The 50,569-nt window shown below is 36.4% G+C and overlaps 1 protein-coding gene across 1 annotated transcript; it reads right to left on the bottom strand.

Moving 5' to 3' along the window:
- Nucleotides 1–25,323: 25,323 nt before the first annotated feature.
- Nucleotides 25,324–41,748, bottom strand: LOC140141399 (uncharacterized). Its single transcript, XM_072163254.1, has 8 exons — nucleotides 41,560–41,748; nucleotides 37,975–38,047; nucleotides 36,864–36,932; nucleotides 32,532–32,573; nucleotides 30,127–30,165; nucleotides 28,151–28,198; nucleotides 27,577–27,669; nucleotides 25,324–25,616 (listed from the first exon to the last, which is right to left on the bottom strand). The coding sequence occupies exons 1-8, from the start codon at nucleotides 41,617–41,619 to the stop codon at nucleotides 25,465–25,467; spliced, it is 576 nt and encodes a 191-aa protein (XP_072019355.1). The 5' UTR covers nucleotides 41,620–41,748; the 3' UTR covers nucleotides 25,324–25,464.
- Between the last annotated feature and the right edge of the window lie 8,821 nt (nucleotides 41,749–50,569).

Below are 50,569 nucleotides of genomic sequence, written 5' to 3'. Positions count from 1 at the left end.
AGGTATGGCTCTCTGTACACGGGACCGACGGCTTAACGTCCCCTCCGAAGGACGGAGTACTTCATGATTCATTTACCCAATTCTAAATGAACCATGGGGAGAGCGGAAGTCTGAATTTAATCTACAGAAGTTGCCAATTTTTTTTTGCCTTTTTTTCCAAGTCAATATCCCAGCAAGTCGCCACCGCCGGGAATCGAACCCGGGACCTCATGCACTAAAGGCAAGTACCCTAACCATTGCGCCACGCTCTCCCCTATTGGACACAACGTTACTGGGTTTTTCAAATATCCGCTTATACTCACATTTTTCTAAGATATAACTTTCATGGTGTTGAAACAGATCGTATTCCAAACGTTGACAACTCTATACAATTTGCATTTATATTCATTAATCATTTGAATAATAATGGTCACGGGTTGAATACACTCCAGCGGATTAACTAAGTGAATAACCTACCAAACCACTTCAAATATACAGTTGTTACAATTGAGATCAATTCTGCATTGATTTGATTAAAGCACTTGCATTTGTCATTAAATAGACTCGTAGACTCGCACGCAGGACACATGGGAAGATATTATACTATCTCGGGGTGTTTTTATTTTGGGAAAAAAACACAACAAATTCGTTTATTTTGGCTCGCCGTATATGTAAGATAAACGGTTCAAAACAGACCATTACCATAGATAATCGGTGTCTTGTTGAGGTATGGTTCGCATGTTTGAAACGTGGTCCCATTTTTAAAAGGTGCTGATTTAACTTTACCATATTATCAACTTACAACATTTCCAGAAGTGTTTATGTCCATATGCGATATTAATTTTTAAGGTTAATGGATGGACCAGTTTATTATTTGATCTTGTTCTTGCATGATAAGTCTATATATCGTATACATGTTTTGTTTTATGATATTAATTTCATGATTAATGATTGAATAAATGAATAACAGGTAGGCATAAAATGATAATGATGCTATTGTTAAACTATTGTATCATCTTGTTGAAAATGTTATATTTTGTTGAAAATAAAATAAAAACACTTATTTGCTGTTGATGTTCTAAATGGGACCAAGTTTTTTTCTTGAAGTGTGACGTAATGACCGGGTCATAGACCTTTGGTAACTTTTAGCGCCCTCCGTCCCTTTTCAGAGATGATTGGTTGGGCACGGTGTGGATTAGACTTCGGGAAGAGTGTCGATTTTGAAATTACGAATGAAATTTTATGTGAAGCAGTTTAAAAGTGTTGAAAACATTAAAAAGTGTCGATTTTGAAAAAAAAACTAATTCTAATTTGTGAATATAGTGTTGGAAATCGGGAAATTGGGGATTTTGAAATTGCGAATGTAATATGTGAAGCAGTTTGAAAGTGTTGAAAACTTTACGAGTGTAATATGGGAAGCAGTTTAAAAGTGTTGAAAACGTGTGAAAGTGTTGAATTTGAAAGCGGTGACGCTAATTTGTGTATGTATTATGTAATAGTAAAAGTTTTGGTAATCGGGAAAATTGGCGATGTTGAAATGGCGTATGTACTATGTGAAGCAGTTTAAAAGTGTTGAAAACATGGTAAAGTGTTGGTTTTGGATAAGTGCATTTGGTTTTGAAGAAGTGGTTTGGGATGTGGGAATGCAGGGGGTGCAGGGGGTGCAAATGTGGCAAAGTGAGGTAGTGGGAATTGCAAAGGAAATGTGCAGGAACTCTGTTTAGCGTGAGGAAGTGGCGGAAGTGGTTGGTTTAGGTTTTGTGAGGCCATAAATTCTTCTGGGCGGTTGGGTTTGCGAGACCGTAAATGTTTCTGGCCAACAAAGGATATGTTTGGAGTGCAAGAAATCTGTTTAGCGTGAGCCAATTTCTGAAGTGGGCTCTTTTAGTATTTTAAGAGGAACATTTTTATATTGTAGGACTCGAAATTAAAGTGGGCGCTTCTAGAATTTTAAGAGTTGAATTTGTATATTATGGGATTCTAATTTTTTCTGTTCTAATTTTAAGAGTTTAATTTTTATATTATATGACTCTAAATCTTTCTGTCCTATATCATGACATATATGCACAAATCTCCTCCAGTTAAGTGCACACTTGACTATTGGTTTATTCCTAATGCTATTGAACACACAGTGAGAAAAATTGATATCATATCTGTACCTAGATCAGACCATTTAGCTGTGTTTTTAACTATTTGTCACAATGACATTGTGAAAGGTAATGGTTATTGGAAACTGAACAATACATGGTTACAAAATGCAGATTATGACCATGGCATTAACAAACTTATTGATGAATGTGTTGTTGATTATGGTGATGTATTGTCCCCTGAACATTTCTGGGACTTATGTAAAACTAAAATCCGGTGTTTTACAATTGATTTTGCAAAAGGCTCACAAAAGCAGAGGGTGAGTGCGCTAAAGCAAATTGAATGTAAACTACAAAAGCTTTATGAAAATTGCATCAATCAGACGAATGATGAGAACCTGAAATTGCAGTATAATGCTTGTAAACTGGAGTATGAAGTTATGTACAGTCATTTTATGAAAGGGTTACAAATAAGATCTAAAGAGGAATGGATTGAAGAAGGTGAGAAATGTACTAAATATTTTCTGAATTTGGAGAAAAAAATGCTTCTAAGAAGTCAATCAACAAACTTCAGTGTGGTATGGGGTGATCACAACTGATCAATCTGTTATTGTAAATGAAGAGGTTGTCTATTTTTCTGATTTGTTTAAAAGCAAAGTTGATGTGTCTGAAATAGAATTGGATGAGTTTTTTCGAGATACAATTTGTCCTACTCTGACTAATGAACAGAGTGAAAGCTGTGGGGGTATCTTGACAGCAGGAGAATGTGTAGGCGCGCTCTATTGAGCGTTTTGACAGTATTGTGTGTGGAACATGAGAGCACCTCAGACGTATCTATTATATGCAAAAAATAAAACATAGGGCCTGCACTTTGGCTCGACATTTGAAAGGGGCGTGAATTCATTTTTGGATACGCCCCTATTATAATTAGGTAATACTCGACTCACACACATTCCCTATATGTATATACATGTACCACATGTAGTCAATCTGTCTGCTTTCTCTGTATTGTGCCGTTCTTAAGCAAATACGGTAGTTAAACACGATTTCATCAAACATTATAACAATAGCTCTTTTACAGTGTGCAATCATCCCGGGCAATAATTATTGGGCAATAATAGAGGATGTGCGTGAAATTATTGATTGGCTCCATACAAAGGAATTGAACCGGTGTCCTTCACCGTAATCATGGCACAATGCAGTGCATTCAATCAAACGTTGTCGTCAACCTATTTGATCGTATTTGTGCATTTGTTATGTGTGTGAGACGAGCTGTCGCGGTAGATTGCAATAGCTTGTAATCATGCTTTTGTTGAATGAATTTGAGTACTCCGCCATATTTATGGTATGATACGTCATAATCTAGGTGATTATTTGCATTGGATGTCTTGAATACGCTGGCCATGGAGCTATTAAGAATGGAGAGGCAATAGATTATGTAACGCATTGTACACTTGTGCCGATTTGAAATCTGAGAAGCTATTCATCGAAAGGTACCTTTTGTTTGGGACAAAGGGCTTCCACCATTAAATCGGTATGCTGACCAGACAGTGTATTAACGCTTTACCTAGCAGACTACTGTCAATAAGTGATCAAACGAAAGTCGCGTGAAAGCGCTTACTATAACGAAAAGTACCTTTTGTTGTTATACCACTCAAGGGTGTAATTGAGTAGCCGTAAGCTCAAAAGGCACACATTAGCCGCTGATGCAGTTCGTTGTCACCCCACTGACTGTAGGTGCTTCATTTAAATAAATTGAATGCGCTTTCTGAATGATTACATATCAAGGCTGCCATGTCTGCATGTCTATTACTGTATAATGGTAATAGCTACGTATAGGCCTGCATGTAACATATAATAAGTATACCGGTATAGGCCTATATTAAAGTTGTTTCAGAGAAAGTACAGAGAAAGGAAAAGAAAGGAATAACAAATAAATGTAGGCCTTATAATAATTATTATAGAAACTAAACACAGCCCCCACAAAGGCCTAACACTAACAGCACTATAGGCAGCCATTCGATGATGTCAATGCCTATGTGCGTTACGTATTTAAAACGCCCAGTCAGATGTATTTTACACCTAGTACCTGCCAAGCACAAGTCACCCAATTTCGAAAATTGGACGTTGAATGTACACTCTCATGAATATTGATTGGCAACATTTTCCAATATGTCAGCGCTCAAATCGGACACAATAGAACAATAGACCATTCAGTGCGCTGACGCTGGCGAGGTTGTGTAATAATCGGATTAATGCTATAACAGTAGGTGAATACAAGTTTTGAATATATCGCGTTGCAAAGCCCCATTCAGTGATCCCAGCGAAAGTGAAAAAAAATCAAATTGTTACTTTTATAAAAAAATTTAATGAAAAAAATTGGCACAAAACCCAAGAAAACGGCAGTATTGGCGAAGTTGAAGCCCCATTCAAATACATGTAGCTAATTTATATATACTGTCAGTATATAAATTACAGATTCACGTAAATGCATTATTTTTTGTCTTAAATAGGCCTACACGGCTTAGGGCTGATCCACTAGCAGAAGACACCAAGTTGATGTTTTATGACCTTTGACATTGTTTTGTGGCGAGTGACATGGTCAGTTCAATTCAGCATCGAAGTGGTTACGTAATTCTCTTGGTTACCGGATCACGCTATTTTGATATGCCTTCAAGTGCCATATACCAAGGGGGTGACACTAAATTCACGGTTGTTCTATTAGCAACGCAGAATCTATGAAAAATTCAGCTGGTTTACTAGCTAGAAAGTGAGGCCAGTTATCGATCTGTTATAGCTCGTTATGAATAATTCATGTTCGACCCCTTGGATCATGTTAATTGAGTTTGGCAAATAACAACGTTGTTAATTTTGCGAACTTTGCCTGTTCAATGAGAGTATAGCGCGCCCCCAATACATCTGGGCACAAAACAGGCGAAAACGATCCAGTTTAATGAAATGGCGGACGGGTATTCCCATCAGGCACCAGTGACATGTTTATTCAAAGAAAGTCTACTAATTTGATATGAAATGACATTTGCCAATAGCAAAGTCAAAATTAGGACTTGCTGTCAATAATATGAAGGAAATATGTGACAGAGACAAGGTGGGAAATACAAGTAGTATTTAAGTTATAATAACCTTTGATACCCGACCTGACCTTCCATCATGGCGCCTTATTCGTCTTTATGTATTTCTATTATGCTCTCAAGTAAAATAAAATACCAATATGCACTGAGCAGACAATGTTACTTGGCTCCCAGCATGAATTATTGATTTTATACGGAAGTAAACTGAGAAATGCACAGTGTATGTGCATGATGTGCAAGCATACTCCAAATATTTACGGTAAATCTGAATAGTGGTCACATGTTGAAATATCATGTGTTCGGGAAATCACGTGGCAACATTTTAAGATTTCAGGCTTGTTTACTAGTTAATTGCCATTTGTACTCTTTATTATTTATCTTTGTTAATTAACATATATTTTAAATGCTGATAAATCGTGGTTGGCTGCCCATGATATCTGTTAAATTCAATGTTTTATGAATATAATTCTACCAGAGGGGGTCACGCAGCAGAATTTCACATCACCTGACTTAGCTACATTTCGAAGCTCTGCTCTTCAAATTCATGTAAATATCAAAGTTTATACATTTAATATATTTAATATGATACTAATTTTTTGTTATAACCAACTGGTACACGAAATATACTAGCTTATTACCTATACAGAAAGGTGATTATCAGCCTTCACTCAGCAAATTGACATGCCCGGCATATGCAGCCATTCTCCGTCTGGATTACATGACTGTCGCCCTCAATACGTCTGGGCGCAAATTTAAATAACAATACGCTATTTACATATCAATGCGGCCTCATGCTAATTAAAACTGCCCCATCCAGGAGTTCATCTATGCATATACTTTGTGTGGTGATTGTTTCGATCGTGGTTCATAACTCAAGCGCGTGATCCCGTTGACATAGTAACATTACGTAACTTCGATACTGAATTCACACCGAGTGTCCTTGCAGGTTTAACTCTGCTTCGGTGGTGGTCATGAAAGAATTCAAAAGATAACCTCTGCCCCAACAATCCCAAGCAATTGTCTGAAACTGCTCTTCGGATGATGTATCATAAGAACTCAGTCGTCAAATGATGATAGTCATATAATGACCAAAAGATTATTACTGACTATATCATTGAAGACTGAGTTCCGCATCTTGTACAAAATCTGAATTTTGATGATTTTTACGATCGTCCGGATGAAAAAAATCACTGAATGGGCCGCTAGTTCCCTCCTCTCCTTACACTGGCAATATGGATCAAAGAAAAATAAAGAAAAAAATAAAGAAAACAAGAAGAAAAAAAAAAGACAAAGAAAAGAAACAATAAAAGAAAAACAAATATGAAAAGTTCGAACAATATTTGGTTTATAAAATTAATGTGACCGTGATGAGGCTCGAACTCACCACCTTCCGATTTAAAGTTCGAAGCGCTAGTGTACCAAATTCTGATGCCTTACCAAGTGAGCTGTGCTCCTGAGATACGAAATAAAAATAAAATAATACACTGTATACCTGCTTGTTTCGGTAATTGATTTGCTCAAATTCCATAATGGTACAGTGCAACAGAGCAAAAATGCCCAAAATTTAAAAAGCTATATAATTTATGACCACTATACACTACACATAAAAATACTAATACAAGGGAATTTCAACGTAAGAATCCAAACAATTAAGTACCAACATGCACAGCTTTGTCCTTATATCACATTTAGGTTTTTAACAAAATGTTATCAAACCTCTACTGTGATTGGCAGCTGCACAAGGCATCTCTTTGATAGCTGATCATGGCCATCCATTCAGCAAGTGGCTACTAACTGACCTTGACAGGCTTGAATGAGCACTGTCATCTGCTACAAAACCATCACACTCTAGGACTACACTCTAGGACCTGGTCACTCCATAATGCTACAGGGAGCACAGTAGTTTGACAATGGAGTGAAAGACTATTATTATTGATTAGGCGCGGATTTTAAAAGTACAGCTCCTATGCGTGTATAGCAAAAAATTGGAATAGAATGTTTGGAATCATGTAACTAAAGTACTAAATGCATTCTGCAAAATGCGCTCTGACCAATTTATAAAGCATTTCATTAGCTTTAATTTGACATATTGTTTGACATATTTGGAATTATGGTAAATCATTAAATAAAATATTTATTAATTAATCAATTATGTCAATTAATTAAAAATTTAATGCAAATATGCATATTTTCTCTGACAGAATTGTAGGATTTGACAAGAGCCATCTTTCTTGTAAGTTTGATTCTTATAACATACCGGTATCGTATTGCGTCCCGTTATAGTTGCAGAAAAAAATACGCGTGCAGGACACACATCCGCACACACCCCCACACACCCAGAGGATCGTACCGTTTTACAATCGTATAACATTCATTGGCGCTAGTAGTAGTAAATGTCAATTTTCTTTGCTTTACCTCACTTGTTCTGCTCAAAATTAAAAGGGGACATATCTGACAGTAAAAGCTTACATTTTATGGAAATTATGTTTAACTATTTGCTTAAGGGGGTACTACACCCATTGATTTTTTTTTTGCATTTTTTTGCATTTTGTGAAGAAATTACAAAAAAATTGGACAAAGTGGTATGCAAAATGAAGGGCAAATCTTCTCGTTTTATTGGTGGCATCGGTATCAATGTAGCTTACATGCTTTTGAAGATAGAAGCCAAAAGGAGGTACATCACTGATGATTTAAATTCACTTCATTTTGGAAAGCTTACTATCAACGGATTTCGTTAAAATATTGGATATGTGTTGCTAACACATTAGGGAAATAATGTTGATATGTAAAATGGGAATAAGTGGTCCCTGATTTCTTTTCTGACTTCATGAACTTGGTGCTCCACAACTATCAAAAAACGAACCGTTTAAATGCTTCTATTTTCAATGTCGAGCTATATTTTGTATTTTGAACTTGCAACCCTATGTCACTGAAACTTAATTAAGCCATAGGTAACAGGTTACCACAACCACACTACAGCAATGTTGAAAAAGATTGTATTTTTTGTCACCTATACCACCATATTAGGTAGTTTTCCGTAAGCTTCATTTTTGTGATTTTGGTAATTATTTTATATTTATTTGCCCAATCCAACTCAACTAGGCACTCTAAATTGTACTCACCATTTACATCCCAAGGTATTTTAGTATATCCACCTCACACATTTCCATTATATATCCAGTAACAGACAAAATATCAAAATTGATGCCTCATTATGACATGTATGATATCACAGACTATCACATGTATTCAAAATTGATGCCTGAATTTGACCTGAACCAATTGACCTATAACCTGACCTTTGACGACCTTATAGCCTTTTTTAATCTCTTTTCCTAACAACATATTATAGAAGATACATACATGGTGTAGTATTAAATTGTCTATGTGGAAGAGATTATTTAGGCCTATTTGATTTATTCAGTGTTATAATCAGTGAGTATATTTCTATAGATAGTATAACAAAGGATTTAATGTATTCTATTCATGTATTCTACTTGGACATGTTCAATAGAATAAATTATGGTTTGTTATGAAACACACATCTCAGTTACCAGGATACAGTAAACAAAAAAATATATAGGGCTAAAATGATTTTCTAAAATGGTTTAAAACCACTTTGTATGTTGAGATATTTTATAAGTTCAGGACATGAGATGATGAACATATTTATATACTTTATAAAAAAAAAAAAAAAAAAAGAAGATGGGTACTGATGAAAATCAGGGTATTAAATCGCCTTAAGGATACGATACATGATTTACCGACAAGTGACTCATTTCGGAATGCGATCATGAATTTTGAAGAAAAAAAAAGTTTCCACAGGCTTCTTTGGGATTCGAACCAGCGATTCGAAACTTCCTTCGATTACGCGTCTAGCGTTTTACCGTTCGGCCACGGTGGCAGTTGAGTGGCGGAGTGCCCGGGGGGTTCACTCCCATTGTGGCCTGTACACCATCCGCGATAATGAAAACGCGTAAAAAGGGTAGTTTTTCGTGGGTAAGCACGATACGCGCGTAACGCGTTTAGGGTGTCAAAAACATGAAATATTGGGGAAAAGGGTAGCAAAATTGCAATATTGCTAATACGCGGAAATGAAATTTAGGGTATGAAATTTGATGCAAGGAATAAAATCCCTGTTTAGGGTATTGTTTTAGCCAAGGGTTAAATCCTTGTTTAGGGTGCTTTTCAAAAGTTGATTATCGCGGATGGTGTACAGGCCACAATGGGAGTGACCCCCCCGGGGCGGAGTGTAATGATAAATGATAAATCTCATAATGCCATCTTTAGCCTTTCGTTTACTAAAACAAAGACGCGTTTTGTAAAGATAGATTAACCGTTTTATGCATAAAGAGCACGAACGTTTGGGAAAGGTTTCAAACAAATAATAAAGACACTGATGTGATGATGAAATTGCGTAAGTCGGGGAATACATGCGTCGCAATGTTTTGTTTTGGTTTTAGGAATTTGACATTAAAATTTACGACTTCATGACATTATCATTCGAAATCAACAAAAGATATTTCAACAGTATATGGCATCATTCTTTCTCTAGAATGTTTTATACATGTATGTGAAATAGCTTCAACAATGGTTCGCTGTATAAAGGGCGAGAGGTACCATATTTAGGGGCTGTGCAATAATTATGAGCCCTGGGGAGGGTAAAATTGGGGGGCAAGAAATTTTGGCGAGACGAAAGGGGGGCAAGCAATTTTTGGCAAGCCGAGAGGGGGGGCAAGCGATTTTGGCACGCATTCACGGGGCACCTTTTTAATAAAATGCTTTAAAAAGGCTTAGGAAAACGGTACGGAAACGCTTAAATATGCAAATTTTCCTCAACATACATCTAGACCATTTAAAGTTTGGAATTTGGGATCCCAAAAAATTGGCATGTTCAAGGGGGGGGGCAAAGAATTTTTGGCGGGCCGAGGGGGGGGCAAGCGATTTTGGCGGGCCGAGAGGGGGGGCAAGCGATTTTTGGCGAGCCGTTCGGAAATTTTACCCCCCGGGGGGCTGATAATTATTGCACAGCCCCTTACGGATTCAGGCTAAATTTAAAATTGATATAAAACGTTTGTTTTTTGATCGATTACAAAAATTAATTTTTGTCATATAAAGAAATTGTGTCTGGCGTGAATTACACTACAGTTTTTATTCTTAGGGCTCTTTGACTTCTTCAAATGATTTTTTTAATGGTAGAGTGAATCCCCTGGCCCTCTATAATTACGCACAAAAGATCGAGTCCCCTTAAACAGCACAAAACAGATAAAGCAGACAAATTTACTATACATAGGCCTATACATGTATGGTATCTGTATGCCAGGGACTGTTTAAGAATATAACATTAGATTTATGATATTTACTTCGAGGACTGTTATTTATCAAAAATGTGAAACATATCAAATTTTTATAATTTGTCATAAAATTTGTATTATATCGTGAATTTCAAACAATGAAATTTATTTGCTATCAGAAAGACATTCTTCGTATTCAGAATGCAATTCGATATGTCTGATGTGCTCTCATGTCCCACAAAAATACTATCGAAACGCTCAAAACAGATCCCTTAATTTGGTTAATTTTCTTTTCTTGTTTTCTTTATTTTTTCTTTATTTTTCTTTGATTTATATTGCCAGGGTAAGGAGAGGAGGAACTAAAGGCCCATTCAGTGATTTTTTGATTTTTTTCATCCCGACGATCGTAAAAATCATCCAAATTCAGATTTTGGATACTAGACTGCGGAACTCAGTCTTCAATGATAGTCAGTAATTTTTATATTTTGGACATTATTATGACTATCATTTGAGGACTGAGTTCTTATGATCCGGGGAGCAGTTTCAGACAATTGCTTGGGATTATTGGGGCAGAGGTTATCTTTTGAATTCTTTCATGACCACTGAAGCATAGTCAAACCTGTCAAGGACACTCGGCGTGAATTGAAAGACCATGTCACTCGCCACAAAAGAATGTCAAAGGTCATAAAACACCACTTTTGTGTCTTCTGCTATAAAGGCCTATGGCTGATTTTGTACCTTTCGTCATTGTCATAGATGTGCTAACATAGCTTGCTAGTGCAGTGGTTCAGCCGAAAGCCGCGCCGTGTGTCTAAGACAAAAAATAATGCATTTACGTGAGTCTGTAATTTATATACCGGTACTGACAGTATATAAATTAGCTACATGTATTTGAATGGGGCTTCAACTTCGTCAATACTGTCGTTTTCCTGTTTTGTTTTTTTGCCATTTGTTTTTCATTAACAAAATTTATAAACGTAACAATTTGATTTTTTTTTCACTTTCGCTGGGATCACTGAATGGGACTTTATAGCGCGGATTATTCAAAACTTGTTTTTACCTACTGCTATATAGTATTAATCCGATTATTACATAACTTTGCCAGCGTATTCAAGACATAGGTTATGTAGGGATAAACTGTACATGGGTATAGAGGCCCTGCATGCTTTTATCGATTGGCTCCAAACAAAGGATTTGAACCGGTGTCCTTCACCGTAATCACGGCGCAGTAGCCTACAGTCCATTCAATCAAATGTTGTCAGTGTGCGAGACGAACGATGTATAAATCTGGAGGTCACATCATCACTTATCATGCTTATTGTAAAAAGTTTGTCCAATGCATATACTGTGTGTATAGAGGTTATCCACTTTACTCATGTGTGACTTCTAACAAAAGGCGCTGATTCCCGTAGTATTCCTTAGTCAAAACATTTCAATGCATAACCTCGGAGTTACCTGCATGACTCTTGGCGGGCTATTTTGAAACAGTCATGGTTGCACATGTAGGTACTTCTTTTGAAAGTCCTAAACAAGGTATAGCAGTCGTTGATAGGATATGCAGCTTATAGAACACGGATAACCTCTATTATTCCCGGGTATTGTCAATACAGTCAAGCAAACAGGTATTATATTTTGAAAAGGCCGCTATAGTATATTCACAGGGGTGTCTTGAATGGCCAATCATATGGGACATAATCAAATTGCAGTGACTGCTTCCTTTGTTACCACATGTCAGTCATCTTGTGATTATTGGACCATGTAAACCTGCAAAAAACGAGCCAAAGTGCAGGCCCTATGCCCTGGCTATGATGGTCTCACGGTAGAGTTCAATCAGCACTTTTGGCCTAAGATTGGTCCTTTTATAGTTACGGCGCTTAATGATGCGTATCTTTCTGGGTCACTTATTATTATTATTATTATTATTAACAAATACTTATACGGCGCTCTACAGCGATCACGGCGCCTTACACTAATACAAAATTACAAACAAACCAAGAAGCAAAAATCAAAAAGAAGCACATAATAAACAAATCCCTAAACTTTAAGGAATAAATGGGTTTTCAGATGGCGTTTGAAGATTTGGACGGACGCCGTCTCTCTGATGCCAACAGGAAGCTGGTTCCAAAGACATGGGCCAACCACGTAAAATGCTTTGTCACCAGCCGTACGCCTCGAGCGTGGAACAACAAGCCTGGTAACATCAGAGGAAGAACGGAGTCGACGCCTATCGTCATCATTGCCATCTGAAACATTGTACAAAACAAGATCATTGGTAAGATAGCTAGGAGCTAGATCATGAAGACATTTATAGATATATAACAGAATCTTGTACTTAATTCTGTCCTTAACCGGAAGCCAATGAAGAGTACACAGAAGCTGTGACGAACTTTGGTCCCGTCCACAAGCAAATACCAACCGCGCAGCCTTATTCTGCAGGCGCTGAATACGTTTGAGGTCGCTTCCTTGGCGCCAAAAAGTAACGAATTGGCATAGTCTATTCGGGACAGGACCAAAGATCGTACAGCGTGATGACAGGCTTCTTGTGTAATAAACCTTCTTATTCTCCATAAATTACGAATATGATAATTTACGCTCCTACACAGACCACTGATCTGGTCGGACATATTCATGGCGGAATCAAATATGACGCCTAGATTTTTTACAGAGGAGGTAGTTTGAATGGTTATGTTAGAGAGCTCCATTTGAATAACTGGCAATGTACTCAATATTCTTGGTGTGGCGATTACCATAAACTCACTTTTGGCTTGATTAAGTTGTAGCTTGTTTTGATACATCCAGGCGTTTATCTTGGATATACAGTTAGAGAGTACACCAAGAGCACGGTCACAATCTCCAGGAACCTTAGGGTCAAACTCACAAAATAATTGTGTATCATCAGCATACGAGTGAAATTTGACATTATGCTCCCTAATTATGTCACCAACAGGATGTACATAAATGATAAAACATTGTGGTCCTACAATGGAGCCCTGTGGAACAGAATAATTGAAAACATGCTGATCTGACATAACACTGTTAATCATCACTCTTGTTCTACGATCTTCAAGGTACGATTTGAACCAATCTAAGGCAGGCCCGGTGATACCAAAACGACCTTCGAATCTATTTAACAAAATTACATGGTCGATAGTGTCGAAGGCCGCCGACATGTCAAGCAATACAAGCAGAATAGCCTTGTTGGCATCCATTGACTGAAGGATGTCACTTCTAACATGGAGAAGAGCGGTCTCAGTGGAGTGATGAGCTTTATAAGCAGATTGGAAAGTTTCTCCAAGTTTGTTATGGCCAATTTACTCAATTACTTGACACGACGCTGCCTTCTCAATAACTTTGGCAATACACTTGATGTTTGCTACCGGACGATAACTCTTCAGGGCATTTGGGTCCATATTGGTCTTTTTCAGGACAGGAGTGATTATAGAGTGTTTTAATGTCTCTGGGAAAACACCTGACACAAGAGATGCGTTAACAATTCTTGTGATGATGGGTAACAAGTGTGGTAAATTTTGTTTTATAAGCCACGTTGGAAGAGTGTCCAAAGAGCATGATTTGTTAGACATTTGACATATAATTTCAGAAACACTAGAAGTTGAGAGTGATTCAAAACCACACATATTACTTTCACAAACTTTGTTAACCACAACACTCTCAGTTGTGGCAGTGTTGTTAGATCTAATTGTTTCAACTTTTCATTAGCAAGATCAGTGTTAGAGTCTGCATTCGGCAAGACACGAGAGTAATTGTTTAAAAGACCATTTAATGTCTTGAACATATCTTTAGTATTTGAACTAAGAAACTTTTCAGTGAAGAATTGCTGCTTAGATTGAACAATGAGTTTATTAACTTTGTCTTTCTGATCGAGCAGTGCATCATAGTCTATAACAGAGCGAGTCTTGCGCCATCTGCGTTCCAGGCGTCTTCTGACGCGTCGTTCCTGGTGGATGTTGTCGCTATACCATGGAAGCCTAGCCTTTACCACGCGTTCTTTCGTGACGGCAGGACAGAGTTCATCAAGAACAGATAACGTAATTGATTCATACATATCGCATAATGTATCAGGATCGTTACAGTCTGAAGGTATTGCGCAAAGACGATCATCAAGACATTCGCCAAACCGTTGCATATCAAGTTTTCGATATTCACGCGATGTTTTAGTCACCTTCATAGGCTGCGGTTTTTCATATTGAACAGTGCACATGATGATATTGTGATCTGAATAGAACAAACGATCGGTGTAAGTGTCCTGAATAATGTCATCATCAAGCCTGGAAATTACCAAGTCGAGAGTGTGCCCGTGTATATGAGTAGGGCCAGAGATGTGTTGCTGAAAACCATACATAGACAAACTAGATTGAAATCGTTTTGTGTCCCATTGGTCCTGAACGTCAACATGAATGTTGAAATCGCCCAGAATGACAAGTTGACCAGGTATTATACAAATTTCATCAAGAAATTTTTCAAATTCCAATAGGAATTGGCCTGTTGTCAGACGATTTGTAGAGGAGGGGTATGGGCGGTAGACAGCAACAAACTGAACAGATTTCGTTTTGTCAGTAACACATACATGTTCAAACGTTATCGCTTCAAAACCGGTAGGGGAGACAACAAGATTAAGGGGTTTCTTAAACAGAACACCTATTCCGCCATGATTGGAGGTTCGACGAGGAATACTGATGAACTCATAACCGGGTGGCGTACAATTGCCGATGACTACGGGATCCTCGACGGCAAGCCACGTTTCTGTGACCACCTGTCAGAATCGTGGCATAAGCTCCCTCATTCATAAAGGAAAAGGGCTTCACGGGATTCCCTTAATAACTGGCGTCCAATTGCTTTGTTGAATATTGATTATAAGATAGCCACTAAAGCATTGGCTGCTCGTATTATAAACATTCTTCAGTATGTTATGAATACTGATCAGAATGGTTTTGTTAAGGGTAGAAGTACAGGCTGAATCAAAAAGAAGTAAACTCTTGTTTGAATGGCTGTAACTAGAGATCTATAAGGAATCTGCTAAAAATGAAAATATCATTGAAAAGAGCACATTCTACACATCTAATTTAAAAAAGAATTGTCGGAATTGCTCATAGCAAACTCAAGTTATACTCATTTGAATACAACCACCCATTTTTGTAGCTGCACATGGTTTCACTTCCCAAGTACCCTTTATATTGTTTGGTAAGGCGCGATATTCAAATGCAAATAAAGTTCTGTGGCAGGTCTGGTTTCGATCAATAATTCCCTCATGTTAATGGGTTCTTTTCAATATGAATCTACACTACATTATTATGAAACGGGCCACATGACAACATGGCACTACAATTTACCGCACGGGATCGCACGTTTCTGTCGACGAAATATCATGAAACTAAGAGTTCCACTGAAGTTCAGCGTCTTTTTCGTCTCCAGTCTCCCACAGCTAATCTGATTCCATGTAAGGGAGCAGTATATAAGAATGTGAACAAGTACAATGTGCATGGGACACTAAAAACAGACATCCGGAAGCTGAAGATTGCTAGAGTTAGACATGCGTTACAGCAAGAACCAAAGATCAGCTCAAGACATAATCCTTTACCCAAGATTCCCCAGTCAAGCTTCTGCCAGATCGTTCGTAAAGACTTGAATTGGTATCCATACAAACTACAGTACTGTCATGGACTTCATCCTGGGGACGCCGTTTGTAATTAATCAAAAGCAAAAGTTGTCAATTCAACAATAAATCCTGTTAGTACTTTGTTGATTCGAAATTGAAATGGATGAAAATCAATCGGCCGTGTGCAGCTACAAAAATGGGTGGTCGTATTCAAATGAGTATAACTTTACGTTTGTGAAGATTATCATTCATCCAGGTAGTAAACAGTATTAATATTAAACTATAATCTAGTCAACTGGACTTACTATTTTTGAGTGGGACATTTTAACGTCCAATCCTGAACGCATCTTCAGCCCTACTGATCATCTGGCGGCAAAAGTTCATTGACCTGAGAAACGGATGTTGTAGTATCACAGGTCACCACCTTTGAGTTCAACCTGAGAGGTATCTTCCTGATCGCTGAACTGTAGGCCCCGGCCAAGTTGTGACGTAGGCCGCCTCCCCTGTTAAGTGAAGGCTCCTCCCGTTTCACGTAAATCGCTTCTTTGACCCCTCTCTCAAACCATCTGCTTTCTCTGTCCAAGATTTTCACATCCTTGTTATCAAAAGAATGCTTTGTAATGTCCAAATGCGTATAAACGGCGGAGTCACCGCAACCAGTGCTGGCTCGTCTATGCTGGTACATGCGTTTGACAAGCGTTTGTTTAGTCTCCCCTATGTACAGCTCTTCGCATCCACTGTCTTGACACTGAATCGCGTAAACGATGTTGCTTTGCTTGTCTTTAGGTTGTTTATCCTTGGGGTGGACTAGCTTTTTATATAATATTAACAAATTGCAATTATGAAAACTAAACACTTTTAAAGTGAAATATATTTACCATCGAAAATATATCATACTTAATTGTATATAATCTATATTGAACCCTGAAGTGCCCAATTATATCATGGAAGTAGTATTACTTCCATGATTATATCAAATGGAAATTCATACTAGCACCTATGGGCATCTGTCGACGTATAACAATGTTAATCTTTCGTTCATGCTTCACACCTAACTCGCTTATTTACACACTGCACGCAAGAAGCATATTGGAAAGGCTAGCATCGAGCGATGGCAATAGCGGCGGTAGATGCAAGTATGAACAACATCATTCAAGCGTTTAATCCCTTATAACATTTAGGTCCGAGAAGTGTGAACGTTTGTGAATGATGTTCTCTATAAGTCAGTGTAGAATCATCGTATGCAATTTCAACCGCAGTAGGCATATTATGACACAATAATCCATTAATTACTCGGATTACTAGAATCCAGAACCCACAGTCTTTTGATAGTTGGTGGTTGTGTAAATATTTTCTAAACACTCTAAAAAGACAGCTTTGTACTATACCAGAGAAGATGTAATTCTGTTCTCCCTGCTTTTCTTACATCTTCTCTTGCAAACTGGAATGTGTATGTGGAGAATTGTAATTTTAATATCCGATGCTAAGGAAACAAGCAGGTATGACTATAATATTAATCAAAATCAAGAATAATATCAAACAAATCCTCCTACTCTCTCAGTACACTTGATTTAGGCCTGCATTATGATTATAGGCCTACGGTAATAAATACTTGAAGAAAAAGTTGAGCTAAACAAGAAACCTTTCGTGCTTGGCTGATCCTTACTGGATGAAGGTCATATAGAGGCCCTGCATGCTTTTATCGATTGGCTCTAAACACAGGATTTGAACCGGTGTCCTTCACTAAATCATAGTGCAGTGCAGTCATTTCAATCAAATGTTGTCATCAACCTATTTGATCGTAGTGCATTTGTTATGTGTACGAGCGTGTTTATAGTGGGAGCAGATCTATCCGGTCAGAAAGTATCCGGATAAACACTAGCAGTATATGTATTTAGGGTAGATCGATATCCTTCTCAACCGAAGGATATTGTATTTGCACTATAAACACACCAGTATAAACTGTGTGCGGTATTACCGGAAGTAGGAGCTTCGTCATGATGGGTAGACACTAGTATTTTGATAAGTAAAATAGCTGGATGAGGTATGTAGCTGGTTGGGGTGGTTACGGGTCGCTAAAACCACTAACCGCGAAATATGGATATCCAACTAGTTTGCCCCGTATGGCTACAAAGAATCACTAACCGCGCAATGTGGATATCCAACTGTTTTGCCCCGCAGGCCATAAAGAACCACTAACCGTGGATATCCAACTCAAAAAAGCATCAATATCTACCAAAACGTAAAAAGGGCCAAAGTTTTTAAAAAATTGTGAAGCTTTTCACCCTTTTCTAAACTTGGTCCCATTTATCACACTAACCGCGAAATGTGGATATCAAACTAGTTTGCCCCACAAGGCTTCAAAATATCACTAACCGTGATATATGGATATCCAACTAGTTTGCCCCGCAGGGCTACAAAGAACCACTAACCGCGAAATATGGATATCCAGCTAGTTTTCCCCCAGAGCTTCAAAAAACCACTTACCGCGAAATATGGATATCCAAGTAGTTTGCCCCGCAGGGCTACAAAGAACCAATAATCGCGATAATGGACATCCAACTTGTTTGCCTCGCATGGCTACAAAGAACCACTAACCGCGCAATATGGATATCCAACTCAAAAAAAGTATCAATATCTACCAAAAAACGTTTTAAAACGCAAAAAGGGGCCAAAGTTTAAAAAATCTTTCCTGTGTGGCTTTTCACCCCTTTTTAAACTTGGTCCCATTTATGAAAGTTTCTAAAGACCCATACAGAGTCATCTATACCTGTTGGTTTTCTTAGTTGTCAGTGTTTATTTCGTAGAGTAAATGAATTAATGTTCGTGCGTGATTGAAGTATTCCCGTATAGACGTTATAATGTATTTTGATTTAAGAAAAAGTAGCAAATACTCACTTTCTTACATTTTTCATCGTCATGTTGGATTCTGCGCCTTATGTAGAGATGTAGGGCCTATATGCAGCAGGTTGACATACAGTCGATTTGCTAAGTATAATACTCCACTACTCTTTATATAAACACACAATATAATAAAATATACACCTTCTATAATGTTTTTGATAATAGGCCTACATACATTGATATAGCCTAAGTCATATTGCACCGCTTTCGAACAGTCTCAAAACTATTAAGTGCTAATTTTGTTGCATGGAAAAATTATGACCCGTTCTCCATGTTATTATGATTAAATGGGACCAAGTTTAAAAAGGGTGAAAAGCCACACAGGAAAGATTTTTTAAACTTTGGCCCCTTTTTGCGTTTTAAAACGTTTTTTGGTAGATACTAAATGTACTTCAAATAAAGCTGACATATCTGATTACTACAATCAAATCATTTGGAACAATGATGCTGTAACTGCTAACAAGAAAATACTTTTCTATAGAGACTGGATTGATGTTGGCTTTATTTTTGTAAAAGATCTTTTTGATGATGATGGTTCAATCTACTCACTTTAGTATTTTAGGCACCGAATTCAGCGCACTGGCAACATTCTTTTTCAGCTAAAAAATTACGACATGTTACAAAACTATATTCTCTGGAATTTCATAGAGAACTTTAAATATTGGCCGGTTTTTTTTTCACACATTGACGTTAACTAGGCAATGTCCTATTAAAAACGGTTTGGGGAGATTTTCTCCAAAACTGAGCATTTTCCCCCAAATTTGACATCACAGATGAATTTGTTAAATCTTTGATAATCTAACTACGTATAATGTTATATACTTTAGACCAACAATTTCCAAAAGTTCCCATAATTCCAGGGATAAGGCCAATCTTAATACTTTATAAGAAATTGAATTAAGAATTTTATTTTATTTTTGCTCTCTAAACTATTGACTATAATTTCCTTGTTAGGGGATTCATTTCATTGATCTTTACCTCCATATTGGTATCTTTGGAATATCTTTTTTATATAGGCCACTATCATGCTTGGCTTTTCATTTTAATGCTCTGCGTGCTAGCCATACGCTTCAACGGAAAAAGTTGAAGTTTTGAAATAATTCTCAAAATATCAAGATCTATCTTAAGAACTACTGAACCAATACTAGGCTTGTTTGTACTCATTTTAATGCATTTTTCATGCGTATTCCAAATATGGTCATGAAAATTTACATTTCTGAAATTTTTGCATTTTTTTATTTTTTTTAACATGTCGTCTGCAGCCGACACCCGCGTGAATAGAGTGAATGTTATATAGGTGGCCTACAAATTACATTCTCATTCCATGTGTATATTTGGAAACTGTTTTATTCAAAAAGATCGAATGACGTTATTGACGTTATTGATTGCAGACTGTAACATTGTGAGCCAGGGGCGTTGAGGCAAGGGAGGCTCTAGCCCCCTCCCCCCTAAAAAATGGGGAAAAAAACATCTTGGGGGAACATCCCTTCTTCTATGTTGTGGATACAAATTTAAAGTATCCATTTTGCGCTTCTGTTTTAGACACCTGAACACTTTATTTCAAAGTAGCAATAACAATAATAGTGTAAAATTAGCAATACCAACTAATAGTGTCAATGATTCACGAAATCCCTTCAAATTAACCAACATTCTCAAACTACATTCCCCACCTCAAATAAAATGATAATAATAAATAAAAACACAACCCTCAGTACGCCCTCTTTTTCCCCTATTTTAGAAAAGTTGATAAACCGAAAAATATTTCAATCTGCTGACAACTTTTGAAATATGCTCTTTTAAGAAATGTGTCCATAATTCCACTCTGTCCACGGAGGAGGTTTGGCTACTTCAAAGATTGAAAAGGAGTACATATACCATGCATGAATATCAAACATTCCTCAATGATAACTTTATAAAATATCAACATTATTTAGGGAATTGGCTTTATCTGTGGGCCTATGGACTATGGATTTAATTTGTGAGCAAAATGGATAAGGGATGGGACTTTTGTTATACTTGCAATTACTTCTTTTGTTGGTTATTATGTCTTTTTGTTTATTATGTTTCTTAATTTGTTTCATGCTTTGTTTTTACTTACAACATTAGTCTCTGGACCCCTTTGCATCAATTGCGTTGCGTACCTTCCTTATGTGCCGGATACTCGCAAATGGAGCAGTATTATACGGTTGTGAAGAACTTGGAGGCTAGCTGGTGATCCTCGCCTAGACGTCGCTTTGGATTTCGAATTTCGTTTATTACGCTAGTGATTAGAATGCGTTTATTTTAATCGTTGATGTAGGTAAACAGAGTGAAAAACGGGTACATTTCTTTAAATTAGCATATCTTCAAAAGTTGTGAGCCGATTGAAATAATTGTTTTTGATAATTAAAGCTACCGATTAAAGTGGTTGTTTCTTGGCATTTTAAAATATGTTTGATCAGGTTTTCAAAAATAGGAGAACAAGATGGCGCAAGGGGGTTCTGTTTCTTTCTTTTTTTTGGGGGGGGGCACCCTGTATTTTGGGGGAAAAAACATGTTTCCACAATAAGCGTGAAAATGGTCCACCACTTGGCTTCAATTAACCTTCTTTTTGAACACCAAAAAAATCAAACTTTCCAACTTTTACACCACTTGTACCAAACAAGATAATGCGCCAAATAATAATACCCCGGTATAATTTACATTCGAAATTATTTCTTCTACTAGAGCCAAGATTTTGATTTAACTTAAGGGATCTGGAATGAGCGTTTTGAGCGTTTCGACAGTATTTTTTGTGGGACATGAGAGCACATCAGACATATCGAATTGCATTCTGAATACGAAGAATCAAATACGAAGATATCAATTAATGTTCATTTTTTTTAATTTCACGATATAATACAAATTTTATGATAAATTATTAAAATTTTATATTTTTCACATTTTTGATATATAACAGTCCCCGAAGTAAATTTTATAAATCTAATGATATATTCTTAAAGTGTATGTAGATGGGAGGAAAAGCCGACGATCAATTGAAAATGTTGACCTTTTATATTGAAGATATGGATTTTTTCCCGAAAAGGCCTAATTTATTTTTGGTGTTTTGGGGAAAAAAATCCATAACTTCAATACGAAACGTCAAATTTTTCAATTGATCGTCGGCTTTTCATCCCACCTACATACACTTTAAGTATAAATCATCAGATTTATAAAGTTTACTTCGAGTACTGTTAAATATCAAAAATATCAATTAATCATTTGCCAAATGTGTACTACATTGCGAATTTCAAAAAATCAAAATTATTTGATATAAGAAGGATATTCTTCGCATTCAGAATGCAATTCGATATATGTCTGATGTGCTCTAATGTCCCACAATAAATACTGTCAAAACGTTCATATCCCATCCCTTAAGTGCTGTGCAATAATTATGAGCCCTGGAGGGAGGGCTAAATTGAAGAGAAGGCATGAAGGTTTGGCCAACCAAAAGGCGAGGCAAGCAGTTTATTACATGCCGGGCGGGGGCAAGCATTTTTGGCACACATTAATTGGGCGCCTTTTAAATAAAACGCTCTACAAAGGCGTAGGGGGGACAGACACTTTTTGGCAGGCCGATGTGGGCAAGCATTGTTTGGCACGCCGTTTGGAAATTTTACCCCAGGGGTCACATTGCCCAACCCCTTACCATTTTTCCTGACTTCGTCAATACCCTCATTGAACGCAATTTTGTTGGTAAAACGTTATGAACATACCATATACGTGTTTTGGTTTGGGTCAAAACGTTTTAAAACTTTTTAATATCGGGTTTTAAACTCCTGTCTTTAAAACGTTTGTGAAGGAAACAACACTATAACAAAAATAATTTCAAAAATGTTGTAAAATATGTGTTACACAATATTTTTGCACAATATTTTTCAACAATTAAATGAATGTGACCCGATATATTTGGAAAATGGAATTCTTCAAAACTTACGTATAGGGGCCCCTAACATAAAATGTTGCCCCTTCAAGCATTAATGAAAAAATAACCTGAATGTTCCTGTTAATGTCACTAATTCCATGTGAAATTATTATATAAAGCGTTATACTGGTAGTCTGCAGTAATTTATTAATTTCAATCATGTAATACCCAGATATAAAATAAAAGATCATATTTTTCTTATTTTCATATTGAAATTAGGAGTTCCAAATCGGTGCATTTCCGAAAGTATAATCAAACAACTTTTGAATTGGTCTCGAACGTGGTATACTGCAGCCAATTAATACTAATTGTACAATTTATTGTTATGATTTCTTCGAAAATGTACCGATTTGGAACTCCTAATTTTAATATTTTAATGAGGAAAAGAGGTTTTACCTGATACCGAAAACTTTTTGATTGGGTAACGTGGCTGTAAATCGGGTCACCCACCGTTAATTAACATCATATTAAAATGTTCTTAAAACATGTTGTAGCCTCTATGTACGAACCTATTATTTCATCGTTTTGTGTTTCTTGTGACGTTTCCAGTTTCAACACACTACACAGTTAAAGCAGAAAACACTTGACAAGCATATACCTTTTTTAAGCAAGCTCTTTATTTTGATGTTAGGTTTGACTGATAACAAAATGAAAGTATTAGAAAATAACGATATCAATGTGTAAGACGTGATAAAATTACGGTTGAGTTATGTGATTATTATATACCAGGATTCTGAGCCGATTTCCACTCATCAATATAATCAACATCTGGCGTAGATTTCAATACGAGATTTACAACGCATCGCGAGTCCGTTAGCCCTAGTAACTCTGACATGATAATTAGAAGAGTTGCGTGATGACGTGATTGAGAGTTATGATGGGCTTATAGGACTTATAGGACTTATGATGCGTCATAGCTATATTGTGAAATCGATCCCATTCTGGTCTCAGTAAAATTAGCTCGAACCATATTGGTATTGATACAGACTTGACATTAAGTATGGAATATTTCTTCACGAAGTGCCAAGACTAATCTGGAAATTGTCTACATAAACCGCGCGGGCTAAATATTAATTATGAGTTTACATTATGGTGCTCATAACACATCCAAATAAATATTTAACCCGTGCGGGTTTACGTAGATCACTTTCAGATTAGTCATGGCACTTCGTGAAGGACAATTCCATACTTGATGTCAAGTCTGTACTTCGATAGCTTCAAGACAGCTTGGATACAAATATTACATTTGAGAAGACAAACCACGATGCTCAATCGGTATCGATTATGTACACATATCGAGCATCGCCCAACCCTATATATGAAGCAATGTGTTTATTAACAGTATAAACTAATTTAAGATTTTTTAAGCTTGTAAAGGCATTTTTTATACATGCAGGATAGAATACCCACAAACCGAACTTTTAGGAAGAAATGATAGAAATTTGTAATATAAAAATATATTTAAATCTACTATGAAAGTGTTTGTTTGCACCAATCATCGGCCAATATTATCAAAGTTTACCATTTTAAAGTTTTTGTTGAATTTTAAAAATTAAGTTGTAATTTGATTGTCGGTAGGCTAACAAATTGCTTAAGCAAGTGTCTCTCCCAACTTGGCATGTTTTATCCATGTACTTATCACGAGTAACAAAGTGAATTTAAAAACCGACTGCAATATTTGTGAATAATTGTCAGACTAACAGTGAAGAACTATGTTGAATTAAAAGTGCTCTGCTGTCCAACAACATGAAAAGGTTTGACGATTCCATTTTAAATCTAAGCTGGGATATTTTACAAAAAATCAGGTTTAAAAAATGATGCAAGGTGGTTAATCGAAACTGTGCGTTTGTGCTTAAAACACCTATATAGATATCAAGTGAAGGGGTTGAAAATATTCTGCTACTCCTACAAACAGTAGTAAAATTATAAGGCTCAGGCTTGTGTTGATGATTTGAAAACATAATATTATGGTTGCAATAATTATGAAGATTGACTTGATCAGTGTTTTTTGGTTAGAGTCATATCAAGTAATATGATTCAAGATCAAATTACCATGACTTTAAGTGACCATTGTTTATAATTACATTAAGAATAATCCACTAATTTAGTATGTTTAAGTTTATTTTGTTAATTATTCAAATTCAAATGATAATAAGTCATCATGTAATATATTTCAAATTAGTCTGCTTATATTTCAACGTTTAAGTATGAACTTAAATTAATTTTGTTTACCTATAAGCATAATATACACTACTCCAAACATTTATATTCAAAATATTATTTAAAACTGACAATCCTGACTTTCATTCTTCTGATCTCATGGTGCTGGTGAAAGTTGTTTTTCAGCCATCTGATTATGTTCTGCTGTTTTTCACAAATTAATTCTGAGAAATTAAAATGTTTTTGAGTAGTGTATTATGTTTGATCAAAATGTTTACTAATTAACATAAATACTATTAAATCTTTACCGACGCATAATAATTAAATTTGAATTAATTAAATGGACTCTGACAAATGTTGCAACTATACATTTCTGGTATCATCTGACAGCTCATTACTGGCAGTTCTCTTCTAGCCTGCGTCGCAGTTCGCTTAAATCAACGTGCGCAGGAATGCGAATCACTAAATCAAGTAAATCTTGAACTGTACCAACTGGCTCAAAACATACTGGTGGCTGAACAGTCGTTTGTTGGTCACAAGGAAATACTGAAACAAATATAAAGATACATATTCAATCAGTTAATGATTAATGAGGTATTACCCCAGCAAACACAAAAACGTGTTAATCGTGTTATATTTTTGGTTTTGGTTTTAAATAAAGGTCAAGAAAACTTTTGTATAAAAATATACTACCACAGCATATTTAAAAATGATTTTGTTATCAAGTATTTCGTCAGCACTTCCATAACATAATTTTAGAATAACTAAAGTTTAAAAAAATGTTTTTGAATGTTATAAAAACGTTTTATACCCTTCTATACCATTTTTATAACCCAACATTTACACGTATTGCGTATTCTGTCAACCTTTTTAACCTTTAGCGAATAATGTGAAAAAAAACGTTTTGTGTTTGCTGGGGTATTTTTTGAGGATAATTATAGACAAAACAAGCATCCAGTCAATTGATGCAACTTTTATAGTTCCCATTTCCCATTTCCCATTTCTCAGACATCATCCCAGCCACCATTAATACAGCCAGCATTAATTAATACAAGCTTATCGGTCTTATACCCACTGGCAGCCGGACTAAATCCACGATGACCATGATGACGCGTTTTAACAAATTACCGTGCCCGATTAGGAATTTATATGGGTCGTGAAGGTAATACATGGATAACCTATAGCCTACATGTTTTGTTGGCGATTTCAAAGTAGATTTTGTACACCCTGTGTCCAAAACAGCAAAAGCTGCAGTGGACATGATGTCGCGATGCATTGTGATTGTATATGAAAAAGCGTTGAGCGTAAGAAGCGTAAGACGTCGTCAACCTGGTGCTGTGCTTCAACAGGGTGAATGTCGACTTTCCTTATGTGTTTGTGATTAATTCAATGAGCAGTAGCTATATAGTAATGTTGTTTAATTTACATGGGCGTTGAGGATATTTGGGCTTATTTTTCACAATTTCACCAAATATCAGCCGATATGTGCGAGAGGAGGAAAAACAATTACAATTTGGCAAGGAAAACGGGACAGGCACTGTTTGGAAGGACGAAGTGGGTTACAAGAGATAGTTTAGCACATCAAAAAAGGGGGATGTTTGGCATATATTCATGGGGTACGCTATAAAGCGCTAATTAGCGCTAATAGCGCTATTAGCGCTAATCGCGCCCCTCTCACTTAGAGCAGTTTTTATTTGGTCAAAAAATTATTGGCCTTTAGCGAATTAGTGCACCTTTTGGCTAGCGTTGCAATTAGCGCTAATTTACATAGGCCCTATACACTAATCCTATGCTAATAGCATGATTAGCAAAATTGCGCTAATACGCTAAAGGTCCAATCCCGCACCTTCCTCTGAAAAGGAGTGCAAGGATTTTTTGGCATGCTGAAATTGTGGAAGCAATCTGTGACAGTCCGAGAACGGGGGTTAGCATGCCGAGTTTGGCAGATAACTATTGCATATTGCACATGTTTTGGCCGTGGGTGGGGATGACGGTGACAGTGAAGAACCGCTATCGTGATTGTTTATTTGTGACCCGTTCAGACAAAACCAGGAACAAGTCGCATCTTTGACATTTCATGATTTGAATAAAAAATGTAAGCACGGGATAATAAGCTTTAAAATGATATCAAAATTATATCCATAGCATCAATTTTTTTAAAGATATGGATAATTTTGTAAATGATTCCTTGATATTTTTGCCAAGTTGCTATTCTGGTTAATCGGCTAATTAATTTCCTGCTTTACACAGGGTTGAATTAGTTATCGTAGTTCAACTGTAACTTATTAATTAAGTAAACCTCTTTTTAATAAGTACTTTCAAGGATTTTAAAGTCCACTTAGTCCCAAGGTCAAATACCAGGAAATTTAAAAATTCCAAAATTAGATTTTTTTATGGGATGCCATCTGTAAAGGCCTATAACTTAAAAACATGCCTGGCGACTTGTTTCGGGTTTTGTTGGAGCTGGTCACATTTTGGTTTTGTGAAATACAAATCTGGTACTCACCGTGTTTATGTATAATAATGTTCAGTATCACTTCCCTAAGTTCATTTGGTGCTAAATTATCAAGATATTCCTCTTGAAAATCACGAATGGCATCTGAGAATCAAAAAGCAAAGTAAATTATCCCAGAGAAGATCTTTCCTGAGTAGCCTGATCATATATACGACATTAAAACAACACGATAAGCAAGACTTCCGCTAAGGTGAGTAAGTTTATACAAAGTAGAAATACTTTTGGAACTTGGTGTGAAATGCTAACTTTCCTGAATGAATTAAAAAGACAATTAGTTTAAAAAATTTAAGATAAATTATTATGTGACAACACGTGTCATTGTAACTTGTCTCCATGGCATACGCAAGCCCAATTTTATGTCTCAGCCACGTTGATGGCTAGTTTGGTGCATATATTGTTTAATTCAAACGAAGCTGCCGTACTCATGCAAAGTTTATCATAAGTGGTTAAAAGTAAGATATATTTAAAACAAAATAAGTGCTAGATATTTTTTTTTCAAATGCTGATGCCTTCAGATGATTTTGGGACAAATACAAAGACGTATATTTCCTGGTAGAATACTCACCTTTTATCTCGACAAAGTGTTCTAGCGCATCACATAACCCGTCAGCTTCTGTAAACCATAAATGAAAAAAATACCAGTATTATATAATAGTGAAATCAAAGTTTGCCTAACATACGATACGATTATAACTAACGTTTTTCACAGTAAACTCAGTGTCTAGTGATCAAGTACTTTCATTGTGATCTTTAATCATAATAATTTAAAACTAAGCTTGTTTAGAATTTTCAGGTTTTGATATGATTGCAAATTTAATACAAGAAAGGTGTTCGATTTGCAGTGTACACTTGGTTTCTCTGAAAAATGATGCGGTGACAGAACAATACATGCTTCTTATCCCATTGGTCATCTTTATACAAAGTCAAAGTCATTTATTATGAACGTAGACAAATAGAATTAGTTCCATTCGATCAATAATTTTACCATATGTTGGATTAAGTGGTGAGGTATGAACGGTTGGACATAATTATTTGTGGAACATGAGAGCACGTCAGACATATCGCATTTTGACCTTTCGTATTGATATTTTTTCAAAAAACACCAACAAGAAAGTCTTTTGGGTAAAAAAATGTATATCTTCAATATGATCAATAGGCCCTAGGCTGCAATGGGGGTTGACCATGCTGAATTTTGGCAATAACAAAAAACATTCTAGATAGTGCAAACTATTTATTAGGTCTTTTGGAGCTGCGCACAGGTAAAAGGTGTTTTTTTAACTACAAATAGTCAAATGCAAGGGCCTTCCATAGCTTTCTGGTTGAAAATCGGAAATCAGGGAATCATAAGTATAATGGCCATTTGTGTGTTGAGTGCACCCTCTTCTCGGGTCAGGGTGTGCATCACTGAACATGAAGTCTATGAAATTCAGTTTGGTGATAAAGGGGCTAAGCGTAAATTTGTACAATTATGTGTGGGAGTGGCCTTATCTCCTTTCTCCTTGTCCTTACTATTTTCTTGTTTTGTTTATCAAAGCTATCCAGGCTTGTGCCTTTTTATTGTATGAGCTAAGCATGTGTCCCTCACGGACCAACCTGTCCAAACATTAAATATAGAATATGTAGTAGCGTACACACGTAGAAATTTGACCAACAAGCAAACAAACAAACAAAAAGGTCCCTTCGAAATTAATTTCGCTCCTTCTAAAATGAAATTCGTTGCAATAATCAAATATTTTGATGCATTAAGGACCATTAATACGTGCATATGTCGTCACGTTATTTACAAATGATATTTTTTCGTGGGAAAATTAGTCACATTACATAAGCTGTGAATGTGCTGCAGTTAGAGTCAATTTTAACGCCTTGCTGTGTTGGGCGGCAAAGTTTGTGTAAAAAATGTGAACCGTAACATCGTAACAATTGTTATTGTATGGATAGCATGTGTGAACCGCGTGTGTACTTGAGGTCAAATTCTCACTCCTTGCTTTATACAATCATATTATTTTATTATATACAAACAAAATGGATCATAATTGAGTCTCCCAATATAAAAACGGCTTTTGCCACATTTGAGAGAAAATAGAGGGCGCTACTGAAAATGAAAAGGTCAACAAGGTCATTATTACAAACATGAAGCATCATTGTAAGATGTGAAATTGTTCATTGTATTGAAAATTCACACACAAAAGTCCAGTTTTCTTAGTAACCCAAAAGTGGGATGAGATATGTCGTTTTTATATTGAGGCACTCCATTATTATTAGATATAGACTTTCCTTTGCATATTCCAAATCCTTGCTTGTCTTTATATTGTAAAACGTACGCTTGTCTTTATATTGCTTGTCTCTATATTGTAAAACGTACACATTTTATAAATTTATTTGCACCTCTACAAAAGAGACGGCGTATACATCAATGCGTATGTAATACCAACTCATGACAACGTCAATCTAATAAAGTTTTTAATTATGATGATTGGTGAATAGGGGGTTATTGTGGTGGATCAAATGGACATGAAACATTAAGGCTATTGATAGACTCACCTGCGCTATTTATGTCTTCACGAAGTTCACAGAAACGACCTGTTGAGTGGAAGAAAAAAAAACCCACCACTTATTAAATACTGTGTATTTGTTTCAATTGCGCACGGTAAAGCAATGATTTCAATGCTGAACAGGGGTGCAAACAAACCAAATATATTTTCATGAAAACGAAACCGTACATCTTTTCACGCCTCGCACTAAACGTGTCAAAGAGAAACACCGTTGTTTCAGCTAAAGGGGACATGTTATAATTTAAGACCCAATTTGTATAATTTAAAGGAGATGGTCTTATAACTGAAGTCTTGCATGTGATTTACTCACAGCGATGCCTCTAATTTAATTAAGCGATTAGTGGTTAAGCGGCTCAGTGGTTTTGTTGCATTTTACCACATTATTTCGGCTAAAGTTATTATAAAAAACCTCCTTGACAGTTCTTACTAATATCATGTAATATTTTTGACAAAGAATAGCAAAATAAAACTTTTAGCGAAATCATACATTATGGCTTTATAAAACACCTGTTTTTAACACAACATATATATATCAAAATATCGAAACATTGGTCTCACTTTATGGGTAGTTTATAGTAAAATGACATGCATGACAAGACAGGAGGGTAATTTCGTGACAGATGCTCAAAAATGTTAGGAATCATCCATCCAAATACTTGGCCAACTATGTAGTGACTTTGGTGTGAATTATGATAGCCTTGTTCCAATTTCTATTATAGCAGTATTCTGTTATGGCCATTGTCTACTTTTGGATACACTTTGTGCATGCTGTGCACGAATTGTTAGATGTTATCAGAGAAGTCTCTTCAAATACTAGTATTGCCACGCATATGAGAGCTGTATTTATTGGATGCAATCTGTCTACACAAATAATAAGACAGTGAGCGAACGGACGTGATAGAAAATACAGATTCGGAGGTTCAGTGTTTTGGGCTGATTAAAAAATAGCATATTCTTCAATACCAGCTGTTATTCATGGACATGGGAAGGGTAGAGTGTTAAGGTTGGTCTGAACCCTGGAATTATGGAAACTTTCGGGCCTCATAACTTCTAAATTGTTGGTCTAAAGTATATAAAAGTATACATATTTAGAATGGCAAAGACTTGATAAGTTCATCTGTGAGGTCAAATTTGGGCCAAAATGGCACTTTTGGCCCAAAATCCCAAAAATAACGGTTTTTGGCCCACTTCTTTTTTGTGCACCATAATAAAAAAATTCTTTGGCCAAAATTTAATTTTTATTAATTTTTAAAAACTAGATCAAAATATCTAGGACCCGTTTTTTCATTTTTTGAATTTTGACCAATTTCACCAAAAATATTTGAAATTTGTGCCAAAATTGGGCTTTTTATGATTTTTTGAAAAATCAACATTTTTGACCATTTTGGCGCAAATTTCTCAAAGTTAGTCGAAATTCAAAAAAATGAAAAACGGGTCCTAGATATTTTGATCTAGTTTTTAAAATTAATTTAAAAATTTGGCCCAAGAATTTTTTGTTATGGTGCACAAAAAAGAAGTGGGCCTAAAACTGTTATTTTTGTGATTTTGGGTCAAAAGTGCCATTTTGGCCCAAATTTGACCTCACAGATGAACTTATCAAGTCTTTGCCATTCTAAATATGTATACTTTATATACTTTAGACCAACAATTTAGAAGTTATGAGGCCCGAAAGTTTCCATAATTCCAGGGTTCAGACCAACCTTAAGTTCAGCTTAAAGCAATAATGTGTGGTTTGCATAAAGAATACTACGCAGATTCCTGTTTAAAACTAAGTAAGTTGAGATTTCATTCCAGCGCCTACAATACTTGCCGATTGTATTGCGCGAAGCATAGGCCTACAGCTGGATGTACAAACAAGACGTAAGACAAATAGCGATATGCACACAGTTTATACGTCAAGACGTACGACGAATAGCGACATGCACACAATGTATATGTCACTGATTCAATGATACGTGTTTACACATGAGCCGACATTCCCGGGACGTGTTAGCAAGTACTCGATCGGTAAACTCTGAATAAAACCGGGTATCTCCGGATTTAATATACAAACTTAAATTTCACTGTAATTAAAGCACTTATTTTAGCTCACCACTGGGCAATAACATCATGCAAAAAGTAAAAATTCGAGAAAATTGAGGGCGTCACTGTGGAACAAATCAAACACTATGGCTTTAAAAACACTTACAATGCATGTTCGTAATTTGCAAAAGCTTGGAACTTAGCAACCGACTGCTTAGTAACAACACTGCGTAACGTGACTAATTTAATATTTTCGAGTTGTGCCTAGTTTAGGCCTACAACGTCATACACTTGATGAACGCACTCTTTGTTTCAATTAATGTACTGGTCGTGTCCAAGAATTAAATATAGAAAATGTAGTAGTGCACTCACCTAGAAATTCGACAAGTACTTGTTGAGGAGGAGGACCTGTACCTGTTGATCATAAAGCAAAATTAATAACAGCAATTATTTAATGATGAAAAACCCAACACGTACTTTTTATAGGTAGTGTTCCTACTTTACATTTAACTCTAATAAATAAAAGGCTGTGGAATAATTATGAGGGGTGATAAAATTTGAAAACGGCGTATCAGACATTGCTTGTCCCTCCCTCTCATCCTGCCACAAACTGCTGCCTCTCCTTCCTCTGCCTGCCCCCTCCCCCCCCTTCACACACCAATAATATTTTGTGTTCTCATTTGCTAAATGGTCTAGTGTAGCGAGCAGGAACGATTCTGTCTGTACTGTTTTCTTATGCTTTAGAGCGTGTTATTTAAAAATGCATCCCGTAAATATGTGCCAGAAATCCCCCTCCCCTTTTCGACCTGCCAATAATTTCCTCTCCCCGATTTCTACTCCCGGCTCATAGATATCATATATCACCTAAATAAAATCAAGTTATAGAGATAAAATTAAGCTCAAATAAAGTCTGAAACTTGCGCATTACGAAGTTCTCCATCATACTGCAGTTACTGTCCGTTTTCCTATACACAATACACAGTGCTCTTTCCCATTGACGCGTGACCTCTACAAATAGCCCTACGTTAAAAGTATGGGGATATGACTAGTTAACGTCGCTGTGTGAAAAATAACCGGCCAATATTAAAAGTACTCTTCTAAAGTTCTAGAAAATATAGTTTTTAACATGTCCTAAATTTTAGCTAATTTAGATGTTTGGAAATATTCGTACTTTGGTGTTTTAGTTAATGTTATAGGTAATAGTACATTGCCTAGTTAACGTCGCTGTGTGAAAAATAACCGGCCAATATTAAAAGTACTCTTCTAAAATTCTAGACAATATAGTTTTGTAACATGTCCTAAATTTTTAGCTAATTTAGGTGTTTGGAGAGGGTCGCACTTTTGTGTTTTAGGAAGGATATGTAAACGACAGATAACACCAAAAGTATGAAGAAATTATTTCCAAACCGTGTTAAGTCAACAATCATTATGTTGCTCATTTTCAAGAATGCTGGTTTACAAAAAGCACGCCATTGTCTCATTTCGTGAACAAAGGTACACATACCATTGTTTCCTTTCGTTTCCTTTATAATCGGTTACCCAACTGAAGCTATAATACCAGCTTTATTGCGATATCGCACATGAAAACAGACACTTGTGCACAACCAGAGAAGATCCGATTTAATCAGTTGAGCTGTTTCAATGAGTGTTATCTTGGTTTAATAGCTTTTAATGGGGTTAAGTCCTGCAAAGGTCGAGATGAATTCTACTGTAGACATGACTGCATCATGTATGACCTAGGAAATTAATGTTGGCACACTGTACATACTAAATGAAAATCGCCAACCCCCCCCCCCCCTCCCCAGTTCAAAGTTGATGAAAGAACTTTTCTCATTTGGTTCTCCAGTCTCCCCAACATTGGTTGAGGGGGGAGTGGGGAGGGAAATGTGAAAGTTTGAACATCTCATCAAGCATTGTTACACTAATTTCACTGAACTCTCAGAGCGGCAATGGTGAGTTCTAACATGTTGTAAAAGTGTGCCAACTATTATATTTACTTGACTGCAGTTACGTGCATGCACTTTACTGTGGAACATGTTCTATTCATATTAAGGCCAGTATACCTATTAGTTCGTCTCAAAGCCCTCAAAGCATTTGTAAAATACACAAATCTCACGTCTGACATCGCCAGACGCCATACGTCAAAATAGTCTACTCGTAAATCTCAATAAATTCTTCATCTTGACCACAGTGAAACCTCCTTGGAGATGACAAGGTGGTCCGCATTAATGTTTTAAGGGCTTTGAGACAAGCTATTAAATTAAGATGGCCTGATGGCAGATCAGTTACTCGAAAACACACGTTATATAAATGGTATCAAACATGTTAATAAAATTCAGAGAACATTTTTGAAAACTTCATGCAAAATATTGTAACATAATGTTATCAAATGTTGACAAAATATTTTACAAAACAGTTTGCAAACTGTTTTACAAAACAGTTTGCAAACTGTTTTGTAAAATATTTTGTGCTATAACATGTTAAAAAAAATCTTTAAAATGTTGTTGTAGTGTTGTTGTTTTTATATCAAACGTTTTTTAATGTTTTCGTGACCTTTGTATAAGCCAACATTTTAATATTATTAAGTACAAAACCCAAAGCTCGTTTATAACATTAAAAATCTATGTTTGTATGTTGGGTCGTATTAGCCGACCTTTATACCATAAAAGTGCAAAATTCAAGCATGTAGCACTACAATAACATACTATAACAAAATAGCAATTGAACGAGGCCTGATTATCAGCTTCCTTTCACGTTTGCTAAATTTAAAAGGGCATTCCGTGATCCACAGCCTCATCCCCCCACTTTTCTAAAAAAAAGTTGAGATTTTTATATCACTGGAAACCTCTGGCTACATAATGTTTATGAACAAAATATTTCTTGCAGATTAATTCGTTTAGCAAAGATATCGTGAAATTTGAATTTCGTTCTGGTGCACCAGAACGAAATTACAACGCATTGTCTATGGAGCAGTGTAATACACATAATCATGCATAACTCGCGAACGCAAAATCGGAATCAACTGAAATTTTGGGAATAGTTTTTTTTCGTGGATATCTAATGAAAAATGACATAAATAGAGGATGCTAGGATCACTCCTTTAAGTTACCTTCATATCATCATTATCATCAACATCATCATCACCATGCATTATCGTCATCATTATCAACATCATCATTCCATCAAAGAACACATTTTCATAACATGTTTTTATTTAAAGGTTCGGGGAAATGGTTCATGTTAAAAATAATTTCTGATGATATTTTTGGTCATTTGTAAAAATGTACAATTGAAAGTTAATTCCTCAAAAATTATTTCTTAAATGTTGTGCAAATATTTCAATGACATGTATCTTGAAAAGAGTTTCCTTTTATTAGGAAAACATACTGCATATGCATACTCCCTGCAAAAATACAGACATCGATGAACTTTTGAACCTCTGGCTCATTATATTGGCACGATCGTAAATGTTTTGGATTTTGCAATTCGCTGTCGTAGTGCACGTTAGTTACCATTGGTTACTGCTCCAGGCCTGGGCTCATACACCTGTTCCGAATTTTGATATGCCATAGGCTTTGTGTTGTGATCATTTCGATCAGTGGTTCGTAACAAAGAAAGCGTGATCCAGTTGGCCTAGCAACGGTCATATTGTAACGTGCACTACGACAGCGAATAGCTTCAAATATACAACATCATACCACGTGTACCATGTAGCTTTGACCTCTGCATTGGCTGCAAGGTGATTGAAAGTATGCAGGCAGTTCGCGTACTGAAAATGAGACTGCGAACTTGACCCCATGGTATGCCAGCAAGACGGTTATAACGGTCAACGTACATGTATGTTTTGCCGAGTCGGGGGCAATTTGGATGTTGATTTTAATATTAATACATGAATATAGGATGTTTTTTAAATCAACACACCGCTCCGATGCAGGTAAATTAACAACATGACTGTTCAAGCCTACACATCAGCCAAACTTATATCGTTTTGGAATACATCATTGTATTTCCTGCATTTAATACATTATCATGACTATAGGATAGTTGTTGGGATAGTTTACTGCAGAAGTTTCCAAAAAGTGACATGTTCGGGTATTCAAGTTTAAATTTTCTGTCTTAACGAAATGCGAGTCTATATGGATCTGGATACACCAACTTCAAGCTGCTATGTGGTGGATATATACGCGGTCGCACTATCAAAACAGGATGTTTGATACTGCAACCAGTTAGAGGAAACTAAACAACGGCTAACGCTATAGCTTTCATATTTTGGTTATCCGAATCATTCCTGCCGGCAAGAAGAACCGATGCAGCAGTGAGAAGTATGTCAAGAGCACGGAGCCTGTGGGATATGCTTATCTCATGCCAGGGATCTCATGATGTGAATCTTGAACTCATCATGTTTAATGCATTTCGTTACGGTTTCATGTCTAATACTACACAAGAGATCGAGAAGTTTTAACGTCCTATGATTCTATGGAAACGTTATTAAAACGGTTAAAAAACTCCACACTTTTACGTTATCAAAATGTAATTTTGAAACGTTTTCGAAACCAAAAAATGACACGGTTTATGAAGGTAAGTAAAACGCTATGATAAATTGTTTTAAACGTAATATTGAAACGTTTTTGAAACAAAACATAAACGTATTATTAACGTTAAAAAACGTGAAATGGCTAGCTGGGTACATGTACTATAACTTACCTACTGGAAGCAGCGTCGATGGTGGCAATGGAATGATTACTTCGTTGTTGTCTCTGATGGAGCCACAGACTAGGGAAAATTAACAACGTATAAAGAATGATAACAATATTGTTTTATTATGTTCGTTGTTTTCGTCCCCTTCCTCGAAATGTTTCATGTGGTTGAAATGTGTCAAAATGTAGCAATGTCAAGTCATGCATCTGTGTTCTGATTTGATATGTTGACATTTCAGTTGTAATAGTAACCCTTCAATACTTGTATACCCCCCATATCAACAGATATTCTCTATTACAGCTCCAGTGACACCTCATTAATTTCCAATTTCCTGGACCGTTGGATGCATGGAAATAGGTATTAGTATTTTACTTTGAAAAATCAATAGGCTGCAAAGGGCTGCAATTCCACTTTTCATGCCCATCCAGTGAATATTTGCCTAATCATATCCGCAGCGTCAGGCAAACATCTGGAAAATATCAAGTTTAGACTGCGCTTGGAAACATCATGGTAACATGTGATACGTGTTTGATACTAAAAAAAATCATTTTGTGGTCATCTAATTGGAGATGAGGACATATCAAAAAAAATTTAATTAATACTACCCATAGAAATGAAATGTGTATCCCTTAGTCAGTGTTAAGGGATAGCAACTTTTTAGTAGATATGTAGCTAGTCATTGCAACTATATAAACAAGACACATGTTCCATTTGGGGCGCACAGCGATCTAGCCCCTTAACACAAAAAGAAAGTCCTCACATAGGTAACCAGTAGCAAATCCAAACCTCCTTATGTCTTGACAATTTTATTGATATGGTCATATGCAGAATCTTTTAGCTCCAATTTGATACCAGATGCACTACCAAAAGACCTAAATTGACAAATATTGATGCCAGTATATGAAACTTGGTGCATTTGTAACAAATAAGGTATCAAATTGACGCTAACAAGATGCTGCATACGACCGTGTCAATCTAATTGTCATTACATGAACAGGTTTACATTTATGACAGATTATGTAAGTGGGGACATTCTTTTTGTGTTGCGTTTATTGTGATGCATACTTATAATCGGTACTTTTCTAAACGTTCTCATAAAAACTATAAATAAACTTACTGCGTGCTGGTGGTGGCTGACGTTCCTGCTGCCCCAGAAGTGTTAACAACAATTCACGCTCAACCTCTGCCACCTGTAATAAGTAAAATTATCCGTGTTTTGTTCATATGATTTCAATAATGTTTCCTGAGTATAATATTTTTATATTAAGCCACATGAAGCACCTTGGAGAATTTATGATGTCACCAGAAACCGTCCCACCCCTGACACCAAACTGAACAAAATATATCATTAGTAATCACGAATCTTAAAAAACAAGAAGAATAGAGGGAAAGGGCTGCATAAATGGCATTTTGGAAATATGTTAACTGACTTATAGCAACCACCAACACCCCACTCCACCCCATATATAACACCTTTTGGACAATAATTGGTTGCAATATCATGCTTTAGCTAGGCCTACTCAATTTTAATACTTCGGCATGCTTTTCAAGTTACGCTTGAAATTTATAGATAGAATAACAGGATCTTCAGGCTCTTTAGAGTAGATATTTAATGATTCTGAAGCTCAGTTCATGTTGCAGGTTTATGCAACACAGCTGAGAGGTTATCAGTGGAACTGGTAACCGTATAGTCATGGTGGAAGGGATGCACTCCAACCCTATCCTAAAAAGTCTTGTCCCCTTCTTGACACCCTGTGGGCCGGGCCTGTGTGGTGCTGGCCACCATGATATTTAACATCTTATGCAATTTTTGTACTCTTTGGCCAATGTTTTGACTAGTTTCGTTACTTTTCCCGCCTTGAAACTTATCTTGCATACCTCATCTGCCCACCCAAAAACACCCCGACCCCACCTCCCTTGCCTCTCTGTGAGAAATGCCTCATTACGCCACTGGAGTTTGTGCAAATCGCGGGAGACGATCATCGGGATCTCTATCATATGATAATAAGCATCTCAAAAAAGAAAGTTATCACCTGATTAAGTGGTTATAATGCTGGTTTCATACTTTCTGCCGCTTGCCGCTGAGCGGCGTGACGCTTTATCATGTCGCTCTTTATCGTATTTTGTTCTCCTACGTCAGGGCGGAATTTGAATTCAACTCCCAGCGGTGCTCCCGCCGCGGCAAAGCGGTAGAGTGATCGATATATCGGCTTGCCGCTGGTCACCGCTAGAAAGATTCAAGCCAGGTATACCAACTTGGTATGGGGAACAAGACAAAGACAGGAAAAAAACGAATGCAGTATATATAAACCATGTTGGTGTACACTGTTACTGCACTAGTAAAAGTCCAAAACAACAGGGATAGTAGACAAACTTAAACAAAAATACAACAGATAAACTGCCCTTCATCAGGGACAAAAATAATTTATGATAACCTACTGCGATAATATTTTAACATAATGTTGTTTAAATGTTGCGATACTATTTGGCAAAAATGTTTGCAAACAATTGTTTACAATAATATTTTGAAAGCATTTTTCAAATATTGTAGTGTGTTTTCATACCAAACGTTTTTAAACATTTTCATTACCTTTGTATAACCCGACATTTAATGTTATTAAAACGTTTTTACCTAAAACCAAAACCCAATATATGACTTGTTTAAAACGTTTTTAAATCATTTGTGTGTTGGCTGGGTCAAAACACACTAAAACAAAGCAATAAATATGAATAATATGATAAATAATATGATATGAACGCGAGGAGAGCTTAGTAAGCTTTACAGTACAGGGTGTCCAGAAAAAATACTAGGTGGGTAAAACAAAATCATGCTTTCACTGAAGATGAATAACTTGAATAAAACCTTTGATTTGTCTTCACATTAATACACAGTGGTTGAATTATAAGAAACTGAACATTCCTGATATTGGATAGCTAAACATTAACACTTTTAACTCTTTATGCAATATGTTAAACTAAAAAAAAGAAAGAAAGACATTCAAGACTTGATTATTGATGAGCATGTAGCTTCTAATTGTTGATAGTGTACCTTATAATGTTTAATGCCTAGGTTTTTACATTCATTATTCATGGCAATATTTAAAGCGACATTCTATCAGAAAAAAAACTTATACATTTCTGCCATGTCGTGTAACTTATCAAATCTTAAAGAATGGTAACGATCAAGTGTTCACAGCTTAAGTTATGATATCATGCAACACAATATTGTTTTAAAAGTTTTCAAAGATTTAAATTTTGCATTTCAATTTCTCGGAAATTCCCTTATTCCAAAAACATTAATGTGTGAGAACATGATTTTTTTTTGCCAGCTGGAAATGTAAGTGCAATAATTCTTTATGCAATAATTATGATTATTAATATGAAAAAAATAAGTACCGGGCATCATCTTATATGCAAGCTTTCATTTTTTTTTAATATCGTGCAGTATTTTCACATTTGAACAAAGGGGTAATTTAAGAAGAACGAAATGAATTTCACCAAACAAAATATAAAATTAAACCCACTGGCAAATTAACCACTACTGTGCACTGTGTTGAATGTTTTTTGTTTATGTTTTTTCTTTCAAACTTGGAATGAAGTAAATTGACGCTTGCTCATTTCTTCACAAAGTAGTCAACCGATTCAAACCAAAAACAAAACCTATAGGATACAGAATAAGAATGGCTGCACGTTGTTTGTTATCATTTTTTATATTCTTAACTCTCTTCACGCGGATGTCGACTGCAGACGACATGTTTCTTTTTTTTTTTATTCAAAAATTTCAGAAATGTAAATTTTCGTGACCATTTTGGAATCAGCATGAAAATTTGCATTTAAATGAGTACAAACAAGTCTAGTATTGGTTGAGTAGTTCTTATTAAGATAGCTCTTGATATTTTGAGAAAATATTTTAAAACTTAGAACTTTTTCCGTTGAAGCACATGGATAGCACGCAGAGCATTAACGTCTGTCCAAACTGTATATAGGATAACTTGTCACCTACAACAGGTATGTAAACAGTAAAAGCGCATTAAATGTTGTATAACTATTTTCACATAAAATGCGGCTTAATCATGATTGAAATAAATAAAGATATCATAAAGAATTGTTATAAAAAACAACATTATAAGTGTATAAAGTGCAGGCTCCTCTTGTTTAATTTAAACGAATTATAATTAAAGTGATGTAGTTATCATAATTGCTATAACAGCTATTCACACAAAAAGTGTACCAATTGGTGAATTTGAGGGATGATTCCCACCCTTCCACATGCAACACACAGAAAATGAGCAGACAATTCTGAGTGACATCCAATGTAAAGTTTTTCCTGGTACTCAACAAGACAAAAACCAGACAAGACAAACCCTTTATACATAAACTAAAACCGAATATCTCTACAGACACATTTTCAAGGTTATGAGCATAGCAATGTACCAGGTAACCAAGAGAAAGACAAGAATGAACAAACAGATACTATAATTTAATTTACCTCTCGCCACACAACTTACATAAATGATATAGTTAGTGAAAGATTCCACAGACCAAACAGCATTCGAAGCTGATACCTTTAGATTACCAATCTAAAACTCTGCCAACTGAGCTAGTGAGTCAGCTAGAAAGAACACACGATTTGTCTAATCTATAGGTATATCCACATCCTCTAAGATTTTTTCATCTAAAGAATTAATACATCATGTCTTACCGATTTTCCATATGCTGCTGTGGCAATACAAGCCAACAGTAGAACCGCAAACACACGCATGATGAAGTAGTCGAGTCAGTAAGCTGCGAGCAATAAACCAAGATGAACTGCTTTTTGGGAGAAAACCTTCCAATTGCTAGACCCAGTCCTTACGTTGTTCCTTTTATCTTAAATTTGGACATAGCTTCAATGTAAAGAAAACAATGAAACATATTCATGGGCAGACACTGGAATAACATGTTAATGTGTTACTTCAACCATGCAGACTTAATTGATATTGCATCGTGTGTGATTAATATCCATGGGTCGTTGCCCAGGTTGAACAACCACTTTTCTCATGTTCAACGCCCATTGGAACATAATAAGAAAAGAAAAAAATGATGCGTCACTGTATATTCCCTTACATTTGATGTAAAGGTTTGAGATTTTACGTAAGTCTTCCTAGAGGTCACCTACACTTACCTACATCTAAAAGTGGACAAAAAGGACAAAATATCAAATGTCCTTTCCCCTACACGCACACTTTGACAACTTTAATCACAAGGCATAAGTAATCCAATAGTAGTGTGAAATTGTGCACACCAAATAGCTTCAATTGGGATTTCATTGTTAAGTATTCAAACTTTTCAGGGACATTTACCCTTATACCACCGTGTCGAGTTCTATTAGATCGTCATTTTAGGTATGTGATAACCAATAAAAGTAAGAATAATGTTCAACCAAAAACTTCAATTTAGACTTCATTTTTGAAATTATTTCCAACTTTTGAGGGACCACATCCCCCCTTCAGATACCCCCTCGGTCGAGCAAACGTTGATGCATAAAGTTACACTTAAAAAAAATGCATGTCCCCTTAGTACCCCCACCACCCTTTATACTAAAGATCCTCCGGATAATTGACCCTTCTGGCTCACGGACTAGACTTTTGAATTTAACATAGTCGGACTAATGACTTATAGGCTATTAGACATAATGAAAAAAGTTGAATAATGGTAATTCGCCTAATGTACATTATTTTCATTTTGAAAGTGTGCGAGTTATGTCTTTTAGTCATAATGTTTAGTGCGAATTGCGTGTGTGAGTCCCGGCTGGGTGTGAGTTTGAAAATTCACCTACATTTCCTATATGATGAAAGTGTGTGATTTATGCCTTTTAGTCCTAATATTGAGTGCGAATTCACCTATATTTTAAAGTGTGTGAGACCCGGGTTTGAAAATGTCAGATAGCTAAATATAAACCTGTATTTCATACAGTTTCCCCGAGCAGATTAGATACTGTTGGTGATTCACCAACATTCAGCCCGGACCCAGAATATGTTTGCCTGGTGTGGAATTTCCTAAATTTTACACCCCTCCCCAAAGAAAAACGATATCACTTGCATTTGAAAAAGTGGAACCTGGTGACTTGTTGATGTTAAAAAAGTTTAAAAGTTTGTTAATTAGGACCTTCTTGGACAGTTTTAGCCTGAAAAGTTGTATTCGTTTAGAGGGACTTTTTCTAGGGGGAGGGCATCGTTGAGAATATTAATCTCCGTTTAGATAAAACTAACTAATGAAAAACGATGTTCTGGGAGTTTAAATGTTTTATTTTTTATTTTGAAAAAACATTTGATAGTTTGCAGGGGCTTTTCGTGCAAGAAGTGTTATGAAACTTTAACTTTGGTCAACAATACGTGGGTGTATACCTTATGCAATGGTATTTCATGAAGTTCAAAGTACTTTATTAAGCACCTAAACCTCACTGAGCCCATATTGCCAAAGATACAATACATTGCCTCATACAGTTGCATGACAAGCATCGGATATGTCTCTATTTTAATGTCTATAAAGACGTTCTTCACGGCTCTCCTTGAAAACTTTGATAAAGAGGGGGTCACTATGGGCCTAGACTATGCCGTAGTCCAATTTTGGAATATGTTGAAACTAATCATGACGAACGCATTCCGTTGAACTCAAAATTATACCGATGTTGATTAAAATTAAAGTGTTCAATAGTTAAATGGTTATAAGGACCAATCGCGAAAGCCCGAGTAAAAAATCCTTAAACTAACAAACAAAGGGAGTACGTTGACTGAAAAGATCAGATGTGAAAATCTATAGATTTCACACAAATTAATACCAATCAACGAGTTAGGCTTAAATGTCTGCCCATGAATAAGATAAAAATATTTAAGTTGTACAAGAATCATATTTCCTAATAAGATAACAACTGCAAGATCTAAGGCGTCAGTCATCCACCTTTGCACAGTATTTTCGTGGGGCCTAAGAGCATATTAGACACATCAAATTGTATTCTAAATATGATCAATGTCATTCTGATATAAAATAATTTAGTTTTTGAAATTCGTGTTATAAGAGAGTTTTAAGAGAGAACTGGTGGATTAGACATGTTTGTAAGTTTGTAAAAGTATAATGGAAGCACGGTATGCAATGATATCATCCGTCCAGTTGATCATGATAATGTAAGGATATTTAAAACCTCGACCTCGACCTTGGTTCATGATATTCATCTCCTCTGAATGTATTCTAAATGCATTATTTTTATTATAATGTGTTATTTTGGTTGTTGTTTGATATACAATAAAGAGTTCAAATAAAATGTCAATTTGTATTCAGCACTGCTTTTTATCAGATTTCATTTCTGGTTATCAAAATAACAAAGATATTTATTTTGAATCAATTTAGAACTAGTAAGGGCTATCATTTTCTTCAGAAGGGGGGTCCCAAATTTGCATAAAGTCAGGGTCAATAAAATTGCACCCCCACATCTTGTGATTCCCTACATTTTGGTCATCAAAATTGTATGACCCCCCCCCCCATTTTGCTTTCCACAAATTTCTGACCCCCACCCGTATATTTCTGCCCCCCCTTCCGAAGAAAATAAAAGCTCCCAAATCATATACTCTTATCAGTGGGCTGATTTTTACTTATGTTATGTTCTTACCTAAAGCTTATTGGTTGTTTGTTAATTTTTTTTTTCTTTAGCCTTGGTTGCTCATTCACAGCATTACAAAAGCAATATTCTGTTTTACCATGAGGCCCACACTGCGAAAACAGCAGAGCAACACTTCATAAACACTTCAACACCTAATAAACACTTGTTTGTACAGTTAAGGTATTAATTTAAGGGTGTTAATTGATAAACACTAAAATAACACTAAAATAATACTCAAACACGTACAAATATGAAGATGTTTAATATGTTTTTAACACCAGATAGTGTTAAAAGTGTGCTTTTTAAATGCTGCGCCGGGAAATCATTAAAATGATCAGTAAAGAATTGCCCCCGTAAATTAGAATGTCACCGAAACACACACAATTTGAAAGTCTGATCATTACACGCCATCAATATCATACCCCCGTGGATATAATGATCATTTGAAAATTTCACAGAGCTCTCTGTTTTGTTTTGTTTTTTTGGTGTTTTTTCTCAGCGGCTTAAAAATACTAGATTTCAAAGTGATGTGAACTTTTTACACGCACGGGGAGACAAGACAAGTGACGTCAAATTAGTATTTATATAATTATCAGTGGCTCTCTACTATTCATCGACAACCTTGGATAAATCCACCTTGATTATTTGACCCGTAATATATAGTATTTACGTAAGTGAATTCAATAGTTACTCCGTGTTTTGTTTGTATTGGTGAAGTTAACTTTCTACTTGATTGAGGGGAAATAAAAAAGAGTATATTTACTGTTTTGCAATCATTCACGTGTATATAATTGGCTGGTGGTGTAAGTTTGAATCGTGTCCTTTGAAAGTTAGTGTGCGAGCGTAGTATTATTTACACTATAACCATTCACAGCATATTATTTTGGACATATTCTGGATGTTTAGGGAGAATTTGTAATCGACACGCACAATGAACTAAATGGTATCTGATTATACAGTAAGCCAACTAATTAAGGTACCAGTTATGTTCACCCCTTGTATATCCTAAACAAAGACAGATATGTCATAATTGGAACCATGCATCAGCCAATAGCTACATCTTTTAGCTCGAATTTAAGACCTCATTTGTTGAAATTGCTCAAGAAATAAACACACGACGATCCGAAAACCTAAAGGAAGATCAAGATGCCAATTTAAAAGTTGCATTTTGCTCCATATGCCCTATTGATTTGTACACAACGCATTCGCGAACAGGCGAACTAGAGCCGTGCTTCCATTGGTTAGAACTAGTTCTAGTTCCTCGCATGGCGCGAAGTGGCCAACGAGACGCTTGCGCCTAGTGTCAAAGAGGGATTTTCATGGTCCCATACAGGTACTGAACAAGTGCTAGCATTGATTAGCACTTTAAAACTAGCGTTGTGCTTTCATTGATTAGAACACAATAGTACAACTTCTTATTTTCTTCATTAGGTTTTGGATCACTGGTTCTTTAATTCTCAACCAATTTCAACAAACTCAGAGCTAAAGAGTACAGGTATTGGCTGCTCGTTTTATCTTACATGTGTGTCTTTATTTAGGATACACAGTGGTGAACACAACTGGTACCTTACTTTTTTGGCTTACTGTATTCAGCGGCAAACCCCAATACTGTCAATAATGGCTATTCAACGGTTGTCACTCTAACTCCAGACTGTTTAAAGGGACATATTCCAAAATTGGGTAATGCCGACCCTTATATAAACACTAAGATGTATTCTTTCACTGGACACTAATTAAATACAATTTATTAATATATCCTCATTTTATTCTTGATTTAAAAATCACTTTTTACACTTTCCGTCATATGGCTCAAGACTAAAACAAATTGGCGGAAGAAATGTGCGTGAAACCCACCAGAAATTTGGAAATGCTGACCCTTATATTTACACTAAGATGTATTCTTTCATTGGACACTGGTTAAATACAACTTATTAATAATATCACTTATTAATATGAAATTTCACGATATCTTTGCTAAACGAATTAATCTGCAAGAAATTTTTTGCATATAAACATTATGTAGCCAGAGGTTTCCAGTAATATAAAAATCTCAACATTTTTAAAGAAAAGTGTGGGTGGGGATGATGATGCTGTGGATCACGAATTGCCCTTTTAATATTTGAGCGTTTAAATTTAGTGCACATGAGCAAAATCTCCATCCTACCACTTGCAAAAGGTATTATACAGAGTGTATCAAAGTGATTGGTACCCATGAATGTTGATGTTTATTGAAAAGCCTGCCTCTTCCAAATACAACATTGGATACTCTTGAAATGGCCAAAATGTAAAGTTTATGACATGTTTTACAATTAATCTACAAATTATTTGGATCTTATGTTGAATTTTGATGTGTCAGACTCATGTATTATCAATGAAAATGATGGGTACCAATCATTTTGATACAGCTTGTACTACATGTGTATTCCAGTTGACCCCCTTCCCTCCCCCCATGGAAGACTTGATCTTAATCCACAAAGGGAGTGGAAATTTCAAATGGGATTACCTGAATGGATGACTCCATTGGTCAAACCAGTTGAAATACACACACCCCCTATGGGAAACTTGAGCTTAATCTACACAGGGAGTGAGGATTTCAAATGGGGTTGTCTGAATGGGTGACTGCATTGGTCTATTCCGGTTTAAATCCACCCCCCTGTGGAAGACTTGAGCTTAATCTACACAGGGAGTGAGGATTTCAAATGGGTTGTCTGAATGGGTGACTGCATTGTTCTATTCCGGTTTAAATCCACACCCCCCCCCCTGTGGAAGACTTGAGCTTAATCTACACAGGGAGTGAGGATTTCAAATGGGGTTGTCTGAATGGGTGACTGCATTGGTATATTCCGGTTTAAATCCACACCCCCCCTGTGGAAGACTTGAGCTTAATCTACACAGGGATTGAGGATTTCAAATGGGGTTGTCTGAATGGGTGACTGCATTGGTCTATTCCGGTTTAAATCCACACCCCCCTATGGAAGACTTGAGCTTAATCTACACAGGGAGTGAGGATTTCAAATGGGGTTGTCTGAATGGGTGACTGCATTGGTCTATTCCGGTTGAAATCCACCCCCCCTGTGGAAGACTTGAGCTTAATCTACACAGGGAGTGAGGATTTCAAATGGTTGTCTGAATGGGTGACTGCATTGGTCTATTCCGGTTTAAATCCACCCCCCCTGTGGAAGACTTGAGCTTAATCTACACAGGGAGTGAGGATTTCAAATGGGGTTGTCTGAATGGGTGACTGCATTGGTCTATTCCGGTTGAAATCCACCCCCCTGTGGAAGACTTGAGCTTAATCTACACAGGGAGTGAGGATTTCAAATGGGGTTGTCTGAATGGGTGACTGCATTGGTCTATTCCGGTTGAAATCCACCCCCCTGTGGAAGACTTGAGCTTAATCTACACAGGGAGTGAGGATTTCAAATGGGGTTGTCTGAATGGGTGACTGCATTGGTCTATTCCGGTTTAAATCCACCCCCCCCTGTGGAAGACTTGAGCTTAATCTACACAGGGCGTGAGGGTTTCAAATGGGGTTGTCTGAATGGGTGACTGCATTGTTCTATTCGGTTTAAATCCACCCCCCCGTGGAAGACTTGAGCTTAATCTACACAGGGAGTGAGGATTTCAAATGGGGTTGTCTGAATGGGTGACTGCATTGGTCTATTCGGTTTAAATCACACCCCCCCTGTGGAAGACTTGAGCTTAATCTACACAGGGAGTGAGGATTTCAAATGGGTTGTCTGAATGGGTGACTGCATTGGTCTATTCCGGTTGAAATCCACACGCCACCTATGGAAGACTTGAGCTTAATCTACACAGGGAGTGAGGATTTCAAATGAGGTTGTCTGAATGGGTGACTGCATTGGTCTATTCCGGTTGAAATCCACCCCCCCGTGGAGACTTGAGCTTAATCTACACAGGGAGTGAGGATTTCAAATGGGGTTGTCTGAATGGGTGACTGCATTGGTCTATTCCGGTTGAAATCCATACACCCCCTATGGAAGACTTGAGCTTAATCTACACAGGGAGTGAGGATTTCAAATGGGGTTGTCTGAATGGGTGACTGCATTGGTCTATTCCGGTTGAAATCCACCCCCCCTGTGGAAGACTTGAGCTTAATCTACACAGGGAGTGAGGATTTCAAATGGGTTTGTCTGAATGGGTGACTGCATTGGTCTATTCCGGTTGAAATCCACCCCCCCCGTGGAAGACTTGAGCTTAATCTACACAGGGAGTGAGGATTTCAAATGGGGTTGTCTGAATGGGTGACTGCATTGGTCTATTCCGGTTTAAATCCACCCACCCCCCCTGTGGAAGACTTGAGCTTAATCTACACAGGGGTGAGGATTTCAAATGAGGTTGTCTGAATGGGTGACTGCATTGGTCTATTCCGGTTGAAATCCACCCCCCCCCCTATGGAAGACTTGATCTTAATCCAGTGGGAATTTCAAATGGGATTACCTGAATGGATGACTCCATTGGTCAAACCAGTTGAAATACACACACCCCCTATGGGAAACTTGAGCTTAATCTACACAGGGAGTGAGGATTTTAAATGGGTTGTCTGAATGGGTGACTGCATTGGTCTATTCCGGTTTAAATCCACACCCCCCCTATGGAAGACTTGAGCTTAATCTACACAGGGAGTGAGGATTTCAAATGGGTTGTCTGAATGGGTGACTGCATTGGTCTATTCCGGTTGAAATACACACACCCCCTATGGAAGACTTGAGCTTAATCTACACAGGGAGTGAGGATTTCAAATGGGGTTGTCTGAATGGGTGACTGCATTGGTCTATTCCGGTTTAAATCCACACACCCCCTGTGAAAGACATGACCTTAATCTTCACAGGCCGGAGAGTAAATTTCAAATGAGTTTACCTGGATGGGTAACTCCATTTAAAATCTACACCCCGTATGTGGGAGATTATGGTCACGTCTTCCACAGGGGGTGTATGGATTTAAAATAGAATAGCCCGATTTAGTTATACAAATGAACCACAATAGAAACCAGATCTACCTTGTAAGCAAATTGTTTATTTATATCAGCAGCATGTTGAAATACTGGTGTGATTTCGAATAACAATGATGAAAAAAGAGAGAAAAATTGCAATATTAAAAACTCTTAAAATAAATTTAGTATAATTTGTATTACAAAAAAAAACTGTCAAAAATAAGTATGTGAAACAATTCGCCATCGTTGTGTTACGTATAATCCCATTATCACGATGTTCACTGAAGCATGCTTCTGAGTCCCGAACCACGATCGGAATGATCTACCGGATCTATACCATCATTAAGGTCCATGATCCATACCTGGGAGTTATATAACCACTTCGTTGGCGAATTATGATATGCTTACAAAGATATTTTATCATGCAGGATAGATCCCATACACCATACTATTATGAAGCGACTATAGAAGAGTTTATATATAATATATATTTTCTTTAGATGAATATAAAAATATAACTTTAGGAAATTTGATTGCAACTATCCGATAAGGTATCACTCCCTCATGGTTGCTATGGATTTAACACGCTTTAAAATGGCGGGAATGTCGGTAAAATTGAATATATTTTTTCTATTTCTTTCCAAAAGTGGTTAAATAGCTGATGGAAGCGTATAGAATCTTGATCAGATCATTTGCATATCTGTCATATAAAAATGAGTGAGAACCGACATTAACTTTGAAATATTATACATAAATAAGCTAAAAGTTTTTATCGTAGTTATAAGAATATCGGATTTTGTAAATGAAACACATTTTACAACCAAGGCATGAAGATATTTAACAGACCGTTGGCACGATTTTTTTTTGCATCAGGCCCTCTAACATGTGTTTGTGAACGGTCATTTATTTATTTATTTATTTATTTATTTAAAAGATAGTCTAACTTAAGTAAAATGTTGTTATTTATTTATTTATTTATTTATTTATTTATTTATTTATTTATTTATTTATTTATTTATTTATTTATTTATTTATTTAGTTATTTATTTAGTGTTTTTTTTCATTATCTTTTTTTAATTGTATTGCCTTGTTTCTTAAGGAGTCGAGGATAGGTCTATTATG

This window comes from Amphiura filiformis, chromosome 19 (assembly GCF_039555335.1).
Source record: "Amphiura filiformis chromosome 19, Afil_fr2py, whole genome shotgun sequence".
Classification (NCBI taxonomy): Eukaryota; Metazoa; Echinodermata; class Ophiuroidea; order Amphilepidida; family Amphiuridae; genus Amphiura; species Amphiura filiformis.
The sequence above is the reverse complement of the archived record's forward strand: the minus strand, read 5'-3'. Positions and strand labels throughout refer to the sequence as shown.

Excerpts from the sequence above, each read along its gene's own strand:
- LOC140141399 (XM_072163254.1), bottom strand. The coding sequence starts at position 41,619 with ATGCGTGTGTTTGCGGTTCTACTGTTGGCTTGTATTGCCACAGCAGCA. Across the intron at positions 38,048-41,559 it reads CAGCAGCATATGGAAAATCG|GTGGCAGAGGTTGAGCGTGA; the intron begins GTAAGACATGAT and ends TACTTATTACAG. Across the intron at positions 30,166-32,531 it reads AGTACTTGTCGAATTTCTAG|GTCGTTTCTGTGAACTTCGT; the intron begins GTGAGTGCACTA and ends TCCACTCAACAG.